A 62976-nucleotide genomic window follows, 5' to 3' on the forward strand; every position below is an offset into this window, starting at 1 on the left:
GTACACCCCTTGCATTTCTGCGGCTATTTAAGTATATCTTTGCATGGGACAACACTAACAAAATGACACTTTGACACAATGAAAAGTAGTCTGTGTGCAGCCTGTATAATAGAGTTCATTTATTTTCCCCTCAAAATATAGCCATTAATGTCTAAAACCCTGGCAACAAAAGTAAGTACACCCCTTTGAAAAAATGTACATCCCTAAATGTCCAAATTAAGTACTGCTTGTCCCTCCTAAATGTCATGTGACTCGTTACAGGAGTGCTGTCAGCATTGTTACAGAGATTGAAGAGGAGGGGGGTCAGCCCATTAGTGCTCAGACCATACGCCGCACTCTACATCAAATTGGTGTGCATGGCTGTCACCCCACGAGGATGCCTCTTCTGAAGACGGTGCACAAGAAAGCCCTCCAAACCATAGCACATGGTTCCAGTAATCCATGTGCTTTGTTGACATGTCTTCAGCAAACTGTTTGCAGGCTGTTGCAACCTCAAACTCTTTGTGTTCGTTCACATGTTTCGTCTTCCAATGTTTTATCAGGTTCGAGGTGTTGAAACTGGCCGATTTAACTCCACTTCTGGAAACTTTCAGGCTGCAAATCTTGCATGCAGCCATTGATTATAATCGACGGAATTTCTATGCGAAAATATTTCCAGACCGCCGCCATTTCTGCTGGTTTGTTTTTCCGCCATAAGAAAAAGCTGCCCCGGCATTGGTTAAGAGTGGCTATTGGCCCGCTCTCATTGGTTTGGACCAGGACAATAGCGATAGCTGCTTGGCTTGCAAAGTGATCACGTTTCATCACACAACACAGAGACAGAGTGCAGTGAGCGTCAGGAAGAAAAAAGGCTTCCGGCCAAGTGTTAAAAATACAAGACCGGTAAATGGTATCGGCGCCCTGTTTGTTGGTACTCGCCGATACCGATACTGATACCACCATTTTGTGCCGGATCGGCCCCCCCCCTGCCGATACTGGTATCGGTGCATCAGTACTTATAATGGCCTTGAGGCTGTTACTGTGTGTGCGATGATGGTACAGCGCCAGCCATTTATTTGTTAGTTCTGAATGTGTTGGTTAAATGAGTCTGAAAATAATATTCCAAATGAAATTAACAGACCGTACATAGAGCTTTAGAAATAGTTCAAGCCTGTGGCGCTATTGGTGCAAAACCCTGTTCATTATGATAGCCTATGCCTTCCTGATGTTTTTTCCCCCTTTCTAGTGACTATATTACTATGTCTCCTTTTGTATGGCATTCTCGAATAAATATTCAAAATATCAACTTGGTTAATCCACGTTCCTACGGTTACAAGAAACAATGAAACAAATATATCCCCTCAAAAATTATTTACATCTTATTTGAACATTTTCAAAGCAATTTGGTCATCATCCAGATGAATCTGGCATTAAAATGGATTGTTTTTAAATGATTATTTTGAAGAAAATATTTTCTTGTGTGAATTAGAATTTGATGGGCGGTGCATAAAATGTCCTCCAATTCTGGAATGAGCCATATAGCATGCAAGATGTTCTCTCCGGAACACTTTTGAACACCAGAACAGCAGAACATGTGGCAATAGCTCATAACATAATACGGGCAAGGCATAAAACGGCAGGGTTGTACTTTTTTATTTACTCTTTACTTTTGTTATTTTGAATGGTACCTCCTGTCATCTAGTGGAAAAGCATTTAATTGCTCCGTATGTCACTGCTACACGGGTATTTAGACGGCAGGCATAGTATCAATGGCGTACTGCAAGCAACACGTCACTTCCGCTCATTAATATTCATGACATTAGCTACCGTTGCTAAGTAGGGACAAGCCACCGTTTGTCCCTAATAGGAAATGAATGGAAATCATATACGAAGGAGATGTTTACAGAGCTAAATCTACCAATTCTCTTCGAAAATGATGTGCCTGGTGCCAAATTCACTGGCAAAGATGTGGAAGAACATAAAAATGTTGAGTTAAAGAGATGGCTTGAGTGTCGAAGGCTGAAAAAGATGAAAAAAACGAGCCGACCTAAGCATAGCTTTAGCTTTTTTGTCGACGCGACTGACAATGACATTCTGCTGTTTCAACAAGCTATCCTTTACCATCTTTCTTATATATCCTCTGGTTGTCCTACGTCTCTTACCGTTCTTGGGGGTAATTTAGTTAGCTTTGTGTAGCGATCGCAAATGCTACTCAGTGACAGCCAACGAACACTTTTAATTTTTTCATTTATAACACATCTTAATTCTATAATTTATTTACACTTCCCCCTTACTAAAGTTGTTTTTTTTTACACATATAACAGAAACGGTAACAGTGGCAGTCAGATACCATTGTAATTCTTTTCAGGTCATTCATTGTCAGACAGAAGCAGTACGGCACAACGTTACGCTAAAAAAATAAGTTAAAAATATAAAAATGGCTTACCTCTTTGTCCTCTGAAAGACCATGCCAACCCAACATAATGTTTACTGCATATGAAATGTGAATGGATTCACCGAGCCGGTGTTAAAGTCCGCGCAAGTTGATTCGCTTCAGCTTCTCCGCTTCAGCCATTGTTATGTTATGTCCTATCTCTTAGAGGTTAGATCTTGGGCCCGAACCCGAACGGGTAGGGCCCAAAATGTTAAGCATTCACGTTCGGGTCGGGTCGGGCCGCCCCGCGCCGGACTAATAAATTATTTTTTTTTTAAATGGGATAAAACCGAGAGCAGGCTCTCTGTATTGTGCATTTGCTTGTGCACTCACATGAAGCAGTGGCGCCGCCCGCTTTTTCTTCTTCTCCTCCACTGTGGCACTTGCGATTCATTACGAAAGACACTTTTATTTATGCACACAAAGGCAACACAAATGTGATCCTTTTGAATCCTCTCCTCTAAGTGTCTGCAAACTTTTTTTAAATTTTTTTTTATATTAAACTTTCCCAGCGTTATTTCGTTGTGTAAATGATTTTATAATGATCACAAAAATATGTAGACTATTTAAACATTAAGAAAACTTGCGTTTTTTTTCTGCCAACTGAGAATTCGTTACGAAAGACACTTTTTTATGCACACAAAGGCAACACAAATGTGATCCTTTTGAATCTTCTCCTCTGTGTGTCTGCAAAATCACGTTTTTTTTTAAATATTAAACTTTCCCAGCGTTATTTCGTTGTGTAAATGCTTCTATAATGATCACAAAAATATGTAGACTATTTAAACATTAAGAAACATGCGTTTTTTTCTGCCATCTCGAAGAAATGAAAATAAATTGCTGCTGCTGCGTTTTTTTTTTTCCCGCGTCACTCCAAGCCGGGTCGGGCTTCAATACCAGCGGGCCGTGTCGGGTCGGGCTGGATTTTTTAGGCCCCATCTAACCTCTACTATCTCTCTGCTCTCTCAATTGCAAAAAAATGATATTTCCTCATGTTGAAACAGATTGTTATGGCTGCTAAAATGCTGCTGCACTTCATTTTAATTCATTATTTTTAATTGTTATGTGGTAGTTACTGATTGCATTTCTAAGTTGATTGAACATATATAGTGGACTAGGCCTACATTTTCACTTTTGTTCTACATTGCAATTTAGTTGGATGTTTTGTTTGCAACTGAACTGATCCCTGGATTGATATTGCGATAAAGATGCTACTGCACTACAATATTTTCTTTTTCGCTTTCTTTAATATTTACTTGAATATTTTTATCGATGGGTTGTTGTGACTAAAATACAGTGACTGTTATTACTGATTTTGCACAGGAGTTCAGATGTTGCACTGTGTGAAAGGCTGCTACTGTGTGTAAAAAAAAGAAAGCCCTGGTCTCATTCAAAGCACCAATTAAATGCTGTGATCTGTTTTTTTTTTTTTTTTTTTTAAATATATATCTAAAAGTATTTTCATCTGACTTCAACCAGGAGTGACACAAGAGCCAATAAAAAAGTTGTTTAATGTCTGACCGCTTGTGTTGCCTCATGATTCACGAAAAATATGCTTTGCTTTAGAATTTTAATGCATCCCAGGCTTTAATGCATCGCGATGCATTGCCGAATCGAACCGAATGGAATCGTGACCCTCTGAATCGAATCGAATCGAATTGAATCGAATCGTGGCCCTCCGAATCGTAATCGAATCGAATCGTGAGGGCAGTACCGATGCACACCTCTAGTTTCTACAAGTTCCAAAAAAGCAATGCGTGATCGGCATGTTCGTTTTTGAAAGATTACCGGAGAAAAGTAGCACTTTTTACGTTGGGTCTATGCGAGGGCGTGTCTATAATGTCCCACTTCGGCTTCACTTCCGCTCTACGATGCGATGTCACGGTCTAAAAATAGCCTGCGTGCGGTACGCCATTAGGCTTTGCTATATTTGCATAGCAGCCAACCCGAAAGTAACACAAAGGTTTTTCCAACTATTGGTCTGTTGTTGTTAGTTGTCTTATTGTCTCACTCCGCTACCCACTTTGAATGCACATCACTGGGACAATGATTTTCTACAGAAAATTCTCTGTTTGAGGGTCAAACGTGTAGTGTGAAAAGACATTAAGCATACCGACGTCAGTGTTGATTACCTCGAATATGTCTTTAGTAGAGGACAACCAATACAGGATTTTTAGCCGTTACAAAAAAAAAAAAAAAATCATCCGATTGCCGATATCCGAGGCCGATATTACATATATATATTTTTAAGCACATAGGTCATAATTACATAATTACTTCAACAGCTTCAAATTTACCATGATGACCTGAGACTGAAAGGATTAATTTAATCTTGTGCTACCAAGCAACAAACGCAGCACTTCCTTTTTCAAAACTTTTCAAAATTCAAAAAATGGAAGGCCTGATGCCTGTAGCAGTTTGCCTTCTATGGCGTCATATTTGTGCTACTATTCTGAGCGAACAATTAGATTTTGAGCAGGCAATGAGCAATTGGAGCACAGGAAACAATATTGAGCAAAAAAAAAATATCTACTTTGTGCTCCATAATTGTGTTTGGATGTTTTACCTGCTCAATTCGCCCCACCTGCTCAATGTTGACCCCTGCAATCGCCAATTTTTTTCCTCTGCGCAATCAGTTTGGAACACACGTTGCAAATGTGCCACAAAGCCAACCAATCAGAAAGCTGGCGAAAGTACACCGATTAGGGGTGTGCCCTCCAATTAGATCACTTGTTACATTCGCCTGGAAAAAGCAAAGGAGACAGACGAGAGAAGGATGACTTCTTGGGCAACAACGTACGACAGTATTTGTGTTTATGATTATTGTCAAATGTTACAGAACATGTTGCTCTATTGCTTCACTTGAGAGTTAAATCAGGTGCGACAATACTTCCGGCAATAGTGTCGATGCACATCGTACAAGGATAGGACAAAGCATACATAAGGCACCAAAAGTCTCAACAGGATTTGAAGAAGGTTTACAGAATACAATCGTTCGGCGTGCAAAATCTGATGCGGCAATCATTGATGACAGACAAAAGTCATTGGCCACTGCTTCTTACACCACCACACACGTGTCTCTTCAGCTGATATTTCCAAGTGAATCCTTGACCACAAACTGAGCAGGAAAAAGGTTTTTCACCAGTGTGGATTCTTGTGTGTGTGTCTAAGGTGCTCTTGCAACTGAATCTTCGACCACAAACTGAGCAGGAAAAGGGTTTTTCGCCAGTGTGGGCTCTTGTGTGTGTGTTGAAGCTGCCCTTTTGACTGAATCTTTGACCACAAACTGAGCAGGAAAAAGGTTTTTCACCAGTGTGGGTTCTTATGTGTGTCTTTAAGTTACTCTTGCGACTGAATCTTCGACCACAAACTGAGCAGGAAAAAGGTTTTTCACCAGTGTGGGTTCTTGTGTGTCTATTTAAGCTGCTCTTGTGACTGAATCTTCGACCACAAACTGAGCAGGAAAAAGGTTTTTCACCAGTGTGGGTTCTCGAGTGTTTGTTGAAGGCGCTCTTTTGACTGAACCTTTGACCACAAACTGAGCAGGAAAAAGATTTTTCACCAGTTTGGTTCTTCATATGCCAACGACAACAATACTGCTCAGCAAAGATTTTACCACACTGAGAGCGTTTGCAGAGTTTGTTGTCACGGTGAGATTCCTTATGACCATCATCATTGTAAGGAGAGTGTGACGTGGCGCTATTTCTGTCTGATGGAGCGATGAAAATGTCTGCTTGCAATCGTTCTGTTGAGCTGCTGCTGCTTCTGCAGCTTGGAGGCTCCACACCTTTGCTGGCCTCACTCAGACCATCTTCACTCTTCAAGGGCTCACCAGTTGACCTGCTGATACCTTCCTCCTCTTTAACATATGGCAGCTCCTCCTCCTCCTTTTTGATTGGAAGTTGCCCCTCCCTTTCCTCCTGCTGACTGGGCTCTGGCTCCTCCTCTTTGATTTGGGGGAGCTCAACATCTTCCTCTTTTACGCCAAGATATTCTGGCTCCTTCCGCTCAGCACCAGGATATTTTCTGAAAGCTGCAAGACACAAGAAAACCATTGATATATTTTATGGAACACCACCGCGTCATCACCCAGTCTTTCCTTTGTGCTAAACTTGGAGAAGACGAGTACGTTTCGCGGATTCAGTGTGTCGCGTGGTTTTAAAAAGGATTCATGAAAAAATAAATAAAAAACTAGAAAAAATATGCGGTTTCATTTTGAGACGTAAGAGACCTTGTTTCGCATGGATAAAAATTTGGTTACCGATAATTATCGACCAAAAACAGCTAAAAATGCCATTTCGGTTGATATGTTTTGAAGGGCGAAAGTTTCCCATCGAATCGTGTGAAGAACCTTAGTCGTCTTGTGATGACGTCATTAATACACGGCGAGAAGCAACACACTGGCTGACGCCGTCTTGCAAAAACGCCCTGCTCAAAGTCAACATGTCCGCGGTTTGGAAGTATTTTGAAGTATAAAAGAAAGATTCCTTTCTGTAAAATCTGTTCTGATGAAGTTTCTCGAGAAGTTACAACAATGAAAAATTTTTTCACCTCAACATCACCGTTGCGTGCACTTCAGGGTGCCTCGGTAAACGATTCAATCAGAATATTACACATGGCACGCCATCGCAGAAGCTGTGAGGATTGACGGTGAGTTTTTATGCAAGTTATGTAATTTAAAACAGTAATTACATAGTAGAGAATGGGTTGTTGGCGTGGTCGGGTTGTCAAAAACAAAACACAAAACGTCAGCAGCTAATGGGGTAGGCTACAAACTAGACAGACAAAAAGAATGAAAAAAATGCAGCGTATTTGGAAGTTGGTTCCACTGCAGAAATTCTTTTGCCCGGCGCACACACGATGTTGATTTATATACAGAGAGTCGAGGGAGACGTACAGAAGAGAAAATAGAAGTTTGACCTGGTGGTCTATTCAAGACGTCCCCTTTTTTGTTTCCTACATTTTACCTCCATTAACGCGTGCGATCACGAGTGAGCTCACGACGGGACGGAGTTGCCTGACCGCAGCTGTGTGCAGCCGGTATGTTTTGCCAATTTTTGACGTACTGCGGTGCACGCAGTCAACACGGAGCTGTGCTGGACAAGCACTGTGACAGCACCAGCCAGTTTACGTGGAGAGACACATCCATAAGATTTCCTTGCAATTAAAGATCCGATCACGTCATTTTCAAAGTATCGGAATCGGCAAAAAAATATCGGACATGCCTTTTTTTTAATATACTGTATATATATTTTTTAATTAAATCGTTTTCTATTTGTATTTAACTTTACAGACAAAATGTCTTACACTCATCCAGAGTCTTTAGTTTTGGATTTAAATAGGGGTATCAAATTTATCGCGTTAACGGCGGTAATTAATTTTTTTTAAATTAATCACAACGCAATTAACGCATGTGCTGCACAACCTACTCACGCATTGTCGCGTTCAATCTATAATGGCACCGCTTTACCTATTTATAGAGCTAAAAGGCAGTGTAAAATGAGTTGAGTGAATTTTGGCAGTCTTTGAAGCCTTTTTTTAATTGGCTAAAGCCTTACAATCCCCCTCTCAACAATTAGAAATATCGTGGTAAAGAAATGTGGGGAAGCAAGGTAATTGTTGATCTTTTTCTTAACACCCTATGTTATTCCCCAACGCAGAGAAGATACATCAATTGGTGCCACTACGCACAGTCATGGTTGCACTTCCCATCATGCATTTGGGTAGAACAGTTAAATGGCTACGGTTTCATTTACTGAAAGCTCAACAAATACTTTAGATGGCAATATTTAGTCACAATATACAAAGTCACATTTATCCTTTAAGAATTACAAGTCTTTCTATCCGTGGATCCCTCTCACAGAAAGAATGTTAATAATGTAAATGCCATCTTGAGGATTTATTGTCATAATAAACAAATACAGTACTTATGTACTGTATGTTGAATGTATATATTCGTCCAAGTTTTATTCTTTTTTTTCTTAATGCATTGCCAAAATGTATATGATCGGGAAAAATTATCTGGAATGATTGGAATTTAATCGGGAGCAAAAAAAAAGCAATCGGATCGGGAAATATCGGGATCGGCAGATACTCAAACTAAAACGATCGGGATCGGATCGGGAGCAAAAAAACATGAGCGGAACAACCCTACTTGCAATGTTTCTGATGATCCAGTGTTTAAAACATAGGTTAGAGTGAAATAACAAGTGATTTGGTGCTATCAAGTCAGAATAAAGAAATAAATAATTGATTATAAATATCGTTTAAAATATGAAGTTCATTAATAACATTTCTCTGAAGTTATTAGATTAAAGTAACGTGTGATATATTGTTAAGCTTTTAATTTCTTTGATATAGGGTGGAAACTTAAGTGTTCACTTCAGCGAGTTAATAGGGGTCACTATTAAGCGTTGCCTCGGGTTGTTGAACAATGAACAATGAAATACTAATACAAACAACTTGTCGATTCTTCTGATTGATTAAGATCAACAAGAAAAAATCTAAAGTGCATCAAAGACAGGAGATTACAGCGATTCCTCGTTTTTCGAGGTTAATGGTGACCATAACCTCCCGCAATAGGTGAAAAACCACAAAGTAGCCCCCCCCCCAAATTTTTTGTTTTGTTTTGTGTGTTCAATGTATTTATTCAGATTTAGCATTGGAAAGAGATACATGCACTAAAGAAATTAAGTATTTTAACACCCAGCTATTTTGCAAGTTCTCCCACTTAGAAATCATGGAGGAGTCTGAAATTTTCATCAATCACAATGCATGATTTTTTAACAATTTATTTGTGCGATACACTGCAAATAAATATTTGAACACCTATCTATCAGCTTGAATTATGACCCTAAAAAACCTGTTAGTCAGCCTATTAAAGGTACACCTCCTCTCTATGTATTATCCTGAATCAGATGCACCTGTTTGAGGTCGATAGCTGCATAAAGACACCTGTCCACCCCATAAAATCAGTAAAACGTTGCAAAATGTAAAGCTGTAACATGGCCAAGACAAAACAGCTGTCCAAAGACACCAGAGAAATTGTACACCTCCACAAGGCTGGAAAGGGTCAGCCGCGGAGCAATTGCCATGCAGCTTGGTGAAAAAAGGTCCACTGTTGGAGCAATCATTAGAAAATCGAAAAAGCAAAACATGACGGTCATTCTCAATCGGAGTGGAGCCCCATGTAAGATATCTCTTCGTGGGGTCTCAATGATCCTAAAAAGGTGAGGAATCTGCCCAGCCCAGAACTACACGAGAAGAGTTTAAGGGTACTGTTGGTAATACACTAGACGTCATGGTTTGAAATAACGCATGGCACAGAAGGTTCCCCTGGTTAAACTAGCACATGTCAACGGCCGTCTGTGTTTGCCTATGACCATTTGGATGATGCAGAGGAGTCACGGGAGCAAGTTTTGTGGTCAGATGAGAGTAAAATAGAACTTTTTGGTCATAATTCCACGAACCGTGTTTGGAGGAAGAAGAATGATGAGTATTATCCCAAAAACACCATCTGCTCTGGTTTTGGATGAACAAACAATAATTCATCTTTAACCGGTTAAAGAAAACTAGTATGTATGTAATGACGTGAAGCAACTACCGAAAAAGAAATCGATCGACTCGTGTTTTTTTTCGCTAGTTGGTGATATTGGTGTCCTTTTGCATTTAAGCATGTTGTGTTTATTTGAATAGAAAAAAAAGTTTACTTCTTGTCGAAATAACCTCTATGATTTGTAGCGTTGCAAATATGGCAGGCAAAATCATTCACTACTTTAAAAAGCGACCTCGTGAAGAGGAATGTCAATTAAGGTGACACACAGCAGAGAAATGAACAAAACAGGCAGTTTAAATGCAATAATTCACGTTGGTGAATTACTTATCCACTTACACTTATCCATCACGTGGTGACTTTAATGCACCATAGAATTTTTTTTTTTTTAAATAGTAACAATGTTACAAAAACAAACGTTATTCAAAAGTGAGGATTTCCAAATCTATCAGTTTTTATGTGGCATTGAAAAACACAGATATGAGATAATATGTTTATCCGTGCGTTCTTGCAATGGCTGACGCTTCATTTCTGTAGATTTTTACCAGTTGGAATTTGGAGATTTTTGTGTATTTTTTAGCCTAGTACAGTCTTTCGCAATGAGTGAGGCACCCGCCTCCCCCCAAGGAGTGCAACACGATGCACATGTGACCTCGCGGAACATTTTTTTGCCGTGCTAGAATAAAGTTTAAATGCACATCCACGTAGTGGGTGGCAGTGCCAGTGGCGCTCTTGTATTCTGAGTGTGCGCAGTATTTTTGAACCAATCAAGAGCACACAGCAAAGAGCAGGAGAGATGGCGTGCAATGAACAAAGCCTTCAGTGACACCATACAAAAATATCTGACAGGGATGTCAGAGATGTCTCCTGAAATCTAAGACAAGGAAATATGATTGGCTTCACTTTTAATATAATGGGAGACAAGGAAAGACCAGCATGGTTACCGTGCAGCGGACAGCATGAAGCCAAATCAATTAAGACGTCACTTAATGACATAGGACACCAATCACATTAATGTGCCGCTTCATTTTTTTTCAGCGAAAACGTGCCCGAATATTGCCAACAATCGTCCCGCTTTGTGAGTGTTACATTAGTAAACCAGCTAGAACTGTTAGCATCATTTAAAGTGGCATACCAAGTTGCTCAGTTCAAAATAGCCCCACACAATAGCAAAGGAGCTGATACTGCCTGCAGCAATAATAAAAACTGTCCCTCTGTCCAATGACACTGTCATTTTTGTTCTATTAATCTTTGTTTTTTGGTCAAATTGTTTGGCATATTGTACTCTGAGTTAATGTTTATTTATTATTATTTATGGATTTTATTTTTCAGTCAAAAAATGTAGCTTCAATGTATGTTTTTACACTTTGAATGGACTTTTTTTTTTTTAATTCATGCAAACTTGATGCGCTTTAGGTCATTTCTGTTACAAACAAAACAATGTTCATAAAGTTATACTTATTGTAAGTTGTTCAACATTGCTTATTTTCTTTAATGTTAAGTTTAATGCAAGGACACAATGTTATGCAGAGGTGTACTTATAATAATTTTATAGACAAATGGTATTATTTACAGGTGTGGCAGAAAGTTGGGGGGGGGGCATGAAACTTTTCCGTCTTCCTGAGAAAGGGGGCGTATCAGAAACAAATATAAAAGCACTGGCATTTTTTTTTCATGAATGGACAAAGGAAGACACCAACATTGTGTTCAATCTATTTTTTTAGATTTCGCATGAGTAAGAGATACATATACTGTAAGACATGTTTTTTTTCCCTTTTTTCCACAAAGTATAATTTAGAAAATAAAAATAAAAACTTTGGTGCATATACTGTAAATATACAGGTAGTCCCCGCGATTGTAACCCGGGGACTAACATAGCTGTATATTAAGGCTGTCAAATGATTAAAATTTTTAATCGAGTTAATCACAGCTTAAAAATTAATTAATCGTAATTAATCGCAATTCAAACCATCTATAAAATATGCCATATTTTTCTGTAAATTATTGTTGGAATGGAAAGATAAGACACAAGACGGATATATACATTCAACATACTGTAAATTAGTACTGTATTTGTTTATTATAACAATAAATCAACAAGATGGCATTAACATTCTGTTAAAGCGATCCATGGATAGAAAGACTTGTAGTTCTTAAAAGATAAATGTTCGTATAAGTTATAGAAATTTTATATTAAAACCCCTCTTTATGTTTTTGTTTTAATAAAATTTGTAAAATTTTTAATCAAAAAATAAACTAGTAGCTCGCCATTGTTCATGTCAATAATTACACAATTCTCATGGTGCTGAACCCATAAAATCAGTCACACCCAAACGCCAGCAGAGGGCGACAAAACTCCAAAAAACACAAGTAACAAGTGCATATGACCCTGAGCTGTCATTTTAATCTGTTTGAGCGGGGCATGTGCGTTAATTGCGTCAAATATTTCAACGTCATTAATTAAAAGAATTAATTACCGCCCGTTAATGCGATAATTTTGACAGCCCTACTATATATCCATAGTAATTGGTTTTTAATCACTTCAAATGTAATAATTATGATAAGTTTTAAACATGTAACTGTCCGACTGTAGTATTTTCAAACAATCATAACGTAGCTAAATACTTGTCTTTATTAAAAGCTTTTTGAGTGAGTCCACTCAAATCTGCTCACGCTGCTGAGAGTAACTGCTGAGAGTCACAGCACACTACAGCTAGTGTAACAAGCTAAACGACTCAGCACCTTTGAACGAAGCGCTCCCAACCTTCTCTGGCAAGAGCAAAACTTAACGCCTGTCAATCATCGTTCACTGTAACAAGCAACTACAGTGCCATGCCTGATCAGGAAAAGCAGCAGAATGGAGAGTGACAGGCTGGGCATGATCAGATCGGGACATCTTTATAAAATACTGTATTTATTTATTTATTTTAATTGAAATAAAAATCCACAATGGACTGAGGGCGCGAAGTTTGAAGCGCAAAGTAGCTAGGGATTACTGTATACCTATACTCATAATATTTTACATAGAAGAAATCTTTCAATTTGTCACAATAGTCAAGTCGGTGCAGTAGTGCAACCTTATGTCAGGACGAGTCCATTGCAAGGCTACTAAGTAAGGAACGCCACGGTATACAAGGAATGAAAAACACTATTAGACTAAAACACATTTCTGTACTCATGAGAAGGTACCATATGATTTCTGCCCCATCTGAAGAAGAAGAAAAAACAATGCTTCGGCTGACCTTTAACGTGTACGAATGCTTCCTCCTCCTTGGCGGTGGCGGGTGACTCTTCCTCCTCTTTCTTGATGCATGCGGACTCTTGGTGCTCAGGACGATGAGCTCGGCTGACATCTGCAAGACCAAGACCACAAACACACAGGCTAAATCTTATTTATTCATTTGCAAACTTGTGTCCACTAAGTTTATTTCTTTTGGAGAAAATTCATCTTTGCCAATTTTTTTTTACTCGTGTTTTGTTGACATCACATTAACTGCGATTAAAAATTTGAATCCCTTGACAACACTACTGTTAACGTTAAAAATGAATCCTCATCACCGCGATTTATTGATCATGCAAGGGCGTAGGCTTGCATAGGGACGGTGGGGACACAACACTACCAACTTGCAGGATGCTCATATTGTCCCCACCAACTTATTTGCATTATATAATGACTTCAGTTACAATGGGGCAAATAAGTATTTAGTCAACCACTAATTGTGCAAGTTCTCCCACTTGAAAATATTAGCGAGGCCTGTAATTGTCAACATGGGTAAACCTCAACCATGAGAGACAGAATGTGGAAAAAAAAAAAACAGAAAATCACATTGTTTGATTATTAAAGAATTTATTTGCAAATCACGCTGGAAAATAAGTATTTGGTCAATACCAAAAGTTCATCTCAATACTTTGTTATGTATCCTTTGTTGGCAATAACGGAGGCCAAAAATTTTCTGCAATTGTTCACAAGCTTTTCACACACTGTTGCTGGTATTTTGGCCCATTCCTCCATGCAGATCTCCTGTAGAGCAGTGATGTTTTGGAGCTGTCGTTGGGCAACACGGATGTTCAACTCCCTCCACAGATTTTCTATGGAGTTGAGCTCTGGAGTCTGGCTAGGCCACTCCAGGACCTTGAAATGCTTCTAACGAATCGACTCTTTTGTTGCCCTGGCTGTGTGTTTGGGATCATTGTCATGCTGAAAGACCCAGCCAAGTCTCATCTTCAATGCCCTTGCTGATCGAAGTAGATTTTCACTCAAAATCTTTTGATACATGGCCCCATTCATTCTTTCCTTTACACAGATCAGTCGTCCTGGTCTCTTTTCAGAAAAACAGCCCCAAAGCATGATGTTTCCACCCCCATGCTTCACAGTGGGTATGGTGCAATTCAGTATTCTTTTTCCTCCAAACAAGGGAACCTGTGTTTCTACCAAAAAGTTCTATTTGGTTTCATCTGACCATAACACATTCTCCCAGTCCTCTTCAGGATCATTCATTCACGGGCCTGGACGTGTACTTTCTTCAGCAGGGGGACGCGTCTGGCAGTGCAGGATTTGAGTCCCTGGCGGCGCATTGTGTTACTGATAGTAGCCTTTTTTATTTTGGTCCCAGCTCTCTGTAGGTCATTCACTAGGTCCCCCCGTGTGCTTCTGGGATTTTTGCTCACCGTTCTTGTCATCATTTTGACGCCACGGGGTGAGAAGGGAGCTGAAAGTCCGTGTTGCCCAACGACAGCCCCAAACATCACTGCTCTAGAGGAGATCTGCATGGAGGAATGGGCCAAAATACCAGCAACAGTGTGTGAAAAGCTTCTGAAGAGTTACAGAAAACCTTTGGCCTCCGTTATTGCCAACAAAGGGTACATAACAAAGTATTGAGATGAACTTTTGGTATTGATCAAATACTTATTTTCCACCATGAAACCATCGAACAATGTGATTTTCTGGGTTTTTTTTCCACGTTCTGTCTCTCATGGTTGAGGTTTACCCATGTTGACAATTACAGGCCTCACTAATTTTTCAAGTGGGAGAACTTGCACAATTAATGGTTGACTAAATACTTATTTACCCCACTGTATATAGGTCATTTAGATTGTCCTTCCATATGTTGTTTGGATAGAATTGAACCTACTATTATTAAGTGATTTATTCTCATTATGTTCAGACTTACATTTACCCCTTTTTCTTGTTGGATGTGCCAGTCCATTACCCCCCGCCAAACGCACGTTTGATTGGCTGATGACTAGACCCCCCCTTACTCCTCCTCCCACACATAACCTCGACATAAATACATGTCGCCTCCCCCGACCCCTTCAAAGAGGAGGGAGATTAGAAGTAATTTTTGGCCACCAGCAGCAGCAGCCACTGTATGTCATGTAAAAAGACATCAATATTATGGACGGCGGTGAGCACGTCTCTAATTTTGCTACTGACAGTCTGGCCTGCATCAGAGTTAGCATAGCATTAAACTGTGTGAACTTGTTAACCTGCGAAACACGTGTACACTGCACATATACACCTCCTCAAAAACAGTTAAATTCCCTTGTTTTCAGTGTAACTACTAGAAATAAGTGAAATTATCTGTCAGTGCTTCAAGTAAATTCGACTCAGATTTCTTGAAATAAGAAAAGTAACTAGCTGAAGACAGACTTATTTGTGGTCTAATTATAAATGTTCAATGTGCTTTCTACTGTTATCGTTAATTGAACTGTGAAAAATTTCGTGAACTCTGCCTGAAACTATAAAACCAGCAAAATGTGAGCACGACACTGCTTCGTGAGAGAGGTCTCAGGACCAGTGTTGTTAATCTTACTTTAAAAAAGTAATTAATCACAGTTACAAATTACTTCTCCCAAAAAGTAATTGTGTTAGTAACTCAGTTACCTGAATGTAAAAGTAATTAGTTACTTGGCAAAGTAACTGGTGCTAATTTTTTTTTTTTAATCAAAAAAACAAAACAAAAAAAACAGGTCACACAATGCGAAGTTTAAAGATTTTTTTTTACCCTAAACTTAACTAGACACTGGGGTATTGGGGATGTTGCGATAACTCGATAGTAACCTTTGCTATGTGTGAACGTCATTTAATGTTCTGAATCAACCGTTAAAGTTGGTAAAATTGTTCCCGTTATTGCATGAGTTCCCTTCTGTCTACTTTCGACATGTCAGTTTTAAAACTGTTTCATTTAAAGATAGATTTAAGTCAAGATTTTGCCGATTTAGGAGCATTTTAGATAAAAGGTTACTTAGGTTCCCTAGGAAGGTTCTCTACAACAGAGCTTTCCTAAGAGGTCTACTGCTTTAAGATGGCGGCTGTTTACTAACTAGTTCTTTAGATATGTTGCTATTGCCATCGTGTCTGTCATTTGCATCTAATTCTATAATGTATGATTTCTACCGTAGCATTATGTGGGCGTAGTTTGTAGGCTATCGGCTACATTATCGGAGCTACCTAGCATCGCGTTTGCAACGGTGTCCCCACTCCTGCTCTGCTCTCTCGTCTCCGTGAGTCCGTCTCTCTCAGACTTTTCTTGCGTCCACCAACATAGTAACGCATAGTAACGCACGCCTTTCCAGCCTCAGTAACGGTAACGGCGTTGCCAGGATGAGAAAAGTCATTAATTAGATTACTTACTACTGAAAAAAAATAACGCCGTTAGTAACACCGTTATATTCTAACGCCCTTATTAACAACACTGCCCAGGACACAGTCTGTGTTTCACAAAAGTGTGTAGGTTTGCATAGGGACGTTAGGGACATAACACTACCAACTTTTCAAGTTGCTCAAATTGTCCCCACCAACTTTTAAGCAACCTGATATCCATTATATAATGAGTTATCTTATATAGGTAATTTAAATTATCCTCCCATATGTTGTAAGGATAGAATTGACCCTAACATAATTAAATGAATTATTTTCATTATGTTTAGACTTACATTTACTCCTTTTCACTTGCTGAATGTGCCGGTCCATGTTTTCCCCTCAAATGCACACAATGTACATTTGATTGGCCGATGACTTGCATTTACTTCAAATGTATTAATTTATTTTCTACATTATTTATTTCAAAATATTTTTATTTGCAGCCTATGCAGACATTTTTTTCCAGATAATTTTACATTAATCATCGTCAATTTGAAAAAAGTTTTCATTTTTTGTTGCGTTTATCTGCTTTTGGACAAAACCAGTCGTGTTTTCTTTGAGGGAAGGCTCCATTTTTATTTATTTTCGTAATACCCTAAGATTTTTTTTTTTTCAGTTATATTTATTTAGATAATGTTGAGTGGTCTTAAGACAAATGTTTATTTTTAGCTTTCCTGGATAGTTAAGAGATTATTAACAAGCGTGGAATTATTGTGCATGTTAATATAATTTATGTTGAAATATTGCAATTTAAATTTGCTTATCAAATTCAGACATTTATTCTGCAAGTTTTCATATACAAGTCAATACAGATTTATTTTGCGTTAATCTTTTATCCTACCATTTATTAGGTACATACTCGTGAAAATGTGTAGCCCTTGTTCACCCATTCTGTTTGTCTTATGTCCCGGCTCCAGCAAAAAGTGTACATGCAGGTTATGCTGTTATATCGTCCCTACCAATGTTGAGACCAAACCTACGGTCTTGGTTTCACAGGAAAGTGTTGACAGTAAAACAAAAAAACACATTCTGCTTCTTTTCTTCTTGTAAATGGCCTGGTTAAGAAGGAAGGAAGTTGTGACTTTACACTTTTGAAGCCAAATGCCTACCGCAATTTTCGCACTATAAGGCGTATCGGACAATAAGCCGCCGCCCACTAAAGTTGCCACGAAAACGGTATTTGTTCATAGATAAGCCGCACTGGACTATAAGCCACAGCTGTCCTCACTGTATTATGAGATATTTACCCCAGAAGATATTAACAGGTAGGTAACACTTTATTTGACAGCGGCATCATAAGACTGTCATCAAACCAAATGAACCACCATGAAGAAGCTTCATTTGGCCATCCCTGCTCCCTCGTGGGAGACAGTGAACCTCTGCTGCCACCTGCTGTCAACACTGTTGTCCTCCAACATGCCTCGTAGCATGTGTTGCAGCGCTACAGATGTCAATAACAATCAAATTTTATGTTCTGTGCTCATTATTTCTTCAGTTACCGTTCCAGTTGTTTCATTAATTGCTAGTTATAGTATTTGGTAACACTTTATTTGACAGTGGCACAATAGGAATGTCATAGTAATGACGTAATACTGCCAAGAGCATAGATAGATGCTTACAACAGATTTCATTTAGGGTAATACGGCAAATTATCTCACTTTTGAACAGATGTAAAAGATCCAAGCTGGACGTAAATGGAGTTAGTGACATAATTTGCCAGATGACACTTAATGACATTTTCATAAGCATTCAGTAATGCCCATGATAGTGCCATGTCATAATTAGGAAGGTCTTATGACAGTCTTATGACACCGCTGTTAAATAAAGTGCTACCTATTACCCCAAATAAATTAACAAATAAGCTGCACTGGACGAAAAACTGCAGGATTCAAAATGAAGGTAAAGGTAAATGAAGGAAAAGTAGCGTTTTATAGTCCGAAAATTACGGTATAAATGCATTCATTAATTCATTAAAATGTATTCATTTATTTTCTACATTTTTTTATTTGCTGCTTATGCAGACATTATTTTCAGATAATCATACATTAATCATAATCGAGATAAAAAATTTTAATCCCGTTTGCGATTATTTTTCCCATAATTGCTCAACCCACTGATGGGCTTTAGGGATGAAAGTAAGGGAAAAGCAGATGGAAGAGACAACCATTTGAAGTAACGTTTTACTCTTGTGGTGAACGACGATGTAGGATAACATGTTTAAGTAGTATCCCGCCCAAAAAAACACTGTAAATTGCCTTTATATGAAGCAAGGGTGAATTCTCCTATTTAGAAAACATGACTTTCTCCCATGAAAATAATAATTTTAACTTTTACAGTATCATTTTTACGTAAGAAACACATCAGCATATTTGCGGCAAATGTAGCTCTGACACCCGTTCACTTAATGTTTGGTTTTATTGATGTCAGTGTCCCCAGCAAAAAGTGTACATGCAGGTTATGTTATTAAAGCGTCCCTACCAACATGAAGACCAAACCTACGCCCTTGTTGTCATGTACAGTATACATATCATCGAAAGTAAACTAACCTTCTAATCCGGGAAGTCCAACCTTTGTGTGCATTATTTTGCACACAGCCGAGTGTTGGTGACGCGGGGGCTCCTCTTTTATTGCAGCCGGTGTCATTCCCGCTGACATTTTACTCGCTTGATTTCTGGATGCTTGACGACGTGTCGATGTTATCGGTCGCCCAGCTAGGCTAGAATAAAGTGACTTTGGTGAAGTGACTGAGATAGAGATCAAAGACCAAAGACAACAAAGAGGAAAAACTGGCCACTCTTTTTGTTGCGTTTGATGAAGGTGGGAAGCCGGAGCTTTGCAACCTCTGACCAAAAAATATATTGTATATTTTTATCTAAAATATACTAATAATACCCATTCTTGGTCTGGTATGCGAAAGGAAAAATGGCGCCCCACTACCCGTGTGACACTGCTGTTGCCATAGTGTGCACTTCCTGTGGGTGTGGTATTACAGTGCCTTTGTCTTTGATGGAGCCTTGTGTAGTCCTTCGTGGTCTATCACATGCCCGAGATACTCCACCGATGGTCTCAAAAATTCACATTTTTCCTTGCGCACTCGAAGACCATACTACCTTAGCCTTTTTAAGACAGCATCCAGGTTGCAAAGATGCTCCTCGTCGTTGGCACCGGTGCAGAGAATGTCATCCAAGTAACATTGTACTCCTGGCAATCCACTCAAAATTGGATCCATAGCCCGTTGAAACAGAGCAGGAGCAGATGTGATGCCAAAAGGTAATCTGCAATATCTGAAAAGTCCCTTGTGCGTGTTAACTGTCAGCCACTCCCGTGATTCTTCGTCCACATGCATCTGCAGATAAGCTTGGTTGAGGTAAATTTTGCTGAATTTTTGACCACCGCTCAGACCTGCAAACAAATCATCGATCAATGGAAGTGGGTACTGCTCCACACAAAGCACCGCATTCAAAGTCACTTTAAAATCGCCACATGTGCGAATTCCGCCATTCTTTTTCGGAACTGGCACAATTGGTGTCGCCCATTCGCTGGTGGTGACTGGTTCCAAAACCCCACTTTTGACCAACGCATGCAGGTCAGCCTCGACTTTGTCACGAATAGCATACGGCACTGTCCTAGCCTTCATAAACACAGGTTTGCTTCCTGGTTTAATGTGCAATTTCACTGTAATGTCCTTCATGCTGCCCAATTCCTCACGGAAAACCTCTTCATTGTTGTCCAGAATGACTTGTAGTTGTGAAGAACCGTCTGACAGCTGCCGAACTTCTAGCCAATTTACACGATGTGCATTAATCCACAGTCGTCCCATGATGGAAGCAAAATTCCTTTAGAGACTTGAAGTTCTACCGGATTCCGAGAGACCCGGAGAGAAGAGAGCGAGATGGGCTGCTGCAATTCGACGAGAAAACTGGGCTCCAAACGATTACCACAGATTATGTAGTAGTCATTTTATATCTGGTAAGATGCATTTAATATATATTTAGAGGGTTTGGGGCTGACAACCATAATTAAGATCATTGCTAGGCTAATCGCCGACAACATACACGTATGTATGTAGTGAGAGTGCTATCGCTAAACCATATAAACATTAGAAGCCCTATCTCCATTGACAAACGACATGACATACATTAGACTTGACAGTGGATGTTAGCAATAACAAAAGATTTTGAATTGAAAATTTCGTAACTCACCTTTCCAAGCAAAAGATAGATTCCTGCCGAATTTTCGTGGACGAGGACCTGTCTCACCCAACCAGCAACGAAGTATTTATAAGCCTCCAAGCTCTTAAAAGTTTTTCAAACTTTCGTGAGAATAGGCTGATTTTGTGTGGACAAGATAGTTGTACATATCAGGGTAGCTAGCAGATGTCAGGCAAATACAGCGGCGACAGCGGGTCGAAAAACATCGATTTAGGCATCAAATATGGATCTGGCGAATGGATAAACTGAAGCTTTTCCACGTAACGCCTTTTATGCAACGCATCAAGTGAGTTTACGGCATCCGAAAGCACCGGGTCTTCCATGAAATGCATTATAAATTGCTCGATCAATTGAGACCATTGATAATACAGACACAAAATGACGGACAAGGGGGCGGAACCATACAGCGAGCATGTGATTTTGTGACGTCGGTGGGTAGGGTCTATACCAAAAGTAGCGGAATATCCACCTTGAAAACAGTATGGAGTTTGCATGCAAAATGTCTTGCGCCACCTGCAGGGTTAGGTGTGTAAATACACTCTATATCCGTCTCACATTATTTGACCGTTGTTGAAAGGATTGATACGAAAATCACGGAAATTGCAATAAAATACATCAGGTGTACAATAAATCCAAAATTATGAATTATAATGGTAGTCAATAGTTACATATTTTGTAATTTCGAGTCACGTGCATTCAAGTTCTTTGGCTACTTAATACAAAGGTTTAGAAATGACGGCATAGTTGCATTTTGAACGTCTGCCTGTTTTATGAACCTAGGAAATATTTAAGATTCGTAGTGGGTTTTTTTCCCCAATGCTTTCTCTTCGATGTAAAAGCAAAAACCATTAAAAAAAATTACGCATAATGTAATATTCAGCACAAGGGTTTTAAATCTGTATAAAAATCAATTTATAAGAGAAGAGAGAGACACAATAGTGAGAATAATAAAGTATACGTACGTTAAAAGCAGATCGGAACGGATGAGGATGAGGTTTTGAAGTGATTTAAAGGGAAGGAGGATTCAAATAAAATTTGTTGCTGTTCTTGAGCAAAAAAAAAAAAAAAAAAAAAGTGTATTGAAACCAAAACAGTGGATAAATCGTTAGACTTACCAGAGTAGAAATTACAGGAACACACTCTCATTCCAGCAGAAATATGATCAAAAGAAATGCTTTTCCGACGAACCGCCGCGACCCAAGCCATTCGTCGTGCCTTCGTGATCTGATATTTGGTCCTCCATGCAGGAAAACGGTGAAAAATTAGTCCAGTTTTCCTCGCCCTTTTTTTCTCTTGGGAGACACTGTTGCACCCGGAAACACAACAATACACACCCATATTTTCTTTCGAATACACCGAAGGAATTAGTTTAGCACTACTACAAGTTACAATCCCCATTGAGTCTGCCGGACCGGAAGTAAAGGATATTACCAGTATGGCGTATCCAAACAATGACGTAGTACGTCCCATTCCCAATAGTCCACAATACTAATTTAGCACAGAAAATAATTCAGATCATGCAACATCAACATTGTATATGCATATCAAAGGCATAAAAAACACATACAATGCACATAGACAACTCCATCAGTGAACCCACTTGAAAAATACGGGCTGAACCGCAAACAGAAGATTCGCCACAATTTAAGAAAATGAATGAACATTGGTGCAATGATAGGAGGACGAGGGCTTAGCCTTTATTAGTTACAATTTCACAATCAGTTTTCCAAAATACCTTTCTGCCTGAATACTAAGCTTGAGAACGATAAACCGATACGACCGGATATCCGGTTTTACAGGTGAGAGATACACCTGTATCGATAGTAAAGTTACCATTCGATAGTAATTAGCCGTTAAATATTCAATGAACCGACAGTAGAGATAGAATTTGGCTATTGCGAGCACAAGAATCGGCTTCTAATGCCTAGTTCAATGCATTGCTTAATGGGATAATAATTTAGCTTTTACTTCACATGCTTCGCTTGTGTCATTCACCACACAGCACAATTAGATTGGGACCGCACGCATGATATAACATGGACGAGCACAACTCACGGTCGTGGTTGCCTCAGAAGAACCGCTACTAGTTGGCGTCATTACCCGATAGTCACGGGCGTGTCATAACGCGAGAGGTAACAAAACCACTGTAACGCACGCTCCGTAGCGTTTTCTTCACAGCCCAAAACGAAACTAGTAGTGGCAACGAAGCAACATGCTAAAACAATGGACAGTTTGAGCACCGACGCCAGTGACGTGCAGCGATTGATTTTCAACGCACCCGGGAAAACAAAAGTCGGACTTTGAAGTGAGGAAGGCTGCCAGATCTGTTGGCATGGGTCAGAGCTAGTGAAAAGTGTGGAGCAGTACAGAAATCGTGAGTTTTTAACCCTGAAAAATAACCCACTACAATGGTGGAAAGGGCAGCACGACCCTCTGGAGATTTTTTTTTCCATGAAACGCAATCTACTTAAACATGAACATGTGGATTAGTTGATCGTCCTCAAGAAAAAATCTGCCCTTCAAAAAAGATATGGAAGGTGATTAGGGGTTAAAAATGTGGAAACACAGGCATACGTAAGTGAAAAACTTTGCTGTGTATAAGGTTAAAGTAATGATTATCAGTGTTGAGAGTAACGGCGTTATAAATAACGCCGTTACGTAACGGCGTTATTTTTTCAGTAACGGGTTAATCTAACTAATTACTTTTTCCGCCGTTACAACGCCGTTACCGTTACTGATGGTCAAAAGCGGAGCGTTACTTACTCTGAATAAATTGGAGAAACTACCAACCGTGTCGAGTCCAAAAGATAACTTACTTAAGATACCAAACTTTCCAAAGTTTGGTAACGTTTCTGTGTTTGCTACACCTGATGCTAGCCTCGTTCCCATCTCCCACTGTCAGCCAGCAATAATTCTGCTTACATCTTGAGGACAGCAGACGCTTTGAAGGTGACGTGAATTGTGGGGAAACGAGCCTACCTGAATGCACCCCCTCGAGAGATGCGATGGAATTGATTGTGATTGGCTGAGGGTCATGTGTCATAGTAAGCCAATCAGAGCCGGTGATTTCACAAGCAAACCGGAACAGCGCATGCGGCAAACACACACACGCAAAACAGATGCACAGGGTCGGGATGGCAGAGCATTCAGAGAAAAATTGTCCTTAAGAGGTGGAGATATAGACACTATTTCAAGTTTGTCGAAGTTAAAGGAAAGAACCTGCATGTAATGTGTAATTTATGTCCCGGGGCAAACTTTTGTCGACATCTGTGGTAAGCAATTCAAATCTGCTGAAGCACCTGACAAGTAACAACCTGTCTGTTATTCTCTATTCCAGTGACTCGAATACTGCTCAGAAAATTTCAAATTCTTTGACATACAACAAGTTCTTTTTAAAGTAACGGAAATAGTTACTTTCCCTGGTAACTAGTTACTTTTACTATAGAGTAATTCAGTTACTAACGCAGTTACTTTTTGGAAGAAGTAGTGAGTAATGTAACTAATTACTTTTTTAAAGTAACGTGCCCAACACTGATGATTATTGACCTGTCTGTCTAAAATGCCAAATTTTTATTCCCCCAATTATACCAGTGGTAAAGCATAATTTATTATTTATGATAACATTGCAGGTTTAATTCTTTTTTATCTAGAGCTGCTGCATATAATTAATATTTTTTTGTTTGTAAGATGTTTACGTTGAACGTTTGCACTTAAATTACTTACCTCTTGTGTTCAAAACACCAGGAAATACCGTAATTGAATTACTAGACTTTATTGTTGTCTGTCACTGGAGTTTTATTATCAATCCCATCCAACAAAATGACGGTCATATACTGTAGTAAGCCTTAATGTTTTTTTTTATAAAAAAATAAAACATAACATTGGTATGAAATATTGTTGTTTAATTTTGCTATTAGAAATGTGGTCTTTTTTATATGTTTAAAATACTGTACGAACACAAACAATAAATGTTTACTATCGTATCGTTTTCACTCTGTATCGAACCATATCGTTCTTAAACTGTATCGAATCACTGGGCCATAAAAATGTATCATTTTTTAATCAAATCGTAACCTGTGTATCTAGATACATATCAAATCGGCTTCATGCCAGAGATTCCCAACCCTACTGAATACCCTACCTTCAAGCTACAAAACCATTGTTCCACTGTGTGCGTTGACCAGTTTGTACTTATCTAAAATCTGATTAATATACAAAATATGGACGTATGGGTTGGATTGCATGTATGGGTTTCACAGTACACTGTGACGAAATGGTGGGCCAAAAATATGGGCCCCTTTGCATTTTTTTGCTTAGGGCCCCCAAATGGCCTGGGCCGTCCCTGAGTGCTGTCAAGGGATTGCAATTTTTAGTCGCAGTTAATGTGATGTCTAGCACTTTGAAATGACTTTTGTGCTGGATTGGAAGACAACAAAACACGAATAAACAAAAAATATGTCAAGGATGATTTTTCTCCAACAGTAATCAACTTTGGGGACACAAGTTTGCAAATGAAGAAATAAGATTTGTTTGTGGTCTTGCAGATCTATGTGTCAGCCAAGCCCATTATCCTGAGCACCCGGAGTCTGCACGCATCAAGGACAAGGAGGAAGACTCGCCATCCATTAAGGATGAGGAAGAGTTTGTATACATTAAAGGTCATCCCGAGCAATGCTTTTTCCTCCTTTTTCCTTTTTTAGTAAAGAAATGTCCATCCATTCATCCATCCATCCATCCATTATCTTCCGCTTAGTCCGGGGTCGGGTCGCGGGGCAGCAGCTTTAGCAGGGAAGCCCAGACTTCCCTCTCCCCAGCCATTTCAGCCAGCTCTTCCGGCGGGATTCCAAGGCGTTCCCAGGCCAGCCGAGCGACATAGTCTCTCCAGCATGTCCTGGGTCGACCCCGGGGCCTCCCGCCGGTGGGACATGCCCGGACCACCTCTTCAGGGAGGCGTCCAGGAGGCATCCGAACCAGATGCCCGAGCCACCTCAACTGGCTCCTCTCAACGCGGAGGAGTAATGGCTCGACACCAAGACCCTCCCGGATGACCGAGCTTCTCACCCAATCTCTAAGGGAGAGCCCGGACACCCTGCGGAGGAAACTCATTTCGGCCGCTTGTATCCGGGATCTTGTTCTTTCGGTCACGACCCACAGCTCGTGACCATAGGTGAGGGTAGGAACGTAGATCGACCGGTAAATCGAGAGCTACGCCTTTTGGCTCAGCTCCTTCTTTACCACAACGGACCGGTGCAGAGTCCGCATCACTGCAGACGCTGCATCGATCCGCCTATCAATCTCCCGCTCCCTCTTACCGTCACTCGTGAACAAGACCCGGAGATACTTGAACTCCTCCACTTGGGGAAGGACCTGATCCCTGACCTGGAGAGGGCATTACACCTTTTCCCGACTGAGGACCATAGTCTCGCATTTAGAGGTGCGGATTCTCATCCCCACCGCTTTACACTCGGCTGCAAACCGCTCCAGTGAGAGCTGAAGGTCACGGCCTGATGAAGCCAACAACACCACATCATCCGCAAAAAGCAGAGATGCAATATTGAGGCCACCAAACTGGACCCCCTCAGTGCCTCGGCTGCGCCTAGATATTCTGTCCATAAAGGTACTGAACAGAACCGGTGACATTGGGCAGCCTTGGCAGAGTCCAACTCTCACTGGAAATGGATCCGACTTATACCGGCTACACAGACCAAACTCTGACACCGGTCATACAGGGACCGGATCCCCCGTATCAGGAATTCCAATACCCCATACTTGCGGAGCACCCCTCACAGGACTCACCGGGGTACATGGTCGAATGCCTTCTCCAAGTCCACAAAACACATGAAGACTGGTTGGGCGGACTCCTATGACCCCCCGAGAACCCTGCTGAGGGTATAGCGCTGATCCACTGTTACGCGGCCCGGACGAAACCCCATTGCTCCTCTTGAATCCGAGATTCGACTTCCCGATGGACCCTCCTCTCCAGTACCCCTGAGTAGACCTTCCCAGGGAGGCTGAGGAGTGTGATCCTCCTATAGTCCCACCATCGGAGCCAATTCACCACCATGTGGTGATCGGTTGACAGCTCCGCTCCTCTCATCACCCGAGTGTCCAAGACATGCGGCCGCAAGTCTGATGACACGACTATCATCGAACTACGGCCTACGGTGTCCTGATGCCAAGTGCACATGTGGACACCCTTATGCTTGAACATGGTGTTCATTATCGACAATCTGCGATGGGCGCAGGTGTCCAACAATAGAACACCGCTCGGGTTCTGATCGGGAGGGCCTTTCTTCCCAATCACGACCCTCCACGTCTCACTGTCATTGTCCACGTGAGCATTGAAGTCCCCCAGCAGAACGAGGGAGTCCCCAGAAGAAGCACTCTCCAGCACCCCCTCCAAGGACTCCAAAAAGGGTGAGTACTCTGAACTGCTGTTTGGTGCATAAGCACAAACAACAGTTAGGACCCGTCCACCCCACCCGAAGGCGGAGGGAGGCTACCCTCTCGTCCACTGGGTTGAACTCCCATGTACAGGCGGCGAGTCGGGGGGCATTAAGTATGCCAACACCTGCTTGTCGCCTCTCACCATTGGCAACTCCAGAGTGGAATAGTGTCCAACCCCCTCGAGAGGACTGGTACCAGAGCCTAAGCCTAAGGAGGTGAGCCAGACTAGATCGAGTCAGAACTTTCAACCTCCCGGACAAGCTTAAGCTTCTTCGCAACCAAAGAGGTGACATTCCATGCCCCAAAAGCCAGCTTCTGCAGCCGGGGATCGGATCGCCTAGGACCTCTCCTTTGGCTGCCACCCAACATTCTATGCACCCGACCTTCTTGGACTCTCCCACAAGTGGTGAGCCCATGAGAAGGAATATAGTATAGTATAGGAATATAGCTCGCAATATTCACGTAAAATAAATGCTACTGCATGTTTTTTTTTTTTTTTTTTTGCTTTTAACCAAGAAACGAGACTGTTTTACGTCCATATCTATAAATAATGACTTTACTTGACAGTGGCGCCATAAGACTGTCATAACACTGCTATGAGCATCAATCAATGCTTATGACAGATATCATTTCATGTCATCCAGCAAATGATCTCACTTTTGAATGGATGTAAAAGTTACAGTAGTTACATAAATTGCCGGATAACACTTAATAAAATCTGTCATATGTATTCAGTAACGCCCATGATAGTGACATGTCATATTTTATGACGGTCTTACGACAGTCTTATGACGCCGCTGTCAAATAAAATGTTACCCATTAACCCAACAAATTAACAAATAACTAGACTATAAGCCGTAGGATTCAAATTGAATGAAAAAAGTAGCAGCTAATAGTTCGAAAATTACGGTACCTAAATTTTGATATCTACCTACCATCGTTACCATAAAACTGTTGATTCACACTCTATTATTGTGCTAAAAATCTTAAAATATGACCCAGACCAATGAGATTAGTAAACATTGTTTAATGCCAAGTATACAAAATTCTTGATGAAAAATGCCTTGGGCGACAATGTAGTCAGGTGGTTAAAGCTAAGACCTCCTAATGAGTAAAATTAATCAATTTTCTGCACTTTTGACTTTTTTGCTTAAAAAAAAAAAAAAAAAAAAAAAAAAAAAAGCCAATTTTATTTTATTTTGTTTAACTGATTTGAATGCAGTTAATATATCATTCAATTTTGGTGAAATCAGTTCACTTCGGTTCCGTTTTTATGCATAGTATACTCATATTTATTTTGTAAATATTACTTAACCCTGATCACAGTTTCTACAGTGGATTGCGCTTAAAATATAGATGGTGGAAAACACAAAGCTGAAAAAGCAGCTTCTGCTCTTGCACCCCTCTTTAAAATGAACTGCTGAATTTTAAGCCAAAAGAACTGTTGTGTTTTATAGAAAAATATGTCTATATGCTACCATAGCAGATTCACGGCGCATTAAGCCCCCCGAACTATTATTAATTTGTCCGTTTCACCCTGGAAACCCCCGTTTACAGACGTCACACAACCACTTTTGTTTCAACCTAGCCATAAAAAGAAGGTAAGTAATTGTATTTATTATTCGAAATATGTCATTTTTATCTTAGAATCATTAGTTGATGTCTAATATTTAGTTTGAAAAAAAAAAAAAAAACGGCTTTAAAAAATGATTCACTCGCATATCAATCTTTTAAACAAATTACGTCACAATGAAAAAATTGGCGTCTGTAAAAAAGTCACGGATATCTACCTTATATCTATCGCTTAGCTGTATTTTTTCGTTATTGTCACATTTTCCCCAATATTTTAGATAAATAATTGATCCAAACAAAGAAAAAAAATGAAAGAAACATTTTTAAAAGGGTGAATATATGAAAAATAAAATCTCGACTACACCTTGATGTTTGCGATTTCTGCATCGCGACCCTTGTTATATGGCCATGTTTCACCCATAAAATCCCCCAAAGATCCGGCTGTGGCCATTCACAGCTGTGTCTTGACACCCGTTGATACATGCTACATGGAGTTTTTGGATCGAAACAAGGTGGGTATGCGATAATATCTTAAAATCATGGCGTCTTTAATTATGCTCTCACCTCCAGTTAGAGTTTCGTGGTTTTGTTTTTTTTTTAAATGCCCTCCTGTTCAAAATTTTTCCTCCCCCAGAAATTTGAGATTTTAAGCTTTCCAATGATGGATCACACATGCATAAAGGACAATTTTGAAATTTGGCCAAATTGGGTGTCTCAGAGCGGAACTTCAAGTCACCTGAGTGTTTTCCGCCATATATATGTATACAGTACATAATGTAATGACTTCAAACAAAGCAAATCATTTACAGTGGGGAGAACAAGTATTTGATACACTGCCAATGGGTTTTCCCATTGACTGTGTATCAAATACTTGTTCTCCCCACTGTACATAGAAGGAAATCTTTCAATCGATGCAGTATGGTGCAACCTGACGAGTCCATTGCACGACTACTAAGTAAGCAACGCCACGATGTAAAAGGAATGAAAAATACTATATTAGACTGAAAAACATTTCTGTACTAATGAGGATTCCTTGAACATGACAATGAGTTCACTGTACTCAAATGGCCTCCACAGTCCCCCGATTTCAATCCAATAGGCAAGGCAAGGCAAATTTATAGCACAATTCAACACAAGGCAATTCAAAGTGCTTTACATTACACGAAGATCATAAAAACCACATTTAAATCAATACAACGTAAAAACCAAGACAATTAAAATAGGAAATAAAATTATATATAAAAATCACATTTAATCACAATAGAGCAATACGATGTGGTGGAACGGGAGATTTGCATTGTGGATGTGCAGCCGACAAATCTGCACCAACTGTGTGATGCCATCATGTCAATATGGACCAAACTCTCTGAGGAATGCACCCTTGCAGCACCTTGTTGAATCTATGCCATGAAGAATTGAGGCAGTTCTGAAGGAAAAAGGGGGTCCAACCCGTTACTAGCATGGTGTACCTAATAAAGTGGCCAGTGAGTTATATAGCCACTATTTTGCACTCTTGCCTTTGCACATACCTGCCTTTTTTGTTGAATTATCGAATATAAAACTATTCAGTCTCATTTTTTCTGTTGAATGTTTATTCTAACAAGTAGAATAAATATCACGCTTAAAAACGTTTCGTAGAGCATGTTTCGTTGTCAATGGGACATTAATGTTACAAATTTTGACAAAAATGTTTTTTGTCTTTTTGTGTCTAAAATGTTGATAAAAATTGGTTGAAGAAAACAACGGTTTGGACATGAAGGTTATGGTGTCCTAAAAAAGGGACCCAATCTGGCAATTTTGATTTTTTTTTTCTCTTTGAAATATAAAGGCAACATCAAAGGTATGCAGATTTGGGGAAAAGGCGTTGGTGTTAAAGGGTTCAACTAAAATAAGTAAAATACAAAAAAAAAAAAAAAAAACAACTAAAAGCACATGTCACTGCCATGTTGCATACATTGACTGCTTTTCTCGTTCTTTAGCACAGCTTGGGTTGCCATATAACCGCTCATTTACAACCACCATTTTAGCGGTGTAATTGACTGCTTTTCGGGCAACTTCTTCGGCCTTTTATGCCACACACACACACACACAAAAAAACATCCAGATCTGTCGCGTCAGTACTGGTGATACTTCGGGGATTGCAGAAAAGGCAGTCCCGTCACATTTTCTGAATCTTAAAATCAACTTGGTAACGAAGTATCGGTTTTAGTTACAACCCTAGTTCTGCGTTATTATAATTATAATTAGGCTTGTTCTGAACAAAGGGAAGAGGAGGCTAGGACTGAATAAAAAGTTGTTTATATTTAAATAAAATTAACAAGCACAGTGAAGTATAAGCACTTTAAAATTCCAAGCAGAGTCGAGAGATTTTCATTGAGGGGGGCCGGAATGATTAAAAGCTCAAACCATTTTAATCATCATTGTCCGATTTGTACGACAAAGTATTAGGGCAAAATAAAGAAAAGAGGAATACGAGACTATAGTCGTACTGTTACTACAAGGAAAAAAAGTCGTCCTGTTATGTCGGGGTAATGTAGCTGAATAAGCAGCCACATACTTTCTGTAGTGCTTTGCAGCCTCCACTAAAGTCAACAATAATGAAAGAATCGCGTGAGGCTGTGTTTTAGAATCAGTTTCCAAAATAAGGAAATCCGTTAACTTTTAGCTCATCTACCTCAAATTATAATCAATGGAAGAATGTTACTGATGCTTTGTCGGAGCTCCCAGCTAAGGAACATGAACATAAAGTGCATAGCCCCTTATTCAGCTACATTACCCCTACGTAATAATACTTTTTTTCTTGTAGCAACAGTACAACTTTAATTTCGTAGTCCTTTTTTCCCTACCTTTATTTGGCCCCAATACTCTGTCGTAATTTGTCACTGTCAATCAAGAGTAGTAACTTTTTAGATTATATATACCCCCCCCCCCCCGGCAAAAAAAAAAAGCAAACTAAGATTTGTGAGCCAATCATAATTTTCCATATTTAGGTAATTATATTGTTGATGAATGATTTACAATTTTTGTAATTTGGGGTCTACTGTTTCAAATATTAGCTGTGAAAAGTGTAGTTTGAAAGAGGGAGATTATTGTATAAATAATGCGACTCAACTTGGACAAAGCACATGTAAGGCACCAATACTGCCAATCCTCAACAGGATTTGAGGAAACTGTACAGACTACAAATGACCTGCGAGCACAATCTGATGAAGGCGTGAAGGCGGCATCGATGACAGGCAAAACAGTCATTGACCACTGCTTCTCACACAAATACACACGTGCCTCTTCATACGATCCTTGCGAATGAATTTTTGACCACAAACTGAACAGGAAAAAGGCTTTTCACCAGTGTGGGTTCTTGTGTGTACTTTTAAATGTTGCATTTGAGTGAATCCTTGACCACAAACTGAGCAGGAAAAAGGTTTTTCGCCAGTGTGGGTTCTTGTGTGTGCTTTTAAGGTTGTCTTATGACTGAATCCTTGACCACAAACTGTGCAGGAAAAAGGTTTTTCACCAGTGTGGGTTCTTGTGTGTGTTTGTAAAGCTTTCTTTTCAGTGAAACTGTGACCACAAATTGAGCAGGAAAAAGGTTTTTCACCAGTGTGGATTCTTGTGTGGAGTTTTAAGGTACCCTTATGGCTGAATCCTTGACCACAAACTGAGCAAGAAAAAGGTTTTTCACCTGTGTGGGTTCTTCTGTGGACTTTTAAGGTACCCTTATGGCTGAATCCTTGACCACAAACTGAGCAGGAAAAAGGTTTTTCACCAGCGTGGGTTCTTGTGTGTACGTTTAGGTGGTGAATTCGAGTAAATTGTTGACCACAAACTGAACAGGAAAAAGGTTTTTCAACAGTGTGGATTCTTGTGTGTACTTTTAAGGCACTCTTTTGACTGAATCCTTTACCACAAACTGAGCAGGAAAAAGGTTTTTCACCAGTGTGGATTCTTGTGTGTGTGTTTAAGGTGCTATTCTGAGTGAATCTTTTTCCACACACTGAGCAGGAAAAAGGTTTTTCACCAGTGTGGGTTCTTGTGTGTGTTTTTAAGGTGCTCTTCTGAGTGAATCTTTTTCCACAAACTGAGCAGGAAAAAGGTTTTTCAACAGTGTGGGTTCTTGTGTGTAATTCTAAGTGGTGCTTATGAGTGAATATTTGACCACAAACTGAGCAGACAAGAAGATTTTCACCTGTGTGGCTCCTCATATGCATACGACAAGTAAAGTTACTAGCAAAGGTTTTCCCACGGTGAGGTTTCTTATGACCATCATCTTTGTAAGGTGAGTGTGACATGGCGCCATTTCTGTCTGATGGTGCGATGAAAATGTGTGCTTGCGATCCATCTGTTGAGCTGCTGCTTGAAGGCTCCGTTGCTCTGCTGACCTCACTCGGAACATCCTCACGCTTCAAGGGCTCACCAGTCAACATGGTGATATTGTCTTCCTCTTTAACGTATGGCAGCTCTACCTCCTCCTTTTTGATTGGAAGTTGTACTTCTTTCTTTGGCTGTTGAGCGTCAGGACTAAGATATTTGCTGAAACCTGCAAGACACAAGAAGACAAATGACATACTAGTATTTTATGGACCGTCTATCCAGCTACTAGGCCGTGAGGTTAGACTGGCTGAAAGAGCGAGAGTGTATGTATGCGCGCGTACAAGATGCATTTTGGGCTGTCATTCCCTTGACAACAATGCACCGATTTGTCTGTCATCGTGCATTCACACGCCCACATCCTTCAGGCGCAAGCAGCTGCAATTGTTTTTATTGATTTATTATTTTATATTGATTTTTTTTTTTAAATATAAGAAGTTACAATTTTAATCATGACGAGTATTTTTTTCACCAAATACTTTTTACTTGTACTTGAGTACTTTTTTTTTTTGATGATTACTTTTACTTGATTAATATTTTGAAGTAACGCTACTCTTACTTGAGTCCATTTTTTTGTGTACTCTATCCTCCTCTGCTGAAAAGGAAGTGACTCAACAATGTCCCCAAATGAAGTATAAATAATAAATCAAATAAATCCAGGGTTTCCCCTAGGATTTTTTTTAAGCTGTGGCGGTGGGCTGCATCGGAGTCAGACAGTGCGTAACTAATTACAGCTACGTTTCCCTTCGTAATAATAGGGCTTTTTTCTCGTAGCAATGGTACGACTTGGGTGTCGCAGTCCTTTTTTTTCCCCCCTTTTGTTTGGCGCTAATTTGGAATGAGCTCGACGACAAGCTAAAAGTGTTGAAATCCATATCCAACTTTAAACCGATGCTGAAAAGCATTCTGATCAGTATATATAAAAATTCCAACATATCGAGGTTATAAATTCTCCTCTTCTAGGGAAGTATTTCTTACTATACTTCCTTTACCTTACTGCTCTTATAATTTTTCTTATGATTGTCTTAATGTATGCAGGCTCCTGGCTATAAGCTTTCAGTAGCTTCTTAAGGAGACCGAACTCAGACATGATCCTAGCTCAGCATGAGGAGATGATGTACACATTGTGAATATGAATGTGTGTGTGTTTGGATAAATTGAAATTGAAATTAGTAGTACTTTATCACCACAACAATAATAGTCCTTCTGTTAAGGGACCCATTTCAAGGAGTAGGGAGAAATTCTAATACCTGTGTAAGGAGTTACTAGTTTCAGTGAGAAGGTGAAAAGTTTTTGTTGTTATTCCTGAACTACATTTCAACGTAAACGAACATTGAGGTACCATTTAGCTTAACGAGGAGAGGTAAGAGTCATTTTTCGAGTGTCCAAGAGCTCGCGAAACTTGGGGGGGGGGGGACTCATTTATCAAGGTTTCGTCAGCCATGATTACGTATCCGTCGGCCTAAACAGCCTGATAGCACAAATATAAGTACGCCTGCCCCTCTGCCATTGGATGCGTTGTTGACGTTAGTGCGGCGGAGCAAGGCTCCATTTTTGGCCGCGCCTCTAAGCGCGAATTCATTCACGCTTGCTGTTCCGTCCAAGACGGCCGTCCACCGTTCACTCTCGCCGAAAAGTCCGACCCACTTTATTGTAGCAACAATAATAAACAAAAACAATAACAAATAAAAGCGGGCTACAACGACCTGTGACCGCTATCTTGCCCATTCTCCCAATTCGCTTGCCCAGACGTTACAGCTCCCCAGTCTTAAGGGGGCCGTGCATTGTTACGGACATTACAATACTCAATGAATAGGTTGCAGTTGAACCTTTCAGACGAAGCTGCCGCTAGTTTGAAACCGCCTTAAAAAAAAATCTCATTTGCAGGGAGTGGCGCTTTTTATTTTTGTGTGGCGCTGCGCCACAATTTGCGGGGGAAACCGTGAAATCAGACTTCATATTTGAAAGAAAAAAAATAACATAACAATTCTCGAATGATAAGAAAATTTTTATTGCGAAAACAATTTTTGGCATATCGCCCAGGCTGAAACCAAACATCTTCTTTTGCCTGGAAATGTCCACTTTTTACATCCTGACCGAGGCGCCCGGCGGGGTTTTATAAATTCATGAAAATATCCGGTTTTCATTATTTTTCACAGGACCAATTACAGCACGTTGCAATTTACAAGGATGTTGTACTAAGTACTAAAGTTATACATACCTGAGGACTTGAATAATTTTGTCAATGAAGTATTCACAGAAAGGCCAAAAAAATTTAATATTTCCAAAAGCATTTTTGTTATTTCAGCTATATTTTTCCATTTGACATGTCATTATTTGATGTGGTTATAAAGAAGATGAAAAATGACTTTCAAACTTGCAAAAACACCATCTACTTTGGGGGTTCAATAATTAGTTACACAACTGTACATGAAGTTGTGTACTATAACAGTAATGCTACATATTTTAAATATATATATTTTTAAAGAATTGTTTAGAATCATGTGGGAAAGGTGAAGTCACAGTGTTTTGCCTGTATGCACCAGTATGGGAAATCAGTTGACCATTTGCAGTGCGTTGGTGCCACCTGCCATACTAGAATATTATAATCCCACACATGTTAGTGATAGTTTGATTACCTTCAGTGAGAATTTACCAGTGTTGGGAAAGTTCATTTTCTACATGAACTAGTTCAAATTGCAGTTCACAAATTTTAAAATGAACTGTTCAGTTCATAGTTCATAATTCAAAATTTTGAACTAAAGTTCATGGTTCCAAAAAATGAACTTTTGTAGTTCAGTTCTTTTTGTTCGCCAAAAATTGTTGCAAACTATTATTTACTGTATTTATTTCCAAAGCTTATAGAAAATAATCACAGTTCATTTCCTACCTGAATATTTGACCACCGATGCTGAAGAGTCTCCCACAATATACTGCAGAACTAGATTGTCTAGCTGCGGCTGGGAGAGACAGAAAACGGGGCCGCTCTGGTATGCTGTTAGCGGTATTTGGGTGGCAGAGGTACTGCTCTGGCCAACCGTTGCCGTCTCTTTATTTAATCGCACATGCTCGCAGTCGCGAGGTACAGTCGCAGATACCTCGCAAGGCTTGTCGCATGCTTTATTTCGATGTGCCGTTTAAGGTTGGCTAAAGACGTTACCGACGTACGGACGGTCTTCTTATATTTTTGCCATCCGGGTCGGTACTGACTTTTTCGTAAAACTCTTTTAAATGCTGGTACTGTGTAGAAAGTTGCTCTGAGCGGGCCGGGTTTCGAGAGCTGCCAGCTTCTGTGTCCATGCTGCTCTTGTTATGATGACGTATTTGCTTAAACAATACGGCCGTGACAGGCAGCTTGGGTTGCCATGTTGGATAATGTTCCGCTATTAAGGTAAAAAAATTTATTGTGTGTTTTTAGCCTATGGCTTTATATGCAGTTTTGTCGGTAAGGCTCTAAATGTGATGAACTCATGAACGAAGTTATGAGCACCGCTCACAGCCGCTAGAATGAGCGCGTTCACAGTAACGTTCATGAGACAGAAATATGATGCGTTCAATTCACGTTCGCCCAAAATATGAACGTGTTCATGAACGATCGTTCATTGAACGCGTTCATGCACAACACTGGAATTTACAATGTAAATAGTCATGAAAATAAAGAAAACGCACGAATGAGAAGTTTAGAGCTGTCCCGACTAGTCGACGTAGTCGACGTCATCGATGACGTAAATCCGTCGACGAGCACAACATGCCGTCGACGGTAAATGAAGGGTTAAAAAAATATATGCGTGGAAAGTTAGAATGTCGGATGCTCTGTTTGCAAGCAGGGAAAGCGGCACAAAGCCAAAAAAAAGCGCACCAGAGTGTCCAAAACATTGACTTATTTCAAAGAAACAAAGGAGAGTACACTCTTCTGTCCTGTCTCTTCAGTGCCAAGCTTAGCTGCACGTCAGCCGTGAATAAACACCTCAAGCGCCTTCACGCAGTTTGTAAGGTTTTTTTTCTTTCTTTCATTTTTTGTACACCAGAGGGTGCTGTCGCCTTACTAAATAATAATGTTTCATTGACAATGGGCCTATAAGTGCTATTAGTATTGTTCTTAATGCTAATTGAAAGGTTTATTTCATGTTATGGTTTATTTTATGGTATAGAAAATTATATAAGGTTAAAAGGTCATAAATATATACAGTATATACAGTGATTGCACTCAAGGGAGAGATTGTCAATGATAAGGTAATAAGGTAAAGGCAATTCATATAGGCAATTCATTGATATATAAATAAGGTTTAGAAGGAAAAATGTGAAAAGTTTTTGTTAATTTCTAATTGTGTTGCTTTATTTGTGTGCGCCGTAGCTCTTACGGTGTGTTTACATCAAGGATGGAATAAAAGTTGTAAACCATCAGTTTAAGAGACCATCTTTTCAATCGGGATGCTACACTAGTTAATTCTATCAGCATTTGAACTCATTGTTTATTTGTGATTTATTATTGTTATTTACGTGTTTATTTGTACTTTAATAAATGATTTGAGTGTTCCAATATGTTTTTTTTAAATTGATAAGCGTCAACAAAAATTTCATTGCTAAATTAGTTTAAAAAATTAAAAAAATAATTATTAGATTAGTCGACTAATCGTAAAAATAGTCGGCTGACTAATCGGGAGAAAATTAGTCGTTTGGGACAGCCCTAGAGAAGTTGTGTCCAAACTTTTGGCCTGTACTGTACGTGTGTGTGTGTTGGGGGGGGGGGGGGGGGTGTTATGCTATATATAATCATCAGCTTTCTCCACTTTTTAATCATTACTCTCTTACTGACCTTTTATGTAGCGGTCTCTCTGCCCAGTCACCCTTTTTGCTCTTCTTCTCTGACTGCTAGAGGTCAATAAAGGTGGTTGAGTGATTATTATTAGTGTATTATTATGACTATCCTCTGATGATAATCAAACGTGAAACACAGCTGATTTTCCAGAAGGAAGTACCCCACCCCAAAGATAGTGATAACAAGAGTGCACACTTAACTCTACTAGGACTTTCACAATACATTTCATGCTAACTAGCTACGTAAGTAGCAGCGTTATTTTAGAGAGGTGAAGTACCTTGACCGCAAAACAACCAAGGTAAAAGAGGTGCGCAGAGACTGACTGCAAGAGGGGGGTGTACTACAGACTGCTAGCTAGGCCACAGGGAAAATGTGGACTGGGTATTGTAGTCAGGGGGCCAATTCTAAAAAGTGCTTCCGTTAAGACGTTTGCTGCCATGTCAGGGTACAAGATGACAACCTATTTGTTTAGTTAGAAGGGACCCGCAGGTCAAATTCTAGAGTGGTTGTCAGGCTGAAAAAAGGGTTTTGTAACTTTTAGGAGCTATTTTAGGTAAAAAATAAGTTATTTTGTGTAACACGACATAACTACAGAAAATGGTGATTATCTTGGGAACCACAAGGGCCACAGACAAAAACTTGGTATCAAATGAAAGCTGACACTTCTGGGATGTCTTTAGAATTGTCAGAATGTACATCCCTATTACATCATAGGAGAAAATGGAGCTTGAACATGTAAAAATCAATTTCCGCCTAATGTGTACCACTTTATAAAATGAATAGCAGCTTGAAAACATAAGATACAAATTCAAAACCTCTACAAATCAGTACCCCCATCTAGGGGAAAGATTTGTGCCAAGTGTCAGGCATGTATTGAGAAATGGGACAACACTGCACATGTTTTTAGCATTTATTGACCAGACGGAAATCTAGAATTCCATTTAAGCCTATACCATTAGGTCCTATTTGACTTAATTCATATACTTGACTGTAAATCCAATCCAATTATGTTGATTTGATATGATTATGATCAATAATTATGAAATGTATCTATATATATATACACACATACACAGTGTATCACAAAAGTGAGTACACCCCTCGCATTTCTGCAGATATTTAAGTATATCTTTTCATGGGACAACACTGACAAAACGACACTTTGATACAATGAAATGTAGTCTGTGTGCAGTTTATATAGTAGAGTTAATTTATTTCCCCCTCAAAATAACTCAAAATACAGCCATTAATATCTAAACCCCTGGCAACAAAAGTGAGTACATCCCTATGAAAAAACGTACATCACTAAATGTCCAAATTGAGTACTGCTAGTCATTTTCCCTCCAAAATGTCATGTGACTTATTACATGAGTGCTGTCAGCATTGCTGCAGAGATTGACGACGTGGGGGGTCAGCCTGTTAGTGCTCAGACCATACGCCACACTGTACATCAAATTGGTGTGCATGGCTGTCACCCCAGGAGGAAACCTCTTCTGAAGACGGTACACACGAACGCCCGGCCGTCTCATCAGACCGGAACCTTGACCTATGGTCTGATGAGACGGGCGGCGTATGGTCTGAGCACGAACAGGCTGACCCCCCACGTCTTTAATCTCTGCAGCAATGCTGACAGCACTCCTGTAAGGAGTCACATGACATTTTGGCAGAAAACAGGGTTTGTTGGCTGTTCCTGCCTTCATCCAAACTTCAGGCCTCAAATGTTGTGCAAAGACAAGGAGCAACACCAGAACATCTGTGTCTCTGCATTGAATGATGAGCCGCTGAAACCAAGTTACAGTTATTCCTATACCAATGTGTTTTGGTGTTGGTTTCCGTCCACCAGAAGCTAGGAAAACAATGTCTTAAGCAATGCTAAGTAGTTTTGAATTAAAAGTTTCTTCACTATCATTTTGTAGGTCAGCATCACCAATACAAAGGAGTCGTAACAACATGTATAGACTTTCAGGCACAACTTCTACCGCATGATGCAGATCTATTCCTCCAATAACATCATGTCTTGGACACTCCATAATGTCCGCCTTGATCTTCAATGCCACCCAGTACATTCATTCATTCATTCATTCATTTACCATGCCGCTTTTTCCTCACGAGGGTCGCGAGGTGCTGGAGCCTATCCCAGCTAACTACGGGCAGTAGGCAGGGGACACCCTGAACTGGTTGCCAGCCAATCGCAGGCCACCCAGTACAGCCAACTCAATATCTGAGCAACCTTGTCAGTTCCACAGCTAGTCATGGTTGCCTCTTGCGTGTCATCATGTACATTATTTGTTGATTTCTTCATGTTAAGTATGGCATCCTCAGCCTTCATTTCAGATTTCATTATAGGATCAGTTGTTTTTTTGTGAATGCACCATTATTGCTTTTCCATCAAGCAACCTGTCAAGCTTTTCCTTAATACACTGACGTCTGTAACTTCCTGGATCCAAGTCAAAGTCTGCAAGCAACTTATAGTATCTTTCCCAAACTGTTCTCATTGAGTATATTTGACCTCTGGCAAGTCCTGCTCTAAACTCATCTGCTGCATTATTTAAATAAATGGAATATGGATAATTTCCTCCTGATGATATACTCTGATATTTCCTTAAGAATGCCCTGTAGCATATAAGATGGTACTTGCTCTCTTCGGCAATCAAGTCTTGGACTCCTGCAAGCCTTGGTCCTAATTCTGTGTCTTGATGAGCTAGGTGAAGAATCTTTTCAGATGTTCTCAGGACTTGGATGTTGGGAAGTTTGTCTCTTTATGTTTCTTTCTGACAAAAGATACATTTTCCCAAGTGACTGGAGACACTGATTGTCTAGTGGAGCGGGGGCAGAAGGTGCTTGTAGGTTCCTAGGATGTACTTGCTTTTTAAAAAACTCTTTTGAAGGCGAGAAATGTAAGTGACATTGGTAAAAGCAGCATAACATGATTTGTGCCATTTTATATTGTCTGTGTCTAGGAATGCCTTGATTCGATCCAAAGCATCTGCATATTCTACATCTTTGTATTTTGCTCTTTCACTTGTTCTGACTCTGATACAATTCAGGCCTTCCTCAGGTGGTTTTTGTAGCTGCTTTTCTTTAATGTACTTTCCAAATAAAACATTTGTGCCAATGTATACCTCGTGCTATTTGATCTTGGGGTTCTAAGCTTTCTGTTCCTTCTGTCTCCATGTTAATTTATCCGAAAAGCAAGGGAATCATTATCTTTTCTTTAGCCTGCTTCTTTAGGAGACCAAAAATATGGATTATTTGAGCTGAGTTGCTATGCTATAAAGGTGGTCAACACTTATCTAGCAGAATGTAGAATTTAGTATTGTGCAGAAATAAATATTCCCAGTACACATGTACACATCAATATGTAGTTTTTACCAGGGCACGTGAGCTTAAATATACTTAAATATTAGGGCTGTCAAACGATTAAAATTTTTAATCGCGTTAATTACAGCTTAAAAATTAATTAATCGTAATTAATCGCAATTCAAACCATCTAAAAAATATGCCATATTTTTCTGTAAATTATTGTTGGAATGGAAAGAAAAGACAAGATGGATATATACATTCAACATACGGTACATAAGGACTGTATTTGTTTATTATAACAATAAATTACCAAGATGGCATTAACATTATTAACATTCTGTTAAAGTGATTCATGGATAGAAAGACTTGTAGTTCTTAAAAGATTAATATTAGTACAAGTTATAGAAATGTTATATTAAAACGCCTCTTAATGTTTTCGTTTTAATAAAACTTGTAAAATTTTCAATCAAAAAATAAACTAGTAGCCCTATTCTGTCCTCAATGTGTGTGAGTACACAAATTGACAGATAGCGAACATAAGTTCCAAAAAGAAATCAGACGGTGTGGCAAAGTTGCATGGGCTTTACTGAAGTCATCTCTTTTTGACAGGAGCACGTTTCTTGTATTTTTGTAAAACTGAAAATAACAAGGCAATGTGTCAATAACTTGCATAAATCACAAAATAATATAAAATGTGCACACACGTGTCCATTTGAGCAGTAGCACTAGCCAATTAGCTCACAAGCATCTAACAATGTAACTGCATTTCACCATATATGTGAACAAATTCAAATACACATCATCAATAACTATCTAATGCTCATGAATATAAACAAAGGAGGAATATAACTCACAAGCGATGCATGTATTAGACACAAACAGTGTGATGGGGCTATGAGAACTGCCACTGAATACTGGATGCGGACGTTAGCTGGTCTGAAGAGCACTGTCTATTAGTGTGAGTTCGCGTCGACATATAATAACGTCAGAAAAGCGCGCCGAAACCCAAATAATCAGCTGCACTGAATCGCCAGCAGAGGGCGACATTACGCCACATAACATATGCAAGTCACACCCAAGCGCCAGCAGAGGGCGGAAAAACTCCATAAAACACAGTTAACAAGTTGGCCTTTCACTGTACTGACATTTAAATCTGTCTGAGCGGGCCTAGTGCGTTAATTGCGTCAAATATTTTAACGTGATTAATTTAAAAAATTAATTATCGCCCGTTAACGCGATAATTTTGACAGCCCTATTAAATATACTATAATGTTTAGCTAGTCAAGATATAGGTTTTCCTACCTTTTCTGCCACTTTTTGGTGAGACCTGGTTTGTTGTTGTAGACAGTTAGAAATGAGAGATGTTTTTTTTGTAGAAAATTAGAAATTAGTGAATCTAGTCCAGAGGTGGGCAAACCATTCCTCAAAGGGCCGCAGTGGGTGCGGGTTTTTGTTCAAACCCATCATGGGGACAGCCTTTCACCAATCTGGTTTCTTAAAAGTGCAATCAGTGGATTGCAGTCAGGTGCTTCTTGTTTCTGCTGAAAACTCATTGGTTCAACTGTCTGTGCTGAATCAGTTGGAACAAAGACCAGGACCCACTGCGACCCTCGAGGACTGGTTTGCCCACCCCTGATCTAGTCAATGAATTCCTATGAAAACACCTTCTGTGATCACCAGTGAACCTCTTTCTTCAGGCCTCAGCACAGTTGAGGTAACAAAACTGTGCCCCTGTGGTGCAATACTCCTTTGCTATGCTTATTATTCAATTTATCAAAGGTTATATTTGCACATAAGACTGATTATATTGGAAGTATGTCCAAGAGTACAGTAGGGGATAAGAAGAATAAGGAAACACTTAGGGATAAATTCCGCTTTTGGCCACTTTTAAAGATATAATTATAAAATGGACAAAATCAAATTTTCCAAGCTGACAACCAGTCTAGAATACATCCCAGTGGGTCAAATATTAATATTTAGTAGGTTGTCAGCTTGTACCCTGAGATGGCCGCATCAGTGACAATGTCAGTTTTGGCCCCCTGACTATTGAAGGGAATAGGTACCGTTCTCACACACACCATATCATTGTTTGCATTAGTCTAACACAGGGGTCTCCAACCCAGTCCTCAAAGTCCACTGTGGGTCCTGGTTTTTGTTCCAGCCGATCCAGCAGAGACAGTTGAACCAATGAGGCTTCTGCTAAAACAAGCCACACCTGACTGCAATCAACGTTTTTCACTTATTGCGGCGGGATGTGGTCCCCATTAACTGCGAAAAATGAGGGATCACTGTACACTGGTCATTGTGAGTCATCCAAAGTCTTTCCAAACAGCTATTCAAGTCATCTAGTGAAAATTTCTTTAAATTTTTATTTTTTTTTCTTAATATCGCAATATAATATCGCAAACTCCCAAAAAATCGTAGCAATAGTTTTTTCCAATATCGTTCAGGCCTACTGTAAACTGTCTTAAAAATGAACGTGGGAAGTTGAAATGCATTCATTTACTGGAGTTACAATAAGACAAAAATATAAAAAATATTGGCTGACAGCCATTTAATTAATTTTTAAAATAATTTTTAAACATTTTTTGATTAATCACGTTCAAATATTTAACACATTAAACGCATGCGTGGAACAACCCACTCACGCATTGCCACGACCAGACAACAATGGCGCCGTTTTTTTGTATATTGAGAGCTAAGAGGCATAGACAAGCGAGTGGAGTGGATACAGGCATTCATTGGAGCCGCGCTATTTATTGGTATAATCTTTGGCATCTCTTCAACCATTAATATATATACTGTAGCAGGTGATGTAGGGAAGAATGACAGGAGATTATCTTAACACCATGTATTGTAAACAACGCAGAGAAGATATACAATTTGCTTCCCTGGCATGGCCAGACTGTTCTTCCTGTATTTTTCAAACACTGAGAGAAAAGTCTGGGACCCAGCCCATTAACGGCCTCTCGAGCAGGTACAAAATCAATCGACAAATCAGATTCGTTTATTTGCGTGACGTGTTCTTAACGAGCAACGTCACCCTTGCGCGTCGGAAGTCGTCTCCACAACAACACAGATGGTGAACAGGAGAGCCGAGAATATGTTCCAATCCACGGTAAAATCAGTTTTAATATATCAAAAACACATCGACAAGAGTCATTGACAACAGTCTGTCTCGCGCTAGCCATGTTGAATAAACTCCGCTCTCCTCGTATGTTTCCTTTCGCGCGCAAGTCCCTCGTCCTGCCCTCGTCGTTTTACTAACGTCACGTCTGCCCATCGCTGATTGGTTCACTCCGCTGTCTGTTTGCTGTGGCTTGCTCCGCCCTGGAAATTGTATTCGCTGAATGGTGGCCAGACTCAATAGCTGGAACAGCGGTGAGTCTGGTGTACCAGGCAAACAATTTGCAGCCATCGCTGAGAGTCATGGTTGCACAACTTCCCCTCATGCATTTGGGCAGTTAAGAACAGTTAAGTCGCTACAGTATCCTATAGTGAAAGCACAACAATAATAATATTCCTATCCCTCAAAAAAAAAAAAAAAAGGTCACAAAAAGAAAAGCGCTCAATGCAAAGAGAACTGGCATTCCCAATCAAAATAGCTATGCAAAATAATACTTGGTCAAACTCTATTGAAACATTTCGTTTAGCTCAACAAATACACTAGATGGCAGTATTTAGTCACAATATACAAACTATCAAAATTACTATAACTTGTACTCACATTTATCTTTTAAGAATTAAAAGTCTATCCGTGGATCCCTTTCACAGAATGAATGTTTATTATGCTAATGCCATCTTGTGGATTTATTGTTATAATAAACAAATACAGTACTTATGTCCAGTATGTTGAATGTATACATCCGTCTTATCCTATCTTTCCATTCCAACAATAATTTACAGAAAAATATGACATATTTTAGAGCTGGTTTGAATTGCGATTAATTACGATTAATTAATTTTTCAGCTGTGATTAACTTGATTAAAAATTTTAATCGTTTGACAGCCCTAGTTTTTAAATTTCATAAATTTTCCTATATTAATTGAAACCTCAATGTTTGATTTTTTTCTGCATAAACTTTCCTAAAATTATTGTGTGCTATTCTTAATCAACTAGGAAATGTTTGCTAAAATGAGTTCATATGTTAAAACATTAAAGGCTAAAATGCTACATTGCAGGCTTTACACAATACATAATAAGCTTGCAATTCTAAGAAATAGTAATAACAGCTTGTTACATGACGATTAGGAGCCAAATATTTGGTCTGCAAAGCTAGAACGTATTAGTACAGGCTTGTTATGATGCTCATAATAAGCCAGTAATTCTAAATATAAGTATCATAATCTTATTATGAGACATATTGTGAGTCTCATAATAAGCCTGAAATACTAATTTTAAGCATTACTGGCTTGTTATAGGGTTTGAAATGAGCCAGAAGTACAGTGGTACCTCTACGTACGAAGTTAATTCGTTCCAAGACCTTATTTGTAAGTCGAAATGGTCGTATGTGGAGCAGGATTTTCCCATAAGAATACATTATAATTCCATTATTTCGTTCCACAGCCCGAAAACCTACACTAAATCTGTTAAAAATGCCAGGTTGTTTGCATGTTATGTGTTTTGGATCTCCCTGGTGGAGAGTTGCAATTTGTTGTTTTTCTGATCAGGCATATTTTGGCCACCAAGAGCTAATAAGACCTACGTTCCCATAGTAAGAAGATAAAAAGGCAACGCGTTGATGAAGAGAAAGTTTTGGTCTGATAAATTCGGAACGTGCATCATTATTGTTCGATCCGCACTATCTGCAGTGGTATCTATTCTTCAAGTCAATCCAGCCCAGCGCTATTTTACAAAATCCTTAATAAATACTGCTGTTACTATTGCAAAAAGCAATTACAAAGAGCAAAACAAATACAATATGAATAAAAATCGGAATGCACAAGAGCTGGAAAAAAAATGATTAAAAATCAGACAAAGTTGGCGATCTGTTTGGAGATGGTACCAGAATAATAATTGTCAACTTAACTTATAAAGACTGGCGAACAGAGATCGGTGTATTGTCAAACAGTTCACGGACGTGCATCCCACGCTCATATTTTTCTATCATTCCATCTTCATTTCAATGGTAAGCTTCACCTTTTTTTCTTTTTTCGCCGCCTGCTTTAACATTCTTGGAACCCATGTTGATTTCCCTCACAAGAAATTCTGCCGTGCATCAGTCTTGCGGGGAAACAATGAAATTGCCACGCTGTCATGAATCGTCGTATTTCGAGCATTTTGTCGGATGTAGAAACAAACGGCGAGTCAAATAATCGTCGTATTTCGAGCATTTTGTCGGATGTAGAAACAAATGGCGTGTCAAATTTTACGTCGTATGTCGAAGTACCACTGTACTATTTTTTAAGCTTATCATAAGCCAAAACATTTCTCAAAACTAGTGAAAAAGAACTAGTTTCAAGATCTGGTTCATCCTGAATGAATGTCTTTTTTTAAAGGGGAACTTTGAAGTAAGGTTGGCCAACCATGTTTTTGAATAATATCAATGGCTAAACAATTATAAGCATATTTTCATTTTTTTTTTTTTAACGCAACCCTTCCAGATTCTTTGTTTAACCCATAGCAACGCCCTTGACAACGAAAATGCTTTTCTTCGGCAATCTTCGGAAATTACGCCACACCTAGACGTGCGAGGGAAGTCCACCATAGAACAGTATTGTTTGTTGCATTGCTTCTCGGTAAGATGCCACGGCGGTGTGTGGCGATGTTTTGTTCTCGCTCAAACGAAAAGTTGTATGAGTGGCCAAAGAATAGCAGGGCACGTAAATGGAAATCTTTCGTTCGCACGAAGCGAATGAATTTCACGCCATCATCGAGTAGTGTTCTCTGCTGCAAACACTTCGAAGATGCCTGCATCCTTAACCGGTCTGCTTATGGTCAAGGATTTGCCAAAAAGTAAGTGTGATTTTTGGATAGATGACTGATGACTTTGTCAAAGCATAGCTGCCTACTGTTGTGGAATTGAACAGTATAAGCTAGCGACGTTACCCAAAAGTTAACTCGTGGCAATCCCCGATCATAGTTGTTGTTGCGTTCGCTAGGTTAAGCGTGTTTAAATTGTGCGTCATCTACGATCGTGTCCGAAAGGGTTAATCCACTGTCAATCGGGAAACGGGTGTGGATGTGCATATAAACGGGTCGGCGTCGCGGTAATAGGCTTCTAGTTTGTGTTTTATGAGAGCCGCTGACAGCTGACAAATAGCATGTTGGTTTAGCGTAGCCATTGAGTCAATCTCGCAGCGAATCAGCGAGCGCGCAGGTCACGCAGTGAATCATGGGAAATGTAGTCTCGGGACAACACTGATGTGGTGCTTTGTAATCTGTTCACTTGTGTGAAAAAACTACATTTCCTCACACCATTAGACGCCAATTCCTGCCGAGAGCTGTGTTCTAACTTTTCCATAAGAACTGCTCCATGTGTTAATAAAGACACTAGGTTGTCAGCGCGTCGTGTGTTCGATACATTTGTAAACAAAAAGCTCATAGCAAGACACTATGCACAATCCGTTTAAGAGACGCTGGAGTGGGAGGCGAGGAGGACATCGGCGAGAAGCAAAACTTCGCGGTCGAATGTGGCGGCAGTCCGCTATTATTTTGTTTTCTTATTGTTGCCACAATAAAGTGGAGAAAGCCGTCGAAGACTCATCTCCTTCTTTCCCCCCCAACGTTTTTATATTATTATTTTATATGCACGAGAGCTGCCGGCTCTGCCAAAATGAACATGAGGTCTGATTATTATTTTTTTTAACAATGTCATCAGATAGACAAAAACATAAAATTATGTGCAAATGCCTGCATCTTCAAATCATAAAAATAATAACAGCCTATATCTTACCAATGTTGTAATCTCGATGGGTCTTGTATCCATTCCATGTCAGGTAGTCTAGGCACAATGTTTGCATTCTGATTAGCGTCTGGCTAATACATGTTAGATCCAACATAAAATTCCAAGCTCCTCTTCTTCCTCCAACTCTTTAAAAACTTGGATCTCCTCCCTTGCGCTCGGTCTACCGCTTATATCGCTGTTTGAATCATAGTTTGTAGGGCTTTGTATGGTGGCAGTATGTATGGAGCTGCCAACGCTGTTCCCGGTGTGACGTATCACTTCCGGGTTCGTCCCCTTTCAGGCTCGAACTTCGGAAACGCGATTATTTTGTGAAATATACAACATATAAATTATTTTTTCATGCTTTATTTGGTGGACAATGTTTAATTACTTTACTTTTGACTGTATTTGGCATGTGAAGAAATTAGTTCACACTACAGCTTTAAGAATTCTTACCAAGACAAAAATTGCTTGTTCAATTGGCAGAATTTTCTTACTTGTTTTAAGCTAATCTTATCTCATTTCAAGTCATTTTTTACTCGTTTTAAAAGTGGCATTTGTCCAGTGTATGTAGGGGAAATCCTGTCATACAAACCAAAAGGGTTCAACAAGTGATACGGTCATAAACCAAAAATCAACTGGCAGACTGCCTTACAAAAAAAGGGGAGCATCATCAGTCTTGTTACTTAAGGCTCTCTATGAAGGACATTGGGCGGTTAAATAAACACACAAACCTATTGTGTGATAAGTTGTTTTCTGCAATGCAGAAGCCTAAAATAAAACTTGTACCAAGTCAAACCGAAAGTCGAGTCATCATTGGAGGTAACACGGATATCAGTTTTATAATGGCGTACAGCAAGCAACACGTCACTTCCGCTCATTAATATTCATGACATTAGCTACTGTTGCTAAGCAAGGACAAGTCACGGTTTGTCCCTAATAGGAAATAAATGGAAATCGTGTACGAAGGAGATGTTTACAGAGCTACCCCCGACCAATTCTCTCCAAAAATGATGTGCCTGGTGCCAAATTGACTGGCATAGATGTGGAAGAACATAAAAATGTTCAGTTAAAGAGATGGTTTTAGTGTCGAAGGCTGAAAAAGACGAAAGAAACAAGCCGACCTAAGCATAGCTTTAGCTTTTTTTTTAATCGACGTGACTGACAATGACATTCTCCGATTTCAACAAGCTATCCTTTACCATCAGCCCTGTCTTTGTTATATATCCTCTGGTTGTCCTACGTCTCTTACCGTTCTTGGGGGTAATTTAGTTAGCTTTGTGTAGCGATCGCAAATGCTACTCAGTGACAGCCAACGAACACTTTTAATTTTTTCATTGATAACACATCTTAATCCTATAATTTATTTACACTTCCCCCTTACTAAAGTTTATATATATATATATATATATATATATATATAACAGAAAGGGTAACAGTGGCAGTCAGATAGAATTGTATTTTTTTTCAGGTCATTGTCAGACAGAAGCAGTACGGCACAACATTACGCTAAAAAAATTAAGTAAAAATATAAAAATGGCTTACGTCTTTGACCTCTGAAAGACCATACCAACCCAACATAATGTTTATTGCATATGAAACGTGAATGGATTCGCCGAGCTGGTGTTAAAGTCCGCGCAAGTTGATTCGGTCTTCACATTTTTTACCTCCCGAGTTTTTGGTTTCCGGGAACGTATGAAGAAAACATCCTTCATGGTCGTAATGTCTAGAGTCGTTTCTACAAGTTCCAAAAAAGCAATGCGTGATCGGCATGTTCGTTTTTGAAAGATTACCGGCGAAAAGTAGCACTAATTGCGTTGTGTCTATGCGAGGGCGGGTCTGTAATGTCCCACTTCGGCTTTACTTCCGCTTTACGATGCGACGTCACGGTCTAAAAATAGCCTGCGTGCGGTACGCCATTGGACACAAAAGAAGTGACGTCAAGGAGCTCGCTATCGCCATTATGCATTATGGCATTGTAAACAATGGAGGCGAATGGTGAAGACGAGGCTTTCCTGCTCCTCTTTTTACAACTGAAAGAGCTTATAAATTTTATGCCGAATATGTCTGCAGAAGACATCGAACAACGCCGAAAAATGATAAGCTTTCAGGTCAGAGGTGACCCGCGCGGACAATGACATCACACAGGAGGCTGCTCCTTTTTGCGCAGGCGTCCTTTGCAGGAGAGTGGTGTTTATAAACGCACCTTAAACATAGTGCGGACAGGTATAAAAAATTGTCCGTATTACAAAAATGATATGTTTTAGTATAGACCTAGTCTGAAACACATTTCTGTACTTATGAGAAGGTACCATATTTGATTTCTGTCTCATTTGAAGAGGGAAAAAAGCACCACTTGGGATGACCTTTAATGGGTACGAAGTCCTCCTCTTCCTTGATGTATGGTGACTCTTCCTCTTCTTCCTCTTTGATGCATGCAGACACCTGGGGCTCAGGACGATGGGCTTGGCTGACATATAGATCTAAAAGACCAAGACCACAAACAACACGGATCAAATCTCATTTCTTTATTTGCAAACTTGTGTCCTCAAAGTTGCTTTCTGTTGAAGGAATTTCCTCTTTGCCATTTTTTTATTCACGTTTTGTTGTCATCCATTCCAACACAAAGTAATTCATAGTGCTTGACATCACATTAAAATCAGGAAGAACTCAAACAAAACAGTCTCATCAAATACATTAAAAAGGAATAAAAGCATAAAAGAGCCCAAGATATGTGTATGTGCGTAAGGCAGCAAATGAACGGCTTTTCCGTACGGAAATGAATGCTGAAAACATTGTAAAATGTCAGACCCAACACGGTTTCCATTTTGAATGTAATCTATTGATAGTGAAAATTAAAAATGCACGATAATATCGGTTAACGATAATTATCGGCCGATAATGGCAAATATGACGTCACACAGATAATCCAGATATTAAAAAATTCAATCGATAATGCAATCCGATAATTATATACTTGATTTAGACTTGATTTTGTTGGGTTGTTAGAGAATGCAGCCCAAAGCGGGTGGTAAACTCAACATCTAAGGCTAAACACCGGCACGAGACCGACAGTCGACAAGTAGCCCTCTTCCAATGAAGCCTGCCGCTCTGGCCGGTCCAGCGGGCCGCCGCCGCCGCCACCTCGCCTTAGGCGAGCCTGGTTCCTCGGTAGCGGGACTTCCGGCGAACACCCAGGTTTCTCGAGCATTCCCCCACGGCGTGTAGGAAGCTAGGCATGCGCCTCCGTCTGGAGCAGAGCCACGCCCTGAATACGGCGCGGCGATCCAGCCGTAGCGGGCGGATATCCAGTACGAACGTAGCTGCCGCCGCTAATAGTTTCCAGTTCAACTCATCGAGCAGCACGGCCAGACAGGGGCCTGGCGTGGGTGCTAATTTGGTGGCCGGATGGACTGAAGGGCACAGGCGGGAGGAGATGCCGAACGAGAGACTTTTTTTTTTTACTGAAAGAACATGAGAGCCAAAGCCCCGGATAAAAAAAGACGCAGTTTTTACGACCACCATTCTTCGTGAAAAACATGCCGATCAAATCAATATCACCACGGACATTTGGACAAGTGATGTCAAGTAAGCATGACGGCACAGTGGTTAGATAATAATTTCAACATGCACCAAACCACTGCCACAAGAAGTCAGCCAGTCAGTAATGCATTCAGTACGCTGTAAATTTATGACGTTCTAATCAGATCATTGTTCTTAAATCTATTCAAATAATTTTCCCCATCTTGTTTTGAGTGTTAAAGACTAGTTAACAGATGAATGCGCCAGACTATTCCACTTGAAGTAGTTAAATATTGCCATTTGTTCATATTAGGCCAATACATCTAAAAATAAAATTTTCGCCAAGAGAAAAACATGCTTTCAAATAATGTTTTGAACCATACTTATTCTTGAATAAAGAATATTTCTGACAAACACGTTTTTTTAGGATTAAGTATAATAATTAATTGCTAAAAATAAGGCTGTTAAGCTTACTGTCAGCTATTTTCCATAAAGAAATCTGTGTGAAATACACTTGAAGCACAGGAAGATAATTTAACTTATTTCCAGTAGATTTCCACTGAAAACAAGGGAATTGAACTAGTTTTAAGGAGGTGTGTTTTTGCAGTGTTGTAATATGTTAGGAATGGCTTACCTTTAAAGGCATTTTAGTGCAACTTGGGTATTTACTCTGTAAGTAATTGTTGCCAGAAGTTTACCATTACACAATGTCAGACAATCTGTCATTATTTAGATGTTGGAATTTACTACTTGTTCACATTTGATACTGAAAAAAGAGCAATAAGTTATATTTTTGCACAGTAATATTTTATCTTGTGTATACTTTAAAATTTTACATAAACCTTTTAATAGAATCATCGGCTTGACATCGGGGCCGGATGTATGGGGGGGCCAGGGTGGGCACGGCCCACCCAGACGTGAGTCGTGCCCACCCAATCAAAATGACGGTGTTCTGTTATGCATAAAAGATTGATGGGTTTTGTGATTGAATACCTGAGTTTCTTTTACGTCTTATTAGCATAATCTAGTGGACGCCTTAATTTACTGCATCTCATGCGCACTTTATTTGAATGAAACTGCAACACGGAGGTGACATTGTTCAGTAGAGAATCAGACGACGACGGCCGCAGTCAGTATGCGCCGTCTCTGTGACCACTTTGCCTTGAATTTGAAGTTGCATCGCCGGTATTTATTGTTTAAATGTGTTTAAAAACGTAAATATGTGAACTGTGTGTATTTCAGTGCAAAAAAAGTGAGAGATTCACTTAGCATGAAACTTGTGATATGCTAATTACCCACGAGTTAGAGGGTCGGCAAAATGGCGTCTCGGGCGCTCTGCTAATTGTTTATTCATATTTTCATATGCAGTTTGCTACAGATAGTGCAGTACATATGCAATTTCATATATTGTGCATATTTTGTGTTGAGGTGGTTGCAGCTCAACGTTGCATTCGTAGGAAGAATTGACGGAGAATAAGTTGTCTTTTAGCCAAAACTTGGCGTGTTTAATTTCCACTGACATGCGGATACATCCTCTCTCATTGCTGTCTTCACAGGCAATCCCACAATTCTTTATGAGGTAGTTGTAGATGTTTCCGAACTCCACTGCAGACAATTCCTTTGGATTGTTTATTCGGCTATCAGCTGCAACTTTGTATGTGCAGATTTGCAGGCCAATACACGCTAATTTTAAGTAGTATTGCCTCCTCGCGTCTGTCGGCAGTGACTCGTGATAATAATAAGTGATGTTTAAGACGTTTTTATGAAAAAAGACGCAAAACACAGCTGAAAATTATGAATTTCAGACAGCGTTTGTCTACGGCTGTTTACCTGTGCGTGCCCCCATCTCAAAATGGCGACACGTTGCCATGCGAGATGACGTCATCATAACATCATGCCGACTGCGAAAATAAGTAGATAGATGAAGAAAAAATTAAATAATTAATGCAGCCTCAACGGGACACAAGCCAGTGTCCTAATTGCGCCGGTCCCAAACCCAGAGAAATGCAGAGGGTAAAAAAAAAAAAACCTGCATTGTGGGTGCCCCCTCAAGTTTTCTTAGTGCCCACTCTGGTGGGTCAACCTAGATCCGGGCCTGCTTGACATTATCGGTTATCGGTTGGAACGAGGAGGAAATTATCGGTATCGGTTGAAAAATGTATTATCGTGCATCACTAGTGAAAATAAATCTGTGAACTGGGTTCTCAATTCTAACCCATTGAACCTAAACTTATGCAGAATCTTAGCAATCGCTGGCACAATGGGACGGAGAGAGCAACTCAACTCAAACCCCGCGTAGTTCACCCCGCCCACAGAGTTTCATGAGCCAATGACAGATCAAATTATTTCATGCATTACAAGGGGAACAAGAGTGCAAGAATGAAATAAACAAAAAATAATAATTTCGAAATAAATACATAAAAAACAAATAAAAAACGGAAATAAATGTTGGAATGTTTAAACATTTAAATAAACATTGAAATAATAATAATAAAAAAATGAAATAAATATTTTAAAAAGAAGCATTTTAATGACACATAAAATATTAATTGTGTATTTATTTATTTAATGTTTGCACTCCTGGTCCTCCATATCACTGCGACGGGGCGATGTCATCTGTCTGTCATGTACAGTAGCCTATACGTATCATCGAAAGTGAACCAACCAACCTTCTAGTCTGTAAAGAACAACCTTTGCGTGCATTATTTTGCACACAGTCGAGTGTTGGTGACGTGGGGGCTCCTCTTTAACTCTACAAAGTTCCTCCTGGAACTTTGTTGTAGCCGTTGTCGTTTTTGCGGTCATTTTCCACACTTGAATTGAGAACGCTTGACGACTTGCCTTGCAGCTTTGTTAGCAGTTGGCCAGCTAGGCTAGGCTAAAGTAGGCTGCAAAACGTCAACAAGTGCCATGACTTGAAGCTCGACTTATGTTCGAGTCCTTAAGGTAGCTAATGCCGGATACGTCGTCGAGGCTCCGGTTTAGTTATGTGAATGAAATCGAGGAAAAACGAGACGCGCTCAAACAAAAAAAATCACGGAGAAAAAATGTTCCACCTAGGCCAGTAGTTATCCTTTGCATTTCCGACCAGGATTGCATGATGGGAAAGAAAGTCTCCTGGGCCACTTGGAGGGCAGAGGGGGAGAGAGAAAGAAGTCAATGGAACACAATCACAACTGACTGCAGCCGTTGCACGGTGCTACGGTAATAGTGTAGGATGCGTCTCATAGATATCACGTATATAGAACTACATGCAAAATGAGACACTCGACGGCATTAGTAAATCGGTAGGGCATGTGAGGTACACCCTGATCCAAGCAATGCATGTGTACAAGCAAAAGATAACCTTAATACTTCATTTAATCATGAATAAATCTTCCGCAGGCCTCGATTGGTTCTGCGCATGCGCGTAGTTCACCGCCCCCACTTGAGCCACGATGCCTCAAGAGTGATTTATGTGGTAGAGTCAGACATATAAAAACATTATTAATCAACCTAGAGACAAATCGAAGAATATTTCATTTTAATGTCCGAATCTCTTGCGTTTATAAGCGTAAAGCCTTCGAAGGAAGTGACGTAGTACAGCCATGTGAGAGACGGTCGCGATCGGATAGCTATCTGCGCATGCGCGTTAACGTTCGTTTTTTTTTTTAATTAATCGCGAACTTTAGTGCATACTGCCATCTACTGTATAAAAATGTACATCACCTACAGTTTGCCTCCACCCTTATTTGTGTATCAATATAGTAATAATAATTCTTTAAAAGAATTGAAAAAGTGCTTTCCTTACATACATACCTAAATGTCTTCCTCTCCCCTCACCCCAAGTAACCCCTTCAGAGACCATTCACGCTGGTAAAATTTAAAAGAAAAACTTTAAACCTTACGGACTGTGTTATGACATACGTTTCTCAATGGTATTACAAATAGAAACTGTTATTGGAATAATTTATGAAGGCTTCAGAGTCCTAGATTTGTATAGACCCTACTCACGTGACGTCACAGCCACGCCCCCGTGCCATGTTGTCCGGATACTAGTCATGTTAATGCATTAGCGCTTCGTAAATTCCTCCTATTATGGCGTGTTTTTCTGCTCGTTAACATTAATAATCAAAATGGTGAAGTCGTGTGTGGCGGTCGGTTGCAAAAACAGAGAAGATAGACGGAGAGACTTGAAGTTCTACCGTATTCCGAGAGACCCGAAGAGGAGACCGCGATTGACTGCTGCAATTCGACGAGAAAACTGGGCTCCAAACGACTACCACAGATTATGTAGTAGTCATTTTATATCTGGTAAGATGCATTTAATATATATTTAGAGGGTTTTGGGCTGACAACCACAATTACATGTGTAGAACAAACTCAAACAAAAACATTAAAGTTTAATGCATTGGAGAGCAGGAACGACTGCAGTATCCTGTAGGTGTTTCCTCCTCGCAGTAAAACGCCGTTACTTTACCCCTTTTCCCCTCTTTGTTAGGTCCTCTTCCCCTTCTTTCTGAGACCTGCCCACCTCCGGCAGGTGTGCATGTTTTTACTGATTGTAGGTTGGACGACAGACGGGTGGAGCGGCCACAGGTGCTGGCAATGCCAATCAGCCATCCATAAAAGCCAGTGGACACTGCCACCTCGTCGCCCGATCAACTTGTCTGCTTCACACGTCAGTTGTATCTCGCCTTGTATTTGCTATCTTTTGATCTCCGGCTTACGACTACATTGCTTTCGTCCCAGGTCCTGCCTTCTGCGCGCCCCTCGTCGGATTACACGCCTGCCTCTCCTCCGAGCCTCCTCATCCCACGTCAGCTCCCCAGCTCCGCTCCCAGCAATCTACACCCGAGACAGCCTTGTGACCTACTAGAGCAGGGCGGTAAACCGAAAATTTACCGTCACCGAAATTCTTCACGATGACCGACGTAATTTTGACCATGTCGGTAAATTCGGTAATTTAATAAAACAAGAAAATGTAGTCTTTTTATCCCGCTTTGACGTTGTGTTGTTCGGCTATGTTCATTCCCCTTTAAGAAAGCAGACAGTTCACGTGGAATGTTCAGATGCATTCTGAGCTGTCATTCCAATGACAACGATGCACCGATTGGCTGTTAGTCATCGTGCATTGACACGCCCTCATCCTTCAGGCGCAAGCAGTGGAAATTTTATTTATTTATTTTATTTTTATAATTTATCAATTTAAAAATAATCAAACAAAAATGTAAGCAGTCACAATTTTAATCATGACTTGAGTATTTTTTTCACCAAATACTTTTTCACTTGTACTTCAGTACATGTTTTTGAGACGATAACTTTTACTTGAGTGATATTATTTTGAAGTAGCGCTACTCGGGTCAAATTTTTGTCTACTCTACCCTCCTCTGCTGAAAAGGAAGTGACCCAAGAATGTCCCCAAATGACATATTGAGAAGAAAAGAACAACCTATATACTGTGAAGCACAGTGGGGGTGGGGGGGGGCCTTCATGCACTGGGGGCTGTTTTACTTCTTCAGCTACAGGGAATCTTCAGCGTGTGCAAGGTATTATGAATTCAGTTCAATACCAGGAGATCTTGGATGCAAATGTCATGCACTCATTGACAAAGTTGAGGCTTGGGTGAGGTTGGACCTTCCAACAGGACAATGATCCTAAGCATACCTCAATATCTACCACATCTTGGTTACAAAAGATGTGCTGGAAGATTCTGGAGTGACCATCGAAATTACTAGACTTAAATCCCATTGAAAATCTCTGGTGGTACTTGACGAAGGCAGTTGCAGCACGCAAGCCCAAAAATGTTAATGAACTGAAGGCCTTTGGCCATGAGGAATGGGCAAAGATAACGGTGGATCACTGCAAGAAACTTGAGACTTACTAAACAGCCTCTCCAAGAGGCAACATCTTCCAAATATTGAGTGTGCATTGATTGTAACATTCTAACTAAAGAGTATACTTTTTCGTTTTCTCAAGATTTCTTTCGCAACCCTGCGACTACTTGTAAAAGCAGAGTGTGACCACGCTCTGCCTCCCGGATGATGCATTCAAATGAGTTCAAGAAAGAAACGGTGCTCTTTTTAAAATATGTTGGGTGTTTTGGCTCTCTTGGTCAAAAAGGTTCCCGACCTCCGACTTAAACCCATGACTATCTTTAGATTCTGCATTTTTTAAGCTTTTTCATATTTATACCTATATTTTTGTCATGAATGGGACACTCCACATCCATGTTACAGCTGGGGCTCCCGAAAAAAAAAATAATCCCATGTTAAAAGGGAATAGGCATGTGCCTCAATTCATTTACCAAATGACCTGGTACAAAACACCTGGCTGTTGAGTTTGGTGAGTTTTGAAGCATTCTGAGGGGGTCTAAGTAGGGCTCAAAGCATTGGCCGGACAAAGAATGACTGCTAGGGGGCGTTACATAGTGTATTTGGAATTTGTCTTTACACGGTATCAAAGCTTGCACCTGTCTTAACCTGCCTGCCGATTTTGGTGCATTTTGAAGCATTCTAAGGGGGTCAAATTGAGCTCAAAGAGGCTGCGGGAAAAAAGAATAACTATAATAATGAGAATAAAACCGAGGAACCACAATAGGTTACCCAAAAAAAACATTGTCACCTGCTAGTGTTGTATCGGTCGCGAACGATTCGTTCTTTTTGAACGAATTGTTTTGGTGAACGAGACCGAACTAATCATCATCTGCACTGATTCGTTCTATGAAGGTGGTGCTTGTTCGCTGCGTGGGAGGGCGTTGAGCAAGCGGCAGCGTCTTCTGACATCGCACACGACCAATCAGACGCCAGCCTCATCGCGGGCAGGGGAGGGAGCGGAAACAGAATCAGGGCGTTTGTCACTCACGTCCACGTGTGGCCAATCAGCAGCCAGCGTGCAGGCAGGGGGGCAAGACTGAGTTTTGTCACTTCCCGTTCAGTGACTCGGTCCTCCGGTTCTTGACCTAGCTTGCTGCTAACTTGATTTTCCAGTAATGACTATGCGGTGAACGAATCAGAAAATGAAAGGAAATGACTTTGTCACATATTTGTTAACGTGGAGCCTATCAAATGCTGCTCAAACAGACAAAAACACCACACAAATCTAGCGAGCATTGTTTAGAGTAGTACTTTTCTCAACAAACTCGTGACTGCCTATGACGACATACTATCAAATTTACAGTAATTTAAAACACGGGTAGCTACGAGGCAAGCAAAAGCTGAGCTGCGGTCGCGTGACGGCAGTGAAGCGGGCAGAGAACTGTCACTATATGGAGGCTTCATGGCAGCGATATTTACCTCATATGTGCACAGAAAAAATATTTAGTATGATCACCATAATACTGATTTGCAATGAAACTGTATATTGTTGGGAATAATTCATACCTTAAAATATTACGCAATAATTACCTGACTCCGTTTTAGTGTTATATAAGTTTTACCTTATCACCAAACACTCTTCCAACAATTACGCGTATTCGTTCTGAAAAGAAAGGCGTCAGGAAGCCGGCATTTTCACACACGAGTGGATTTATTCCTAACAAGCAAATCTAATACAGCACTCGGGTCTCAGGTCCCTCTCAGTACAGCCTCGTACTCTCCTGTGTCTATCAGGAGAAGCACACACCCCGAGTTGCTCAAGAATGATTCATACTACACAATATGCAAATACATGTTCCTATCGACTATTGATTGGCTATGTGATACCTGCAGTTACTCTTAGCTTGCTCTGATTGGTTTAAATTCCCCTGCAGGATGGCGGGGTCTTCTCTCTTTATCTCCGGGGGCTCCCTCTCAGTATGTGGGACAGCCGGGTTGTTTTCCCGCCTTTTGAGACAAAAGGGAGCGTCTGCCCCCCTTGTTGTGGTTAACTGTGGGCTTGTTCTGCAAGTCCTGTAATTGTGCCTTCACACACATCTGTTATGTTATTTCCTGACACTTGTAGGAATGCCTCTGCCATTACATTTGACTGTTAATTAAAGTTATGCATGGTAAAACACTGTTTTCTCTTATTTTGAAATTACTTTACCTTCATTCCCTCTCATGACCTCAGACCACTGAGGTCATCATCACATTTTCCACATTGATTAATGAGTGCATGAATATTTGATCGTAAATCACCACAACAAAAGGATATATTGATTGAAAAGATCCATATTGTCTTCTTCAGACACCCATGTCCCGAAGGGGCACATCCACGTTGTCATCCTCCTTTTCCAAGTCCTTCTCAGTCACATGTGTTTTTTCCCCTTTGAGCGGTTGAGTGGTTCAAGGAACACCATTTGTTTGAAGCAACATCTGTTCTGTAAACTTTATCCCCAGGGGAGGTCATGAGTGGCCAGCTCATCACCCCCCCCTTCCACTTTGGTATGTGACTTGTGACCTTTTTCCCCAGGCAAAAGTGTAGAGCAGGACAACTTACTCATGTAAATCAATATAAAACATCAAACTTCATGGGTTACAATTTAATAAAACCCCTAGCTAAAATAAATGCAATTCCCTTTTCCTTCCTAATATTTCCCTAACATTTCCCCCCTGTTTATTAAATTTAAAACACAGTCAAAGGAAAAAATGGAAACCAAACTCTCATTATACGCTGTTTTTCCCTTTTTTTTTTTTTTTTTTTTTTTTTTCTTCATTTTCCTATAAATGTATGTACATAGCACTATCTAGAACTCTTGACAATGCGTTTCGGTTAATCCTTCATAAACCATTAGTTCATCTGTTAGCATTTACACACAAGTAGTTACATCATCGCTAATAGAACCTTTAGTGTATGTTGGGTGTGTGTAGGTGCACCAGTCTGTCTTTTCTTCGGGTGCAGTGTTATCCTCAACGACGTCTAGGAGGTCTAGTAGGGTGCCGGGCGCTGGGCCGTAAGAACACCTTGTTGTCTAACGTAGCGGGGTTGTGGTCAGGTGCCCGTTGCTCTGATGCGTAAAAACACTGAGCCGTGAACACCTATTCTTTAACCACAACACCCGTTGTCGTCACTGCTATGCAAGAGAAGACCTGCGTCTAGTTGACTGCTGGTAGTTGCTTTCCCATTTCGGACAGCCCTTGTAGGGGCCTTCCCAACGCGGCTGGACCAGGGGCCTTCTTCTGATTACTTTGATGGAGACTTGGCCCCCTGGAGTGACAGGCTGTGGTCTTTCGTAGGAGCGGACAGACTGCCAGCAGAGCGGAAAACCCTTCCGCCGCTCTTGATGACTTTAGGTGAGGTCGGGACATTAGGAATCAGGGCCTGGTGGACTGGCGTCGCTAGGTCCTTCTGGCAACCGGAAAAGCTTGTACTGGGACTGACGAATTCACCCAGTGCCTCCGGAGACTTTCACTGCAGTCGGGCTGACGCCAACCATCTCTTAAGGACCGTCCCAGCGTTCACTGTCCCACCTGGCACACTGCAACACTTTCAGGAACACCAAGTCTCCGACCCGCACCTTGAGAGTCTATGGATCGGAACATTCTGGCAGATCATTGTTGTCTCGAACTTGTCTTAGAGCAAACTGTTTCTTTATGTGAGCTGGAATGCTGCCAGAACCTTTAACAGGTCCTGGAGTTAAACCTGGAAGTCTAAAAGGTGGCAAAGTCTTTCCTTCTGCATCAGTCTGTTACTAATTTGTCCTTTTGTCTTTTCCAATAGTCCGGCAGACTGGGGTCTGTACATGCAATAACTGTTTTTTCGTCCTCATGTGCGTTACGAAAAATCTTTACTAATCTAGAAAATATATCTATTATCACCAAGCAATATCTTTTCCCCAATGCTCTATTTAACTCAATGTAATCCATGTGCAATGTATGAAATAGTTCAGTTGGTGAATTAAAAAAAAAAAAACATCTCAAGTATGAATTGAATTAAAAAAATTTCAAGTATGAATTAAATTACAGCCATTGGGCCACAATTGTCATAGTGTCTATTAACTAATTATTAACCAACTCAGTCCTCCCCCCTGTAGACACTTGACAATCATGTGGCTCAATTCAGCTACCCATAAGATCAATAAGTTTGGTAGAAACCTTTCATTGCCCATTTTTGCTTTCCTGTTTGCGATACTATGTTTTAAAGTCTTTAAGTTTTTTATCTATTAGTCGTTGCGGTTCAGTTTCAGCTAATAGGTGTATTTTAGCTGTATTGCGTTGATTTATAACCGCCATCTTGGCTGCTTCATCTGCTAGCCTGTTCCCGATTGACATGTTATCAAGGCCATTAATTTGGGCTTCACATTTACAAATGACTAATGCATTCGGTAGTTTGATTACATCCAGTAATTGTTTTAACTTGTGTTACCGTTACTATTACCGTATCAAAAACAGTTTACGTTCCGCAATCAACCCAAAGTTACAGAGTTACAATTCTCCCAGTATAATAATTTCCACTTGGCAAATGTCAATATTTGCTTATGATCAATTTTTTGTCAGCTCCCATTTTAATCAGTTAATTGAGTTTTGCAGTGGCATTACTATATCGCGCAATGTTCCACTCAAGATTACAAAAATGGAATGAATTTGTCTTTGTTTTGGAATTTCTTTAGAGCTGACAAAAATGTCTTTTCACCGTTGGGTCACTGTTGAAGATTCATCAACACGTGATCCAAAAATTACGATTCCACTACTCAATTATATACTATTCAATTAATTGTTTTTAGTCAAATTTAGTATCTCAATAGGCCTAGGGTATCTTTTGGGTAAATTTTTCTAATTAATTTAAATTTCTATTTCAAATTTAAATTTTCCATATCACAGTGTGTTGTCCACATAAGTCAAAATCTGACTTTTTTACCCAGGCAAAGTTTTTCATTTGCATGGGAGAGTATTTAGGGACAACAATACTCTTTTAAAGAATTAGATCTTTTCTTATTCAAAACCCATTCAAGTCTAAATTGTTTCATGTTACTCTTACCTCTTACAGACATACCAGTTGTCAAAAAGTTTTACAATTATCCAGCTTCCTTCCAGATGAACTGTGGTCATAAACTTTTATTACTGTTTACCTTCCTTTCAACTCAATTTTGCTCCCCCATACTGTTTATAGATAACACCTTGTTTTCCTTCCACACATTGTAAGGGACAGCTCCTGTGATCAAATGGACATCAGGTTACATTCGACACTTCCACTGTCTCACAAAGTGTGGATGAAATAAGCATTTTAACATTTGGTGTGCTTGCTACAGTACTTTATTTCAGTAAGAATCTGATTCTTTAGGATCAATTTACTTCACAAAATGTTTTAACTTTCTTCTTTTATTCCACTATGGCTTCTATGC

At 40.0% G+C, this 62976-nt stretch overlaps 2 protein-coding genes across 3 annotated transcripts; both read right to left on the bottom strand.

The window, feature by feature from the left end:
- Positions 1-5292: 5292 nt before the first annotated feature.
- Positions 5293-19918, bottom strand: LOC130928969 (zinc finger protein 37 homolog). The gene is made up of 3 exons (XM_057855822.1): positions 19155-19918; positions 13208-13318; positions 5293-6446 (listed from the first exon to the last, which is right to left on the bottom strand). Exons 1-3 carry the CDS (start codon positions 19261-19263, stop codon positions 5455-5457), a joined length of 1212 nt encoding a protein of 403 aa, XP_057711805.1. The 5' UTR covers positions 19264-19918; the 3' UTR covers positions 5293-5454.
- An 11872-nt stretch (positions 19919-31790) lies between these two features.
- Positions 31791-54994, bottom strand: LOC130928949 (zinc finger protein OZF-like). 2 transcript variants are annotated; one of them, XM_057855792.1, is made up of 4 exons: positions 54407-54994; positions 50582-50698; positions 48225-48272; positions 31791-33375 (listed from the first exon to the last, which is right to left on the bottom strand). In XM_057855792.1, exons 1-4 carry the CDS (start codon positions 54540-54542, stop codon positions 32084-32086), a joined length of 1593 nt encoding a protein of 530 aa, XP_057711775.1. In that variant the 5' UTR covers positions 54543-54994; the 3' UTR covers positions 31791-32083. The 2 variants fall into 2 exon arrangements, with proteins under 2 accessions (XP_057711775.1, XP_057711774.1); XM_057855791.1 differs by having other exon boundaries at positions 50528-50698.
- Between the last annotated feature and the right edge of the window lie 7982 nt (positions 54995-62976).

The sequence above is a fragment of the Corythoichthys intestinalis genome, chromosome 13, assembly GCF_030265065.1.
Source record: "Corythoichthys intestinalis isolate RoL2023-P3 chromosome 13, ASM3026506v1, whole genome shotgun sequence".
Classification (NCBI taxonomy): domain Eukaryota; kingdom Metazoa; phylum Chordata; class Actinopteri; order Syngnathiformes; family Syngnathidae; genus Corythoichthys; species Corythoichthys intestinalis.

Coding starts and splice junctions, on each gene's coding strand:
- LOC130928969 (XM_057855822.1), bottom strand. CDS start 19,263: ATGTCAGCGGGAATGACACCGGCTGCAATAAAAGAGGAGCCCCCGCGT. Junction 13,319..19,154: donor TGGACTTCCCGGATTAGAAG/GTTAGTTTACTT, acceptor TTGGTCTTGCAG/ATGTCAGCCGAGCTCATCGT. Junction 6,447..13,207: donor AGCATTCGTACACGTTAAAG/GTCAGCCGAAGC, acceptor TGTGTCTTGCAG/CTTTCAGAAAATATCCTGGT.
- LOC130928949 (XM_057855791.1), bottom strand. CDS start 54,542: ATGACCGCAAAAACGACAACGGCTACAACAAAGTTCCAGGAGGAACTT. Junction 50,699..54,406: donor TGTTCTTTACAGACTAGAAG/GTTGGTTGGTTC, acceptor TTGGTCTTTTAG/ATCTATATGTCAGCCAAGCC. Junction 48,273..50,527: donor TGAGACAGAAATCAAATATG/GTACCTTCTCAT, acceptor CATTGTGCCTAG/ACTACCTGACATGGAATGGA.